Source organism: Adiantum capillus-veneris, chromosome 5, assembly GCF_014529385.1.
Source record: "Adiantum capillus-veneris isolate H3 chromosome 5, ASM1452938v2, whole genome shotgun sequence".
Taxonomy (NCBI): Eukaryota; Viridiplantae; Streptophyta; class Polypodiopsida; order Polypodiales; family Pteridaceae; genus Adiantum; species Adiantum capillus-veneris.
The window spans coordinates 156,629,653-156,701,741 of NC_140935.1; the positions used below are offsets into that span (position 1 = coordinate 156,629,653).

General features: G+C 40.5%; 2 protein-coding genes and 1 pseudogene across 2 annotated transcripts; 2 read left to right on the forward strand and 1 right to left on the reverse strand.

Moving 5' to 3' along the window:
- Nucleotides 1–5,137: 5,137 nt before the first annotated feature.
- On the forward strand, nt 5,138–7,698 carry LOC147458366 (uncharacterized). The gene is made up of 2 exons (XM_086513021.1): nt 5,138–6,948; nt 7,258–7,698. The coding sequence occupies exons 1-2, from the start codon at nt 5,272–5,274 to the stop codon at nt 7,537–7,539; spliced, it is 1,959 nt and encodes a 652-aa protein (XP_086369147.1). The 5' UTR covers nt 5,138–5,271; the 3' UTR covers nt 7,540–7,698.
- A 28,257-nt stretch (nt 7,699–35,955) lies between these two features.
- Nucleotides 35,956–36,571, reverse strand: LOC147458367 (uncharacterized; annotated as a pseudogene).
- A 5,247-nt stretch (nt 36,572–41,818) lies between these two features.
- On the forward strand, nt 41,819–44,774 carry LOC147458368 (uncharacterized). Its single transcript, XM_086513022.1, has 2 exons — nt 41,819–43,746; nt 44,056–44,774. The coding sequence occupies exons 1-2, from the start codon at nt 42,070–42,072 to the stop codon at nt 44,335–44,337; spliced, it is 1,959 nt and encodes a 652-aa protein (XP_086369148.1). The 5' UTR covers nt 41,819–42,069; the 3' UTR covers nt 44,338–44,774.
- The last annotated feature ends 27,315 nt before the right edge of the window (nt 44,775–72,089 follow it).

Here is a 72,089-nt window from a genome sequence, read left to right on the forward strand (position 1 = left end):
GAGAGAGAGAGATGAGCGCGAGCTCAAACACAAGAGGAGCCATGCTTAGAGAGAGAAAGAGAGAGAGAGAGAGAGAGAGAGAGAGAGAGAGAGGGGGGGGGGGGGGGGGGGGGGGGGGGGGGGGTTGAGCGATACACAAAGCTCAGCAAGAGCTCTTTGAGAGAGAGACAGAGAGGAGCTAGATAGAGCTCCAAGAGAGATCTCAGAGACAAAGAAAGCTCAGACAGGTTGAAGCGGGAAAGAAGCAGCCCAGCGTTCAGCAATAAATTACATTTACTCTCATTAATTGTGGTACGTTATGTTAGGAGACTTAATTGACGTACCTTAGGAGAGTGATATTCTTTTTGAGATTTGAAGCACTTTTAAAACACCCACTTTTAAGCGCAAAAAAGCAATGTCCTTGACATTACTTTCCAGGCCACCTATACATGCTTTCACCCGAATAAGGTGAGACTGCAGCAGGTGAAATAGTTTATTGAGAGGATATTTTTGTTGGTCAAGTCAGAGTATATAAGCAGGGAAAATTATGGTATATTGTTAGTAGCTTAGACTGGCAGGCAGATTGGATGGGCAAATATCCTATTTGATAGGATTGAGTTTGAAATCTATACCAAGCAAAAAAGAAAGGATAAAACAACAAAAGTGGGACCATATTTGGTAGTAGTTTTTCAGTATGTGAACAACAAGAGTATCTTGCAGAGAAAGAGTTTTCTAGTGCCATGATAGTTAATTGAAGATTTAGGACCTTCACCAAGGAAATAAAAAAAACAAAAACTACATCAAGAACAGAAGACCCTGTAGATGACAAGGGATATGGAAAATCTAGTGTCGTAAGATAAATTTGGACAAGGAATTTGGGGACTTGTTTCCTGAATATGGAGTGGAGCCAAGTGAAAGACTTGCAGTACACGTGTCAGTCAAAACATGTTTTAAAATAAGAAAGCTAAAAGGAAAACTTGCAGGGGAGGTACATGTCATCACAATTGGGGAATCTGCAGTTGAAAAGCCTAGCATAACTAAGGCTAGCTTTCCAAATGTATCTTTCAATGAGGTGCAAAATGCAATTGTAGTCAAAGAATATGTGGAGCAGTAGACAATGGATTTTACTTTATTGAAGAGGGAGAATAAGAGACTACACAGTGAATTGGAGCAGATTAAGGAGGAAGTTGAAGGAAAAGAAAGTTCAGATTGAAGAGAAAGTTTTATAGAGGAAAGTTAAAGAGTTGACTAAAAGCCAAGAACTAATGCAATAAGAGTTAGCCTGCTATAAGCAATTGGTAGTATACATAGAGAAAAGTTCAGCTAGAATTTCTCAGTGAAGAGATGAGTGGCTCAATGTCTTGCAGAGTCAGTTGGCTAAAATTGACTACTTTGAATGCTACTTTGGAAAGCACTAATAGGGTTTTGTTGAGCAGAGTTACAACATGTAGAAAGGTGGAAGAGAAGATTAGACAAACGTCAAAGGAAGGTCTAGATGTGGAGGGAAGGTATCTGGCTTCAGGTGATGTGGATAAGATGAAGACTGAAATGAGGGACTATATGAAAGGTGTTTGGGGGCAAATTAAAACCAGAATGTATGATGTGGTCAGTAGCCATATCAAATCTTTGCAGGAGAAGAAGCAAAGGAGGAGAACTTGTTAGTGAGAAGTCAGTATGGTGAACTGAAGTAGTAGTAGGAGCAACTGCGAAAGTAGTTGGACCAGCAAAAACATCATCAATCTGAATAACTGCATACTCAAAGTGATACTACAATGTTGGAAAAAATTGAAACTGAAGTTTCGGTACAGTCAACTGAAGATGCAATTACATTTAAAGTTGCAAATGAAGAGTCAAATGATGCAGTGGACAATGCCAACTTAAAGATCCGGTACTAATTATTTTTAGGATATACTCAATAAGGAGAATACCGACGTTACAAAGGAAGAAACTGAAGCTGAAATGGATGCAAGACTTGGTGGAGATGGAAATGCAACTTTACGTGAAGGAGAAAGTACAAAGCGCAGTAGATTGAAGTTAAAGATCAGGTTGATGTTGATATTTATGATCAAGGGATGGGTTCTCACAATGTTTGATAAACATTACCCATCATGTGTCCCAAGTGTTAGTCCCTGATCTGTCAAGGTAGTTATCTTTTTGGACTATAACTAAGGTCTTAGTTTTAAACCTTAGGGGCACGTTTACACAAGTGCCTAATGCTTAGGTAGTTTGAAATACCCGAATTGTCTTATGGCTCACTATGTCTGGGAGAGAATCTCAAATGGAGAGATGAACTTGGCTTATGTGCTAACACATGACAACCTTGTGAATTTTTCCAAGGCATTGCCCCGTGAGAAGTTCGAATCTTTTTGCAAAGCTTTGGGCTTGCTTCCCTTTGTAGGATGATCATGTCCATAGGCATGGCACTTCCCTGTACTCTATGTTCTGCTAGCTCTCATTTGTTGCATCACTCAGAAAGGGGATTTGTTTCTGTGTATAACGGTAGTGATGTGTGCTTGATGTGTGTGAACACACTAAGGAGGTCTTTTTCCCACGTGCTTTGTATGTATGTCCATCACTCTAGGGCTATTTTATCTTGTATTAAGACACTTAGTAAGACACTAAGTTGTGTGCCTTAAGCTTCTCCACCTCCAAGTTGTACGTGCATTCTTGCAACCCTAACTCCAGTTATCTTGTACTAGCACACTTAGTAAGACACTCTAAATTGTGTGCTTTGATCTTCTTCTCCATCTCCGAGCTGTGTGTGCATTCTTGCAACCCTAACTCCAACAACAATGGATATGTTGACAATGACGACGATGATGAAGGTAAAGACCGGAGTAGGAGAATGATAGAAAGCCTAGCTCTTAAAAGGGGCATCAACAACATGAACTTGGGTAGTTCAATGCTTATCAAAGTAGGGTTGCACATGTCATGCATCATGTCTACTTTGTGCAACTTGTGGGATTTGTGACCGAAAGGAAAGGTTTGTGTGCATGTGTTGCAAATTGTCATATGATTGATAATGCAAAAGATATTTCGACAAGAGATCATGGGGTATGGACTAAGGTTGTTTCCATGACAATTGAAGAAGTATGAGAGTGCATGAAGACATATGCTCTCTCTTTGGATGGGAACAAAGGCTGCTCCTACTTTTTTTACGGTATAATTTTGACGTGGGGCTTTTGCATATGATTGTTTGAAGCCTTTCCCCTAAGCTTTGGAATTTTAGAGTGACTACTTCTCAAGCCCAAGATTTACACCTAGTAGAGAAATGGGTAAGAAGTTTTTGTATCTCGAGGAAATCATGCATGTGTTAGGCATGATCCAACTAATTACTTATTGAAGGATACCAATCCCTCCCTTGGACACATTCATGGTTAGAAATTATGCACCAAATGGTGGAAAGAATTTAGTAGTGTGCAAGGGTGGTGGAGGCAACATGACTAGTAGTGAAGGATGTGACATGAAGCTCTCATCCTTATCCCAAGCTCGTCATTGGAAGCAAAAGAATTTAATCACCCACTGTATTGGGTATTAACCTAGAATAGTGAAGACAAGGGCACTAGCAGTGATGTGAAAGGAAGCTTTCATCTTCATGCAAAGCTCATAGTTGGAAGCAAACGCATTTAAATACCCATTGTTCCAAAGAGTTTCAAGACAACAACACAATTGTCGAGATATTCTGAAATGAAGAAGAGAGGATGCACCCCTAACACCTTCAATTATAGCATCCTAGTGTATGCCTTGCTAAATGTGAAGAAAGTTAATGAGGCTCTTATCATACATCACTTACAACATCCTAATAGTTGCCTTGTTGAAGGCAAAGAAAGTCAATGATGCCATTGTCATATTCACTCGTTTAGAGATGAGGGGACGCATCTCAAATGTGATTACATACAACTTGGTAGATAGCCTATCCAAGGCCAATGAAGTTAGCAAGGCTCTTGAGATATACTTACAAATGGAGAAAAGGGGATGCATCCCCAATGTGGCTGCATACATCAACATGATAGATGGCCAATCAAAGGCCGATGAAGCGAGCAAGGCTTTTGAGATATACTCCCAAATGAGAAGAGGGGATGAGTGCCAAATGTAGTGGCATACAATGCCTAATACATGGCCCATCAAAGGCAAATGAGTTTAGTAAGGCTGTTGAAATATATCTCGCATGGAGAATGGGATGCATCACAAACATGGTCACATATAAAAACTTGATTGCAACACCAATAGGGTTGTGGTATACTTTGACTGGGAATGTTGAATCCTTTAGAGAAGTGGATGATGTACTAATTATTGAGTAATTATTGCAAGGTGAGGGTTGGGCTAGGGAACATTTATGTTGACTAACGTATGCATGTAAAAAGGGCATCTTCTAAAGTTGTTCAATAACATGGAATCAAGTGTGTGGGTTGTGAGCATACAAGTAACATTTCCTAAGGATTCAATGTGGCGTTGGTGCATGTAATAGTGCGGAGTGATGTAAGCAGTACAATGATATGAGTGTGGGTTGAAAGCATGTTGTATGCAAATGGTTGAGACATTTTGTTTGGGGCCATGAAAACTTGGTATGGGGGCATCAAATGTCAAATGAGCAGGCGGTTGTTCAAAACGAGAAATGGTCTGTACAATAAAGGAAAGGAAGCAATTGGGACATGGCATCCATAACAACAAGAAGATCATCTGACAGCACAAGTTTAGATGTAATGACTTACTCTACAAGTACTTGTAGTATTTATTAAGAACAAATTCCTCGGAAGCAAACTAGTTGAAGAGCAGAGGTTTTGTGTTCAAAACTAAGACAATACAATTCATAAGGTGCGAAACACGACGATGATGATGGGGGGCAGACATGATGAATACGACGACAATGACCGTGTGCCTCGTGGGAACCGTACCAAATGTACAGTATTAATTTTGGAGACAGGTTTATGGTTTTGACTGTACGGCGTTTGAGCTTGTGGTTGAGGCTTTTCGCTCTTAGCTGCTTTCGCGCCATCTGCGCGTGGGCAGCTTATCTCTCTCTCTCTCTCTAACTATAAATCTCTCTGTCTTTCTCGCTCCGCAGAGTTATGGGAGGATCCCGTGTCGTTCATGCGATCCCAAGCCCCACATGATTCCCTCTCTGTTTTGCGAGCTTCTTCCTCACTCAAGCTCGCCATTGCCTTCTTCTCACACATTCCACCTCTATGGATTCGTTCTCTGCTTCGCCGCACCGCAACCCATTTCGACGTCAGCTCGCCCATTAATTCAGATCGCTCGCTTTGATCCGGCGGCCCTCATCACATCAGGAACATGCAAAGCCAGACTCGACTCCATAGCCGAGGAGCTTCAAACCCTGCGTCCATTGACCCAGGTACATACTTTCATAGCCCTGCCCACTATGCTGTTGCCCGCAAGGATCATGCAGGTCTTCGCAAAATCATACTTGGATTGCCCAAGCTCGCGCCAGTAGCAAGCGTGAATACAGAAAACGATTCCATTATGGAGGAGGCAAAGGCTGAGGCCTTGTCTGCAGTCATCGACAACAGAGATGTACCTGGCAGTGAAACTCCGCTGCATTTAGCGGTGAGACTTGGGGACGCTACGGCAACGGAGATTTTGATGTCTGCAGGGGCTGATTGCAGCTTGCAAAATGAAAATGGATGGAGTTCTCTTCAAGAAGCCATTGGCACCCGCCAAGACGCCATAGCTAGGATCATTGTAAAGCACTACCAGCCATTGGGGTGGGCAAAATGGTGTCGAAGACTACCCCGCATTGTTGCTACCATGAATCGAATGCGGGATTTTTACATGGAGGTGTCCTTCAACTTTGAGAGTTCTGTGATTCCTCTCATTGCAAGGGCAGCACCCTCCGACACCTATCGCATATGGAAGCGCGGTCCCAATTTCAGGACAGACATGACGCTTTCAGGATTCGATGGTTTCAAAATACAGCGGTCTGGGCAGTCCTTTCTCTTCTTGGGGGAAGGAAGCCAAGACGAGAGGCTACCTGCAGGGTCTCTGTGTGTATTTGATCATAAAACCAAAGAGATTTCCAATGCGTTAGATGGGGCTGACAGGGAACTTACGGACAGGGAGGTAGCGCAAGAGGTGTCTCTCATGGCTCAAACTAACTTGTACAGGCCAGGTATAGATGTTACGCAGGCGATCCTTGTTCCGCAGTTGTCATGGATATGGCAAGAAAAGGTAGAGATTGTTAATGGATGGAAAGCAAAAGTATATGAGATGCAGAATGTGATGCTTAGTGTGAAATCGAGACAAGTACCGGGGGCAATGTCCGATGAGGAGTTTTTTCAATCTCTGCCGAATTTGGACGGAGGTGAGGATGGCACAGGAGAGGACCTTGTGGATCTGATTTCCGGGAAAGAGAAGAAGCAACATGCAGACAAAGCTTCAACGTCGAAAATCAGGCATCAAGATGCAGGCAAGCAAAAAGCAAAGATGCAGGACACGAAAGCAGGAGAAGTTGTTGTTTCACCTAGTGCGCCTGCTTCGGTTACTGTCGATGATAGAAAAGGGTGGTTTGGGCGAAATCGGCGGTCTGTTCACCAGGAGCCTACTACAAAGCCTGCTCCTCCGAGAAAGTCATTTTCCGGTGAGATGAAAAGAAGCGATTATCTGGACGATGAAGAGGAAGAGCAAGCACAAAACAAGCAGTCAAGGTTTCAGAGGGGAAGACGATCCATTGATACTCAACGACCCACTGAGCGGGAACTGGAAGAGGCTTCCATGCATGTGAATGAAAAGAAGAACCGAATTAAAAGTCGGGCCCGGCCCACCAGTGATGGCAGCAAGGAAACCGAGTTCAAGAAAGGCTTAAGGCCTGTTCTTTGGCTTACTCCCGACTTTCCTCTCAAGATCGAAGAGTTACTACCTCTGCTAGACATCCTTGCAAACAAGGTCAAGGCCATTCGTCGACTCCGGGAGCTACTAACAACCAAGCTGCCACAAGGCACATTCCCTGTTAAGGTAGTCTTCATGATTAACTTGTCTCTCTCGTTTTTACATATTATCTCATTAACTTTTCTCTCTGTGTTTTTTTTGGGGGCATGTTAACTCTTAGTTTTAGTTTGTCTGGCTAAAGGCTGCTATTTTTCTCCTTGGTTCTCATCTGTGTATAGATTATTGGTTTTGAGAAGGGTACTCTTCATTCAGTGCCCTTCATTCAAAAGATATACACATATATACAAATTTACCTACATACATATACGCATACATACATACATACACACACACATATGCCAAATTACAAAAACTAATGGAGTTTCTCTGAACCAGATTGCCTTCCCTGTGATTCCGACCATTCGCGTTGTCATAACTTTCTCCAAATTTGAAGAAGTGCAATCCAACGAGGACTTTCGGACCCTGTCAAGTGGTCCTCGAACCCCCAACCCTGATGATCTCTTTGGGAGCGCATGGCTCTCATGGATCAAAGGGCCTGTGGCAAAGCCTACAGAACCACATCCAGAAGACGAGGGCGATCCCTTTGTCATTCCAAGGGATTACAAGTGGAAGAAGCCGGCTGCCCAAAAGGGGAAAAAGGTGGCTGCCAAGAAATGAAGATACAGGCATTGTCATCCAAATGCAAGCCTTTTGTACATATACATTAGTTCTTCCAGATCAAATTGGGCCCTTAACATTTTTATGGGGCATGTCAGAATATTGAAAAAGGTACATGTTTGTGAGGAGCATTCAGAAAAAGTTCTGGTTCTTTTCAAACATGTGTTGTCATGTAGGGTAGTCATTTTCATGTGGATGCAATCAGTAGTAAGGGCTGATGCAAAAGTGGTTGGTAATGACTTCCCCTTGAAGGAAATTGGGTGCTCAGATTTGCATTGATGTAGTCTCATTAGGGCTTGCCGGCGGCTGGAGGCTCGTTTCCCCCTTGTCCGCTTGCCGGCTCTAGCCCAAAAAATTAAAAAAAGTAAATGTAGTCTCCTCAACAAGTAGGAAAACTCTCTTGTTCAGCAGTTAATTAGCAAAGATATTTTTATACATACTCAGCACCAATGCACTAGTTTTTTTTTTTTTGCAAGTTCATACTTTGCACTTCTATGTGAGTGCTCAAGGACAAAAATACACCACATACATCTATCCACGAGCACCCGCGCCAATTTGATGCGCCTCTCCTTGAGTATGGTTATTTTGCCTTTGAAGTAATCAAGTCAACTATAACGTTGGATAATTAAAACCCAAATGGTAAATCAACTTGAACAAGTGAAGTAATCAAGTCAACTATAATGTTGGATAATTAAAACCCAAATGGTAAATCGACTTGAACAAGTGAAGTTGTTAACCATGGTGAATAAAACCCTTCTGGGCTTTATGCTTTTTGCCTTGGCAAATCATGTCCCTAGTGGATATGTTTAAACAAAAGACCCCTGCATTAGTCTAAGCCATTCACGACTCATTCAATCACATGCAATACTCTTAGGTGCAAGCATCCTCCATCGAGAGCTCCTACTATCCTAGTGGTCATCCAACTCGAGGGGTGCACTTCAAAAAATCCTATGTATCACATGCAACCGAAGGTTAATAAAAAACCCTTCTAAACATTTTATAGATTTGAATAAAATAACCCCTCTTCCTTCATAAACTTGTTCTTTTAAAGATTGAATTAATAATCCCTCTTGTTGATGTAATTCTATAATTGCTATGATCTAAAATATAACCTCTTATAGAGCGCACAGGATACACCAACTCAAGAAGGTGCACCTGCTGAGCAATTTGAACACATATGGGTCGATGTAAATGGCTAGTGAGCGTCCATTGACCTCAAATGATCTTTAAAGGGGCTACGGTTTTGGGCAAGCATTTCTTGGCAAGTGTTTTTTTATGTGGGACATCATGATATATTTTCCCCTAACAATATTATCCATCACACTTTTAGAGCATTGTTTCTTCCCCACTTCTCTGGACTAATTTTTTTTCCTTGCACCCTAATTTCGTTTTATATGTTCACCCTCATCGTTTCTTCAACCATGGATTTATTCTCACAATCTCTATCTTCGAGCAATGCCTAATTTCTCCACTCGTCTTATTGTCACTATCCTCTCTTCACAACCATCACTCTCGTCCCTTCTCTTTTCTATTTTTCTATTGCACACCCTCTCCTCTCTTCTCAACCACATGTTTCACCTCACACATCTGCTCTCTTCAAAACTTCACACACTTGGCCCGTTTCTTTTTTCCCCTCTCCATATCGGATGCCACATGCTCTCTCTCCCATTATTGTCCTATTTTTCTATGTACATTCCTCTTTGCTTTTTGTAAAAAGTGGAAGCATACAAGATATACATAGATTAAAGAGAGAACATACTTACCAATTATTTTAGTTCAAAATATATACAAAACTCTTCTTATTGAGATAAATAAAATCCTCTACTTCAAGAAGGGTAGCTTCAATATTGTCTTAAGGCGCTTTGAAGTTCCTCTAACTTGAGTAGAAGGTAGTGACTGAAGATATGCTTGCTTTTACTCAGTCCGAGACCACGGAAAAAAACTAAATACAAATGTTTCCATGTGAGATAAAGCTTTACTTCGTTTCATCACTCTACAAAGTATGGACAAGTAGATGATTGCTCCTTCTTGATCTCCACATCATACATATGACTTCTTTCCTAAGGGGTTGGAAATATTTAAAAAATATCATGAACTTTCTCTATTTAAATAGCATTCTGTGTGATCTCTTATTTCAAGTCAAGTGCCTTTTTAATGCTCTTGGTTACCTTCTTATAAATAAAAGAGCAATATTTGAAAGAAAACACATAACCTATACATGTCTCTGCCTCCTTATAGATAGAAGAGTGATAACTGAAAAAATCACATAGCCAATACATGGCCATTCATCCACTCTAAAGGGTTCCATAAGTGTCAAGAGATGTGCTTGGTTTACTTCTCATCTCCTCGACTCATAAACACATTACTCCATCTTTTGTTAATTTAGTCCTTTTTTGTTGGCCATATGCTTGGTGGAAGCTGGGGTTCTGGATCTATGGTGTGATCCACCATAGATCCTTTGTTAGATTAGTCCTTTGTTGTTGGCCATATGCTTGGTGGAAGCTGGGGTTCTGGATCTATGGTGCGATCCACCATAAAACAATGGATACATGATCTTGACAACATCACATCACATACATGGTCATTCATCCACTCTAAAGGGTTTTGTAAGTGTCAAGAGATGTGCTTGGTGTACTTCTCATCTCCCCGACTCATGAACACATTACTCCATCTTTTGTTAAATTAGTCCTTTGTTGTTGGCAATATGCTTGGTGGAAGCTAAGGTTCTGGATCTATGGTGTGATCCACCATTAACAATGGATAAATGATCTTGACAACATCACATCATTTGCCATAGAGAACCATTGTGATGCCTACAGTACCTTCGAAATATGGTACAGGAATGATCTTAGTACTACACACCAAGACCTTGTTGCCTCTTCTCCTTCCATTTTCTATCTCAATAGACATTAATTTGCTGCCAATTGGGGTGTATTGTATGGCTTAAAATATTGAGTCACATTTTGTTTATATCCCTTATGTTTGACTTTGTCCTCCTAATTCATGTCCTTTGTGGAAAACTGTCTTCTTGGATTAACCTTTTGTTTTTGTTCTTGTGCACGTTGTACTCATGTGAATGATTGGCATCATTGTCATTGATGTCTTTTGTCAAGCTGATTTTGAATCATTTATTAAATAGACTAGACCCTAGGTCGTGGATGTTCTCTTTATAAATGTAATACTATTCTAAGCACTTTTGCTCGAGTATTTTTTTATCGAGTATTTTAACTTGGACCCAGGCCAACATGTTTACCTATAAGAAATACAAAACAATTTTTGTGCTTTGCAGAATTCCCTTTGTCATATATGTAGTTCATTCATCATTCAAGAAGATTTTTTTTCAAAACCTTCACCTGCCAATGAGTTGCCATCCTTGTTGTCGAACAAATTGGTCCACATGTTCTTGCCCCATCTATGCCTTCCTCTACCCTTGTCATTGCATTTCTCCCAAAAGTAAGGATACCCACCATCTGGTCATCAAATCTCTAGGAAAGGGATGTCTTGAACTTATATATGTCCATTGTGCCAACATTGTCATTTTTATTAGCCTCTACCCTTGTCATCCCCACCAATGTTAGATATGTTATTGTTGCTTTAGTGTGCATCGTTCTCTACTTCTTACATATTTTTTATGCTCTTGTTTAGCCAATGGGTGACATACTTTCAGCGGAGCTGGAGACATTTCTTGCATATGAATAACTCCAAGATAGTGTGTGAACAACTTTTAGATGAGATCTAGGAAAGCTTGCATTTCATGAACGGGTTGATTATGCCAATCAGGTTGGAATGTTTCAAGATGCTTGGCACATCAACACAATCAAGAAGATAAGTGCCCTGGTGCGGTGGAAGCAGTATGGTAGAGAAAAGTGCTCCGAGGGTGCACCTTTAAGAAACTATTCATATCACGTGCGCTCAAAGGGTATTGAAAAAACCCCTTTCAAAGGGACTTATATGCTCTAGGTAATAAAATGTCTCCTTTTTTGTCAAAGCTTACGGGCTTTTCTCTAAAATAAATTAAAAAACCCCTTTCATTAATATAATTTTGTTAAAATGTTAAAATTTTGGCAAATTAAAAAACCCATTCATTTGAACTCACGTGGTAACTTACATATCTAAGAGGTGAACCTGAGGAAAAGTGGAATTGCAACATATAGCAGTTCGAGTGTTGCAAGCAATGGAAGTTGTGAAAAATTGGTATGCCTTTGAATTCATGTGCCATGTGTAAAATGCGATCGATCATCCATCTACAAATATGGCCACAAGAGCACTAGAGCAATGCTTTAAAAATTACAAATACATAAGACTAGTAGAAAAAGCTAGAATTATGATTAGCCAAAGTGGGAGGTGGCATCTCAATGTTTGGATATAGAGGATGTTGATGATATGGTGCCAATATTTGACAATGGTGATCAATAATGACATCATGTAATACTCCATTTATGTAATGCAAGCCATCAGTATTGACATACACTATTGTAATTTATAGGCAATTCTTTAAAGTTTTACAAATCAAATCTTCTTACTCCTCCCTCTCTCTCTCTCTCTCTCTCTCTCTCTCTCTCTCTCTCTCTCTCTCTCTCTCTCTCTCTCTCTCTCTCTCTCTCTCTCTCTCTCTCTCAAATTTCTTTAAAGGAGCAAGAGACAAATTTGTATTAAAATAGCTGTGAGGTTTCAAAATTATATACAGCTCTAATAAAAATGACAAACCAATCAGGTTACGAAATGATATATACATTGTGGTCTACAATAGGATATACAATTTTTTGCTCTAAATTGTTGGAATCAGGGTTGCAGGAAAACACACTGCTTGGAAAAGGCGAAGGAAGCTCAAGGCACACAACACAGAGTGTTTTACTTAGTGTGCAATGAAAGATAGATAGCCCTAGAATGATGGGCATATATACAATGCACGGGGGGAAAAACCTCCTAGTGAGGGAAAAAACGCCTCAACGGTCCTAAGTGTGTCACACACATCACTAGCACATGTATATGGTAACAAATCCCCCCTAGAGTGATGCGGTGAACGAGAGCTGTCACATAGAGAAAAGGGAAGTGCCATGCCCTGAGTACATGAGCGAAAAGCTTCGAACTTCTCGCGAGACAATGCCTTTGTGAAAAAATCTACAAGGTTGTCCTGGTTGGCACATAAGCGAAGCTGATCTCTCTTGTTGAGAGCCTCTTCCTGACATAGTAGTAATGCACCTCAATGTGCTTTGTGCAAGCATGAAAAATTGGGTTCCTCGCAACTGCCAATGCGCTATGACTGCCAGTGTAGATAGTGTTGCAGTGTCCTATCCAACACACAAATTAGCCATAAGGTGTCTGAGCCATACGCACTCAACCGTACTTGTGAATATTGCCATGTACTCAGCCTCACAATAGAAGTGGCCACATTAGGTTTCTTCTTGCTCAACCATGATATACATGAACTGCCAAGCATGAAACAAAACCCACTAGTGGACACTTGCTGTCAAAAAAACCAGCCCAATCTGAGTCTGAAAAAGCATGTAAGTTTGGCGGCAATGATCCCCCCTTGGGATAAAAAAAGCCAAGATGTAAAGTGCCACTCAAGTAGTGAAACATCCTCTTGACATCCTGCCAATGCTTAGACCCTGGGCTGTGCATGAATTTGCCAACCTGTGAGACTCCAAATTGAATATACCTCGTGTTGCATACATAAATCAGGCAGCCAACAGCAGTTTGGTAAAGAGTGACATAATCAGCAGGATCACCAGCATCATGAAGACTCAACTTCAAACATGTTTCCATGGGAGTGGCAATAGGTTTGCAATCCTCAAGTCCAAACTTACATAATGTCTCTATGTAATTTTTCTGACACAAGGCAATACCACCATTACACTGCTTAAATTGTATACCCAAGTAATGATGCAACAATCCCAAATCTTTCATCTTGAAAGTAGCATTCAAATCAGCCTTAAATCAGCAATATGCTCTCATTTGGTCCAGTGATCACTCAACAAATCATTTACATAGAGAACCACAATGAGAAGTGCATCAACATCATGCTTTACATACAATGTGCTTCCTGTTGAACTCTTACAAAATCCTCGTTTGACCAAATGAGTATCAGCTTTCTCATATCAAGCACGAGGAGATTGCTTCAACCCATACAAAGCTTTCTTACATCTACACACTTTATCCTCTTTTTCTTTCTTGACAAAATCATGAGGCTGCATTACGTAAACTTCCTTAAATATGTCACCAGTCAAGAGAAAAGTAACAATGTCTGACTGATGTACATCCCAACCAAAATGAGCTGCCAATGCACATAGAAAACACACACTAGTCATACAACAAGTGAGAGAAAAAGTCTCTTCATAATCTATGTCTTTTTGCTGTACATAACCCTTTGCAACAAGTTGAGCCTTATAGCGATCAATCTCGCCATCCAGCTTGTGTTTTAACTTGTAAAACCAATTTGTACCAATGGCCTTTTTGCTAGGAGGCAAATCCCATAAAGTCCATGTGTCATTTTCTATAAGTGCATCATATTCAGATTGCATGGTAGCCATCCAATTTTTTGATATGTGTGCTTCATCAAAAGACAGAGGTTCCTCAACATCATGTAAGCTAGACACAACCAAAGCATAACAATCTGATGCATAAGATGCATGGCAAGAACCTGAATGGGTACGACTAGACAAAGGTGCATCCAATTTATTGTCACACAAAGTATGCACCAGCCATTTAGGCATACCTCTAGCATGCTCATTCTCAACCCTTTCCTCATCAAATACATCATGTAAATCTGCATCAATAATAGGCTGATCTGTAACATTTTCAAAAATCCCCATAGGCTGTACATTTGCCTCATTTGATTTACATTTGAACTCCCTGAAAAGAGGCAACAAAGTGTCATAAATGTCCTGTGAGCTGACATTAGTGTCTCTAGTACATGCCCATGAGACCAAGATACACTTTGTTTGCGAATGATACAGCATGTAATCTTTGCTTTCAGCACTGTAACCAGCAAAAATACATTTTACAACCTTATCATCCAATTTTTTGTGTTGTGTTTGTGGCACCAAAGCATATGCCAAACAGCCAAAAACACGCATGTGCTCAATAGAAGGCTTTCTATCATGCCATGTTTTTATGGAGCAATAGACTGCAAAGATTTTGTAGGACACCTATTAAGTACATAAGTGGCACACATAATGGAATCAAGCCAAAACAAATGTGGCTATATCCTAACTATATTAAGCACATATCTATATCCTAACTATTGTTTCCCTTTTATCTTCCCATATTAAATTTAATACAAGAAAATCATTTGGTAAAGTTAGATATTATATTTTATGACATTACCTCTCTCTTGAAATCATAGTCGTCCTCCACTATGAGGTAGAGAAGATGAAGCCTAGTCATTAGTACACGTTTCTTAGCGGGTAGAGGATCCCTTTTTACCCTACGACATCATTCTAGAATGGATGACTAATCCATTTGGTGCTTGGGAGACTTAGCTGCCGCAAACATGTCTCCTCTTTAATCCATATCATACTTCCAAAGTAGAGTGACAAGTTCTACTTGGTGTTTGGGAAACTTCTTCACCACAAACATGATCATAAACATGCATACTTCTTAAATTTTGTGCACAATAAAAGAAAGAGAATGAGTCTTATAAGACAAAAACATTGTTCATTTAAAATGCATTTTCATTTTCTTACTCTAGTGTAGCATTGTAAGCATTGACAAGGTTCATATTATCCTTAAGCTAGGTTCCTTGCATCCATCTAGCATCTTTAAAAGGATAATTATCAAAATTAACAAGATATCATTGGATAATGTTATCGTTTCTTAGTACCTTTTCTTCATGCCGAAGAACTGATTAGGGCTGCAACACCTCTTCTTGATCTTCGACCTCTGGTGGGTCCTCCATTATTGGTTCTTTTGGTGGCTCTCCTTTGTAAGGCTTGAGTAGGCTCACATGGTTAGCATTGTGAATGAGCCAATGGTTGGGAAACTTCAACTAATAAGCCATCTCATTGATTGGCTTAAGAATTTTAAAAGAAAGAACCATAGTATCTTTTTGCTAGTTTAGCATAATACTCCTGGTGGCTCGTAGGATTCTTGACCGTAGTATGCTTTAGATGACCCTTGAGAAACTTTAGCAAGACCCAATCATTTTTCTTAAAGGCTAAGGCTCTTCTGTGCTTATTAGTAGCAACCCTTTTTGCCTTTTCTATGAGATGGATATAACATTTTTAATCTTTGGAAAAGATTCTTGTAAGTCTCGGCTATATTCATCAACAACGAAGATCTTCCCATATACCTTAAGTCATAAGGGACTTTTGGATCTTCCCTCTTTAACCTCGAAAGGTGCTTTCCCCATAGAAGTATATACAATGTCATTGTACACATACTCTATAAGAGTTAGATACTTCTCTCATTGAGAACGTTGATCTATTTCCATGACATAGGCTTTTAGTTTATTCAAGAATCTTTAAATTAGTTATTCCACTTTGGTCATCCGTTTGTGGATGATAAGCCGAAAGAGAAATTTAATCTACTTCCTAGATTCTCAAAGAGACCCTTCTATAAATTCTTGGTCATTCTAGGATCTTTGTGGATGTTGGCAAGCCATGATACTTGAAAATTTGAGATCTAAAGAGGGTTGTCATTTGATGTGCCTTAATAGTATTTTTGACAAGCATAGAGTGTGTTTTCTTGCTAAGCTTGTCGATTGAAAAAATTCAAGTTGCTCCCTCGATCAAATTTCAATTTTTGGTATACCACGCATTTTGAAACATACTCTTGTATGTAATTTCATGGTAGACCAACATAAATATATTTCTACTCCTCAAAGAGTAGATTATGGAATCCCTCTTTGCCCCGCATAAGAGAAGCATAGGATTCATACATGAATTTCTTATTGTACGGGTGAGTAACACATAGCCTATTGCCGTTTGGAAGGTAACTATCCTTCAAGGTGAATGGTTCTTTATTTTCTTCCCTAATGCAAAGGTTGTAATTACCTACTTAAAATCTTGGTCAGTAGCATACTCATCTATCATAAAAGATAGATCATTGTGAGTTGCTACAGACACTACATTTACCCTTGGCCGTTAAGAAAGTGCATCAACCACTTGATTGTGCTTGCCAGCAACGTGAGCAATATGAAATTTAAATTGCAAAAACAAAAAATCCCACCTCATTTGTTTTTCGGAGAGCTTGGTTTGCATCATGAAGTTCTTGAGGCTTTGTGATCCATTCGTAGGATGAATGAAGCCCCAAGAGATAGTGCTTCCATGTGCCTAGGGCATGTAGAATAGCTAAAAGCTCTTTTTCGTATATGCCCAAGACCCGTTCATCAGCATTGAGCATTCGGCTCTCATATGCTATGGCAACCCTTCTTGAAGCAAAACTGCTCCAAGGAAATCACCACAAGCATCACATCGGACCTCAAATGGCTTTGAGATATTTGAAAGCATAAGGATTGGTTGGGAGGTAAGCTTGTCAAAAACATTTTGTTCTTTAGTAGTCCATGAGTACTTAACGTTCTTCCTTGTTAAGTCATGCAATGGTCCTGCTATTTGAGAAAATTTAGCTATGAAGCATCTATAGTATGCACACATACCAATAAAGCTTCTTAGCTCATGTAGATTTCTTGGATTAGGTCATGATTTTATTACCTCCAACTTTGATGGATTCATACATATACCATCTTGAGAGATAGCGTGACCTAAATATTGAATCTCTTGTATGAAAAATTCACTTTGCTTTTGATTAATGAAAAGCTTATTCTCTCTCACAACTTGAGGGCGGCTGGAGCATTTGTCAAGCCAAAACCTGCAACTTATCAAATATATCTTCTACCCACGGCAGGGAAAATCTTTTTTTTAAAAAGTGATCATATTTAGTGCTCTATAGTCGACACACAAGTGATATGTGCCATTTTTCTTTTGCACTAAAAGTACTGGTGAATAGAATGGAGGTCTCACCATTCCTTTTTCCACCAATTCATGCACTTATCTCATGATCTCCTCTTGTTGAGCTTGTGAAACTCAATAAGGAGGTTTATTAGGCGGTGAGCTTCCTAGTAGAAGCTCTATTGCATGGTCATCATCCCCTTGTTTTGGAGGTAGCTCACTAGGGATGTCATCAATGAAAACATCTTGGAATCCATTTAGGAAATTAGAAAACTCTAATTCCTCTTGATTCCTTTATTGCTACTTGTGAAAACATTAGAATCATTTGCAGTTTCTCTAACAAAAATCATATACGCAAAAATAGAGCTTTTCATTGACTTATCAAAAGCAAGCTATTTACCAGGGATATGGTGTTCCTCGACTCATTAGCATCTATGTACATGTTATTTTTCGTGTAGGTGAAATAGATTCTCCCTTCAGGGAACTTCATGCTGGCAGCCATGCGATTGAACCATGGTGCCCCTAGGATAGCGTCCTCATGTTGGAGAGGAGAGATAAAAAAAATCTTCTTTGTCAATGTAGCTTTGGACATGAAGACTCAACTTCCCAATCAAGGGAGTAATGGAGGATTGCTATCCCTTGAAATCTTCATCGACAGTTACAATATCTCCCATCTCAAAATCTTGAATGCCCAACTTAGTGGCCAACTCTGTTGATATGAAGTTGTGAGTAGAGGGTCAAACAAGATGAAGGAATCATGCTCCCTTACTTTTCCCCAAGCATAGGAGAGGAATGAGCCTTTGCAATGAGTATCCTCTTTTGGAGCTTCAACCATGGAAGCTCTAAGAGTGTCATCGAGTACATTTTTTTTGGGGCAAGAATGATAACCATGTCCTTGCTCCCCACACTGAAAGCATTTATGGTCTTTATGAAAGGCCTCTAATTTTTACCTTTATAAGATCCTTTCTCCTTGGCCTTGTTGTTGTTGGTGTTGGTGTTGCCTTGGGAAGACTTTTGAGCATTGCTCTTCCCTTTAGCTTCATTCTGATCCTTGTTTTTCATGGGCTTTAAATTTCTTCTCACCCCTTGTTGGAAATTGATCCTTGAAGCAACCATAGTGTGGTGGATGGCTTCAGTGATAGGGCTAGGCCATTGTGAGTTGACATACTCGGCCATTTCTTCAGGTAATACCGCACAAAATTGTTTCTTTTGTTTGGAGAAGTCTATTCTTTGAAAGGCTGTAGCTTTGAGATGTAAATCTCAAAACCTGTCTACATATTTGTGGATAGACTCTTTGAAGAGTAGCTTCAAACTTCGCCATTTGATGAGCACTTTGTCCTTGGCATCACTTGCAAGGAATTGCTTCATCATGGAAACTCGTAAAGTTTTCCATGTCTTTGGGGCCTTTCCATTGCCACAAAGGCTAGCCCACCACAGATTCCTGGAAGTGCATATCTACATTGTGTGGCTTGGAGGACTCCGTGAAGCCCTCGTCTCGAAAGGCTGCAACAAATTGTTGGATGAAGGCCAATACATTTTTGGTGGCACCATTGCCATCATAGGTGAGAAAAGAGAGACTCTTTCCTCCCTCTTTGAATTTCTTGAGCTTTTGGGACCTTCGCCATATATGCATGGTAAGTTTTGCGATGTCCTCCCCTCTTGTATTCTCTAGGAGAATAACTATTGCTTTCGTCGGAAGAGGAGGAAGGTGCAGAAGAAGGAGAAGAAGGTGACCTTCTTCTTGCCTTTTTCTTCCTTTGTTTCCTCTCTTCCCTTTTGGAATGACAAGGAGAAGGACTATGGGTTAACCGTTTCCTCTTAGGAGGAGTTGGCGATCATCTAGACCGCCGTCTTCGTGGAGCCACATCTTCAGAGGAACTTAGGGATTCATTACTTTCTCGTTCTTTGGATTCCTCCTCTCGTATGGGAGAGAGTCTTCTTCTGGGGGTCTCATCAAGAGGCCTCCTAAGCTCTCTCTACTCTTGGCGAGGAAGGGAAATCCCATAAGCACGAAGTTGTTGAGTAATTTCAGCTTGCAAAGTAGGGTTGCCCATAGCTTGATACAACCTAGTAACAAGATAATTGATAAACATGCGGGCATCATCATTAGCACCTTCATGTGCAAAATCAAAGTTATCAATGTTCATTCTAATCTCTTGGTTATTGTCAGCCATGCTAATTATACTTATGTGTTTACTTAGTGTATTTGCTTTCAAAACCTTAGTTGCTACTCCTCTTAGCCTTTGGGAATAAGCACTTAAGTATCTACACCCACGCTCGAATTGGTTAATTATAGAGAGTAGTGGGTTGGGTCCAACATAGCAGAATTGCTGAGGGATAGCTCCTTTCGGACTTCTTATGGCTCAATAATGGTAAAGTCATAGGCAAGTCTAAAAAGACCCCATTATTAAAACCAAAGCTCCCACGGTGTGCTCTATATCCCACATACTAGGCTCAACAAAACCGATAATAGATCCAGTCCCACTTATCCTAATATAATTAAAAAAATCAACCATTGATATGCTACTTAAGGACCTCTCTTCTTAAGCAAGAAAATAGAAACCAAATGCTCTAATACCAACGTAATGGAAATGGTTTATGAACTTTGAGAATAGTGGAATTAAGAGAATTAGAGTGAGCATTTTTGTGAAATTACTTTTAGAACATAGAGGGTGAACTTAATTGATGGTAGCAACATAAACATAGTACTTAATTAACTTGGCATGAACAATAGTTTTGCAAGAGAGAGAGTATTCGAGAACATGACAATAGTTGTGGACCGGATTTACTTGGAACCGGTCCCCCCTCCAAAAGGCGTTTGTATTGTAGATTCTCCAATCAAGAGAGACTTGTTACAATAGAATCTTTGTGTTCCTTGTGACCTTGGTGATGCTATGAAGATGGAAAGCTTCACATATCACGAGCTTAACATAAACTTTGCAAAAAGCATTAACTATCCCAAGCCTCAGTCCCAAGGCTTCAAACACCTTCGAAGGTGGAGAGTTAGCGTGGAATGAGGGTAAGGAAGAGGAAGAATCATTCATAGGAAAAAGAAATAGTTCCTCACTTATAATCACTCTTCTTGATTAGCATAGCATAATAGCATAGTAATGAAGATGAAGCAGATGGCAAGCTTAAGCATTGAAGCATGGCTCTTGGTTGGATTTGCATTCCATAGCCAAGAGTGTTGGTGTAGGCTCTCCACTTCTCAACAAGCTTGGAGAAGGAGATGGAGCTCTTGCACTTTGCACTCCAGAGAATGAGAAAAATGTGTGTGTGTGTGTGTGTGTGTGTGTGTGTGTGTGTGGGAGAGTATACCCCCCTCTCATGCTTGGTCCACCTCTCTCTCTCTCTCTCTCTCTCTAGTAATATTTAATTATATCATTTGGAACATGTGTCCTCTTTTCCCTCTTTGAGAGAAAGAACTTAATTATTTATTTTGATGCATCTAAATTCTCATTGGACCCTTTAAAGCCTATCCAACAGGATTCAAGCACATCATGAGGGCCACATGTGGATAATTTTTTGAACACGTGTGTGTTTTATGCTTCTTAAGTCATTTGGTTTGATTTGAATACTTTAAGCACTTAGTCAATCAAGCATATGTCTTTTATGCTTCTTAAGTCATTTGGTTTCAATTGAATACTTCAAGCCTTAGTCAATCAAGCGTGGAAACATTTATGCCTCTTGAGAATATATCTTTGAATTTAACATTTCAAAAACCTTAATCATTTAACTATAAAAATAACCTCAAGCTTTGGGCAAGGTTCCCACAACCACTTTAATCATCTTAGCACCTCATACTTGGGTAGGATTTCCACCTTGAGGTTAGCCCTAGCTTGCGTAAGGTCAAATGACTTTTTAACACTAACTTTTCAACACGGAGGCCACTGGAGTGCATTATAGGTCTCATCTCTGTGACCCATGCTCATATTGGAGTCTTGCAATATGCTGGAAGAACTAGCAAAAGCCTGGCAAATGAGGGTATTTTCTTCTATGACCATTTCTACCAACTCAATCATAGGAATCTGAGAGAAGTGTTGGTGAAGATTCCACTACCAACCAACTGGAACTCCGTGGATTGGCCCATTCCCGACATAACAATGAGTGAGGCATTGAGGAGCAGGCTCATAGGGATGTTCAGAGGTCTCTTCGAAACACTATACCCACTAAATTTGTGAAACTTGTAAATTTTTGTCTTGTTGGTCTCTTTGTTGAGTTATTTCATATCTACAAAGTACATGTTGCTAAAACTATGCTGCTCGCAAATCATTTGATTCCCTCTTGTGTGATAAGCTTTTGATCGAGGGTGGTATGTGAAAGAAACAGATGGCATATGTTGCGAGATTTCTCTTGACACTTTCATTGTCAAGTATATGCTTGCGACACAGACATTAATAATCTCCTTTTGGTACAAGCATTCTCACATTGTTGAAGGTTGCTATGTGCCTATGGATCAAGAGGCAGCAAGTTTGGCAAACAATGTTGTCATAGACGTGGAAGTGGTGGACAAAGACCTAAATCTTATGACAGTAATCATAATAAGGCAGCAATGCAATCTTTTGCAACTTTGACATGACATAGTTGAGGAGACTGCCGACATTGACTCCGTAAACTTTTATTTCTTGATGGGCGGACGAAGAGTAATGCAACAAAGGGAGAAGCATTTTTGGCCGTATTCAAATTGTGGACATGTAATCAGGCCTGAATGGCTTCAACAAAATGTAACTTTTTTGACTAGTTTAATCTTAATATCAAGTGTTTGCCCAAGGGTCTCTCTCTCTCTCTCTCTCTCTCTCTCTCTCTCTCTCTCTCTCTCTCTCTCTCTCTCTCTCTCTCTCTGTGTGTGTGTGTGTGTGTGTGTGTGTGTGTGTGTATTAGAAACACATAGACAGGTAGATAATATCAATTTACGGTATAAACAATGAATTGCTAAGTACATTTGTAAGTACAAATTCTGATGTGCTCAATGGGCTTAAGTACATTGCTTGCAGGTATGGAACCCAAGTGTCCTCTAGGTAAAAATCGTGAAGATGTCCTTCAAATGAAGGTGGGGAAATAGTAGTGCCGGGTGGATTAAGTAAACCCTTATGTGGTGTGTCATCAATCGACAACATTGAGAACATCATAAGGCATATTGATATGTTCAAAGGGCTTGTATAAAAGTGGTACATTAGCTTTAGTTGGGTGAAAATGTCCCGCGATGGTATTAAAATTTCTTTGACTATACACAAAATAAAAATCCGATCTTTGAATTTCAGCCAAATTGCAACTATGGTAACAAGGGGATTCAGGTTTGGGGCCTCCATTGAAGACCAGATAGCAACCCTAAACCATGGAATCAAAAATTCAAAAATTCTTTTGTGCCTGGTCGAATCAAAATTCTGACATCTCCCAAGCAAAAACTACAAAAATCGGAGAACTCTGTATGTACACTGTACGGCTGTCGTAGCAGCAACAATCCATTGAAATCCAAGATAATCAATCTCTGCAATCATTGTGTGCATACATATAAGTAGTTATAAACAAAAAAGAGTATATTATTTAAGTACAATGGATATTACCGGAACAACCATATTTACCTGAAGCAAGAGTCCATACTGGTCATTTCTAATGTTGACATTCTGTTGTTGAGTGTCGATGTTCCCTTCTGTATTGCCAAGGGTATCCACCTCTTGTGGTTGTGCAGTACATGACTCATGTTTCCATGGCCGAATGGTTAACCTGTTCTGTTGTCTGTTCCTAACCTTGATTTGCAATGTTGGCCTCCTCCTCTACATGGTCAACACACTCTGTATCTTCTCTCAGCTCTGAAAAGCTCTTCAAATCAGCAATTACAGGAGATTTGACTCCCTGATTTTGATCATGTGCCACATCCTATGCCACAATAATAGGAACTCTCTTATCCTCCTCTGCTTGGCCTAGAACCTCTGTTGCATTCCTCGCCTCTGAGGAGCATAGGCTATCTCTACATTTTCAAGGGCTTGGTCTACTTCACATTGATCAACCCCAACTTTGGATTCAACCACTCCAACTGCAAAGCATACCAGTGTCTGTTCCTCTAATATGGGTCAGTTTTAGGGATTTGGTTTCCAGCGGTGTAAACTGGCATGACTTTCTCTTCACCGGTCATTGTTGAAGTTATTATATGGTCATAGAGAAAACTGTCTTATGCATCTAAAACTCTTGGGGTTGAAAGAGATAGTAGATGTTGAATCATTGAAGCACGGTACCTTTGTAAATATTTCAAGGTATAATTTTCCACAGCATTCTGCAAAATTAAGTTAACTTGTGGTCAGTACTTTAATTAAAAATAGCACGAAGTTGGTCCAAACCATAGCAAGGAAATACCTTTGACATAAAATGGATTTAAAGCAAAAAAAATATGTAGTATGTACTCTGCATGGAGAAGACATTTCCAACCACAAAATTTGGATCTGTCTGACTAGGCACTTTGACAGCTTTAAAGGTTGACTTGTAGAGTTCATGATTTCCACAAATCCTTCCATAGACATGAAGTAATCTTTTTACACATCTATGAACAGTGAAGGTTATTTGTTATTAACAATATTTAGGTCATCAACCATACCCTAAATAAACACTCAAGGTCTTATCAACACTCACACTCTTATCTCTGAATGTGTTCCTTTTATGAAGTTGATAGTCCATACCACTTGTTTGTCCAGTTCAATGCATACAAGGCTCCAATGATTATTTGATTCGTATGGCAACACCAATGTTGTGACCTGAAGCATTGGACAGTGGACAAACCATCTCTCCAATGTGCTATGAGGGGTGTTTTTATTCGGAGTGGCACAAACAACTGTGGATCTAAAACATATATTTCAGTATGGGTTTCTTGAGGGAGCTAGCTCTTTATTAAGCTACAAGAAAAAACAAGGATTTAATTAGAGACCACGTACAAAAGAAAAAGGATCTTACATGTAGAGAAGAGCACTTACTTTAGGCATAAATAAACAATAGAGTCTGTAATTTGTGCATTGGGATCTTTCAAAATCCCAATATCAACAGAATCCAGTGCTAATTGCCTAGCACCATCAGCAAGGGGAATGGTTTCTAACAGTCCTTCTTTCATGGAATGTAAAATATCATTGTTTCTTTCATTCAAGTCTGTGGTAACTTGCCCGTAATTTCTCCTCTGGGTCTCTTCATCAGCAGCAACAGACTGTATCCTCTTTAATTTCTCTGCTTCCAGGTGACATCTTTCTTCTTGCTCAGCTCTGGCTCTGGTGTTCACATCATGAGTAACCTCATGAATCTTAACCCATGATCCCGGCGCCTAGTGGTATTAGCAATATATCTTTCATTTTGGGGTCAATAAACTCATTAGGGATAAGGAGCTTATCGTATCTCCAACGTGCTCTCTTGAGAGTCTCACTGTTCTTGTCCATTATTGTCACCTGGTGAGCATGAGCAGCAACAATGGTGATGTCATTAAAATACTCCATTAAAAAATCTTATTCTACTTCTTGAAGACAAAGTAGGGCAACAACCTTCCATCTCATTGTACCAGCACATGCTTCCTCACAAATTTGCCTTACTGCTCTTTGGAAAGGAAGTTTAGGGACACAAAGCTCAATACATTTCTGAGCTTTTCTGATCTCCTTAAATAAACCCATGTTTCTTTGAATATTCTTCATTCTTGGTCCCTTCAATATCTTCATTGGTTTACCTGAAGTTTTCTTCTTACTAGCAGACCTTCCATACGCTTTGCAAGCCCTGGTCCTTTCCCTGCCTTCCTTGCTGTTGCCTTGGTTCTTGCCATTCCACTGGAAGAGAAAAATGCAAAGAATCTCTCTCTCTCTCTCTCTCTCTCTCTCTCTCTCTCTCTCTCTCTCTCTCTCTCTCTCTCTCTCTCTCTCTCTCTCTCTTTGTGGATCACGGTGCGCGGGCTCAGCTTTGAGATGGGATAATAGCCTATTGCACGTCGTGATCCACAAGTGGATGGAGAAAGATTTGAAATCTAGTTCATGCCTTTTAGGCAACAAGCCTCAATTTTATTGATGATGAAATAGTGTGTAAAATAGTAATCTTGAGATGTAGTACTCTCTCTCTCTCTCTCTCTCTCTCTCTCTCTCTCTCTCTCTCTCTCTCTCTCTCTCTCTCTCTCTCTCTCTCTCTCTCTCTCTCTTTTTTCTGTGGATCACGATGCGCGGGCTCAGCTTTAAGCCGGGCTAAAAGCCTATTGCACGTCTTATAAGAATGCATCATGCAGCTTGAAGCATGAATGCAGATTTTATCAACTGTGTGTGCATGCTTATACGAATGCATCATGCAGGTTCAAGCATAAATGCATTTAACTATTGATCTTGTATCTATGTGGCATTTGTGATTTTTTCAGGATGAAGAACCAGGCTACAAAAGGACCTTCAGGCTCTGACAAGGGTACACCTAGGAAGGGAAAGAGCTCTACGCAGGAGTCGCCTATCAAAACAGGTTAGATGCATCATGCATGCATTTCTAAAATTGGTTTTATGTCTTGTAAAATTTCTGAATTTTTTGCACATGCATGCTACAAAAAGAACTTCTAAGTCCCCCAAGGGTACACCCAAGAAGCAAAATGTTCAGCAGGTTAGATGCAGGTATTTACCCCATGGATTCAATTAAAGTGTTGCTTTATTAGGAAAAAGTAGTGTGCACACCACTAGTAAATATCAAGTGGGTGAACCCCACATTTTATGGGTACAACACCACTGATAGGCTGTGTTGAAGTGGTGCACCTGCAACACCCTTTAAAGTTGGGCAGAAACCATGGTTGCATCACTACATAGTTATGCTGATATGGTGCACCATCTCTTAAAAGTGATACTGGACCACTTTAAAGTGCTGGGCAGCACTAAAAAGAGGTAAGGTTCTAGTAAAAACGGGCGATACAATGGGTGCATCACTTTCCAATGGAAAACCCTAACTATTTTGTGGTGAAGCATCACTTTTAAGCGAAGCATCACAATGGTGCACCACTTTTCAGTGGTTTTACACACTTTTAAGGTACCGAATAACGTTCTAGTTAAGAAGCACCACTGTTCTACAGCACTGAAAGTGGTTGACCATCACGCACCACCACTTAAATGTGATTTGAACACAAAAAGTGGTGACCACCACTTTATTGGTGTTTACCACTTTATACCAAATCAAGTTTAGGTTAAGAAGCACCACTTTTCAATGGTCCTACACACTTTTAAGGTACCGAATAACGTTCTAGTTAAGGAGTACCACTTTATAGTGATTTTCACCACTTTATAGTGGTCTTCACCACTATAAACACCACTTAAATGTGATTTGAACCACAAAAAGTGGTGAGCACCACTTTATTGGTGTTTACCACTTTATAACAAATAACGTTCAGGTTAAGAAGCACCACTTTTCAGTGGTCCTACACACTTTTAAGGTACCGAATAACGTTCTAGTTAAGGAGCACCACTTTATAGTGATGTTCACCACTTTATAGTGGTCTTCACCACTATAAACACCACTTAAATGTGATTTGAACCACAAAAAGTGGTGAGCACCACTTTATTGGTTTTTACCACTTTAAACCAAATAACGTTCAGGTTAAAAAGCACCACTTTTCAGTGGTTTTACACACTTTTAAGGTACCGAATAATGTTCTAGTTAAGAAGCACCACTTTCTAGTAATGCTTTACAAAAGTGCAATAATCGTTAGTTCTGCATCTTTGCTAAAAGTGGTGGTTAAGCGCTTTTAAGTGATGAATCTTTACAAGGAGATACCACATTCTATTGGTGTAGCACCAGTTTTAAGTTGTGTACAACAATTCACATCAGTGTAGCACAACTGAACAGTGGTTCAGCCCACTTTTATGTACTGGAGCACCACTTTAAAATGGTGAAGAAACTGGTGCAGAACTTTTTAGTGTTACCTAACCAGTTTTAAGTGGTTGAGAACCATTTAGTGGTACACCACCACTTAAAAATTTTGCAGTACCACTGAGAATGGTGCAGAAATCATTTCAACCACTTCTTATTGTTGATAAAAAAAGTTTAATTATGGCTCATTACATACTAACATGCATTCTTATATGTTTTTACAGGGAGGTGGATAGTACCACGAGTGGCCTTACCCACTCAAACAAAATTTTGCTTCACCAAGGAAGATTTTCATACCGAATATGGGCTATGCTTGGTTGGCCAGGATCCGAAGCTCCTATGTGATGATGATTTCTCAGATAAGGAGTTGCTTAGTGTATGGCTTTACAAGCGCCACCAAAAGGAGAAGATGCATTTAAAGGGGCTGAGGCCCGAAATGTATGAAGAATGTCTCCTGCTATACCACAAAGTATATCAGGGAGCTTCCCCAAACAACGAGGTAGGCGTGCATTTTGCACATGGATTTACTTGGCAGAAGTGCAAGGCCGCTGAAGATACTGAAGGTTTAGTTGCATGGGTTGTGTATGTTGAAGGTGTTATCAAAATGTTACGCCAACAAAAAACTTTAAATAGGAAATTGGAGAAATGGAGGTCCACAAACGGCCCATGTCTTGGAAGCGAGTGGAAATTTAAGGCAAAAAATATGCCTAATTACACTGACAATACTGGCACAGGCTTTGACTGGCAGACATACTCAGGTGGACATCAATTTTCAGGGCAGGCTAAGAAGGAATTTCTAAAGAAGCGGGCCTTTGGCTCGATGGGAACATTTGGAATGTCAAATGTTTCCTCGACTACATTTTCTGCGTCAACGGCTGATGTAGCAGCTATTTCTAACATGACGGCTAATGCTGCTGAAAAGTTAAAAGAGAAGCAGCAATGTCTCGAAGCAATAAAAATTGCTTTAGATCAATCAAAGACAAAGAGAGATGAGCAGGTTTCTTTGATGCGAGGCGCCGCCAAGATCGTAGAGAGAATGAACAAGGATATGGAGGAACTCAAGTTGCATAAGGCTGGGCTTGTACCAAACGAGGAAGCAATTGCAAAGCTTGAGACCTTGATTCAAATCAGAAAGGAGGCTCTCAAAGACATGGGACTTGATATTGAAGTGCACAACCTCGATAACCTAGGTGAAGAGGCAGCACAGTTACAAGTATGTAAGCTTGATTGATTCACCTAGTAGTAGTTGATATTACTTAAAAGTGGTTAAACTCTAATTAGGGAAAAATGGTTAGAGACCATTTTATATGGTAAAAGACCACTTAAATGTGTTTATATAACACTCTTAAGTGGTACCACATAAAGTGATGAAGACTCTTGAAAGTAATGCGCAAACACTTATACTGTTTTATAAAGTACGTAGTGTTATTTTTTTACAGGGTCAGCATGACACTTTGTTATGGGAAGTAGAAGTGGCGACAGGGTTTGTGGAAACAATTATTAATTTGTTCAAGTCAAGAATGCCTATCCTTCCTGTCAGGCCGCCTGTTCATTTGGGATCGAACAATAGCTGTGTGCAGTTAGGTGATTGTGTTGCTTGTGGGATGTCTATCATGCAGACTGTTGTTACCGGTGTCTACATGCTCCGGTGTCAACATCCGTATCACCCACTTTGTTTTGTAACTGTCTGTAAGTCTACCGGCCAGTGTCTATTTCATGGATGTGAGGAACCTTTAAAAGATGCTTTGAAGCTGCTGGCACCTGGAGAGGCAAACATGGATGAGCATGTTGGTACAGGTAATCGATGTTTTTATACCTTATGATATGAAGCTGATTGTAGATTCATTTCTTGACCATTTTGTTTCTTTTCTCCATGTAATTGCAGAGAAAGATCCAATGGAAGGAATCTTTGGATCTCCTGTTGATGGAATATTCTGTGGAACATTCTTCTCTTTGAATGTTCACATAACTTAATATTGAGTATTATTACATTGTCTTTTATGTAGCACACTCCCAAGCTGGGTCATCACGCAAGCCCAATATTGATAGCATGTGTGGTGGGTGCGGGGATAAGAATGCATCCCAGAAACAAGCAGGTGAAGACACTCCGTACCAACAAAAGGCTGAAAAAAGGGCTGAAAAAAGAGCAGATGTAGTGGGAGCTCAAGGTGACGCATCCAAGGAGTCAGCCGAGGTGCCTCTGAAGCCAGAACTTGCAATGAACAAGGACCTAGAGGACGCTGAAAAATCATATGAGAAGCCAATTGAAAAGGATACAACAGTGAACTTGTCTGATGAGGACTCAGAACTTCTTATTTCACAGGTTTGTGCAGAGATTTTGGGGCGTAGGAAAAAGAGGAGCAACACTGAAGAGCGCGCCACACCAAAGAAAAAAGCTAAGGTTGCATCCGAGCCTCCAGAGCCTACTCTAAGAGGTAAAAAATCCAAGGAGCCTTCATCTTCACGGAAAAAGACTATCCTCCAAGCACCCAACCTTAAACCTCCCAAACCAAAGTCCCGCAAGAAACTTTTGTAGCCCCTATTAACCTTTTGTGCTTTGTAGCCTCTTTGTAATTTTGTCTTTGTACCCTCATTTTGATGATAATTAAACGACGGCTTTATTTTTCGTTCACTAGTTGTTTATTGCTCATTGATTGTCTATTTATTGTACTCATATTGTTCATTGACTGTCTATTTATTGTACTCGTATTGTTCTTTCCGACATCATCATGAGCATCTTCAAGTAGAGCTTATTTTTTCTCTCCAGTATCTCCTGCCAAGTGGATTGTTTCCATAGAATTTCAGGAAATTAATGAAATGGAAATCAATAGCCTGGAAGGTATACTTTTCAAGTGTATTTTGGATAGGTTAATATGTCAGTCTGATTGAGGTTTTTAAGACATGCTACTTGTCTATGGTAGAACTTAGCTGGATTGTAGATGTTCAAGAACCAGATGAGAAGGCTGAAGACATAGCAGCTAAGCAGGATGCAGATGTAACACCAGATAAAGTAGAGGAAGACCACGAACCAGCAGTTTGCCCCGAAATTGAGGAGATTTCGCCAAACTGCCCTAGATGGGGATATCTTGTTTCGAATTTCTGCAAGATCAAAAAGCTCATCATCCTTGATCTCGATGGACTATTCGTGAAACGAGATGTAACCAAACGTGATCGAAAGACTGGACAACTTAAACACCCTCCACGTCCAGCTTCCGACAGAGTTAAACTAAAAAGAGTGGATGAGAAGTTGTGGATCTACTACCGTAGAGATGTTGAGCAATTTGTTTGGGATTTGAGGCAAATAGCAGATGCAATGATTTGGAGCACATGTAATGCTGCTAACATTCAGCATATCCTCAGTACATGTTGGCCAGACATATGGGAACATAGGACTTATTACTTTAGGGATCTCTTCTCAAACTGGCAATGTGAAAAGTGGTCGTATTTTGAAGAGATTTCTGGAGCTCCAAGAGACCTTGCAGGTGAACCTGTGTCTTTGAAGCCCCTTTACCATGTTTGGAACAAGTTTCCAGAATAAGACTCCTCTCGGACATTGCTGGTAGATGACTCCAGATATAAAAATCTGCGCAATGTCTGGGAAAACTGTATATGTCCACCCACCTTTGATCCTCTTGATGAAGAACAAGACCCTGATTACCTCATGCGCACACTGTTGCCATGGCTGTGCAGATGGGCACTAACCCCCAATACCCTGGAGTATGCAAAGGCAAACCCCATCAGCAATCCCAAAGATGAACTTTCGAGTCTAGTCTTTGAGCACTTTGTTATAAATGGAGATGAATGAGATTGTACATCCGGAAGTGCCAGAAACGTTATATATTGTACATTCTTGGTGGATATGTAGACGTTTCTGGATAATTGTTGTAATATACTTTTTGTAATATACAGAAGTTCTGGCACTTTACTGTCTCTGCACTATACATGTCTCTACACTTTTGAATGTCTCAGAACCACTTTTTAGTGGTGTTAAACCCCTAAAACGTGGTTAAATTTTTATTATGTTATTGCAACAGTTTTTGTGGAACTGCAACACCATTTAATGGTGATTTTTGGGGGGAGTGGTGAAGCATTATTAACCACTTTTTAGTGGGGCTAAACCACTTTTTAGTGGGGTCAAAACCAATTTTTAGTGGGGCTAAACCACTTTTTAGTGGTGCTAAACCACTTTAGTACCACTAAAAAGTGGTAAATTTTTATTGAGTTTTTCTGAAACTGCAACACTTTTTAGTGGTGATGTTTGGGGGGGGAGGGGGGAGTGGTGAAGCATTCTCAAAAACTAACATGTCAATTCCATCGTACGTTTACACCAATTCCATCTTGTTCAATCTTTCACTAGATTATATAAAATCAGATTTGATTTACAATTCAAAGGGCATGCTATTGTATATTGCCTCATGGTTTTCATTGGAAAGTTCGAACACTTCTCCTATGCCATCGAGAGCTACAGGCTCCATAGGGAACTTTATTGCCCTTATCAAGTGGGAATATATGAAAACTACTGGCTTGTTATCCCACAGCTCATACAAGTTTGCTTGTAGGGATTTATACCAATGGCCCGTGACCATCTAAGTATGCTTCTCTACCTTGTTGCCCCATGCATCAATTTGCTCGTTAGTTGTTAGGCCCTTAGCTACTACACACTTAAAAATGTAGAAGTCAACAGCCTCCTCATTATTCTCTTCAGAAGTGACAGCAAAATTGTCTCCAGGTGTGAGAACATCGCGTAAGGAGTCATAATGACCTGCATAAGTGGCACCATGGAACTCCTCATCGTCTGAGTCTCCGTATGACTGGGAATCATTAGCAAGTGGCTCCAAAGTGTGATATTGCCACGTCTCCACATGTGATCTGTTCATACAGTTTCTCCAATGGCCAAGCCTGCAAGGAAAACAAAAGCATGACAACCGTTTTGATCGCAATGCACAAGTGTTGTTCTCAGAATACCCATTCACACAGTGCATTGCTCTTGAGCCCTTCAATGGTTTGCAGTCCCATTGATGGGATCGCTGAACATCGCCTAGCTTGACCTCCCAGAGCACCCTACTGACCTCCCTCTTTTGCTTGTCATACATAGTAGTTGCTCTAGTACTGAGATGCATTCTCAAAAAAGAGACAACTTCAATTGCACAAGTCAACCGCACGCTATTTTGGTTCAATTTCTCATGAGTTAGAGCCCTTTTAATGACAGCCCCAACCCCATCATGTTCCCCCTTTCCATGTCCTGAGCAAAAAAAATTCCAATTCATTTCCATGCCAGTAAGGCTCCAATATCTAGCAACAAAGTAAAATGGTCGCTTTGCTTTAAATTGTGAAGCTGCGCCATCTGACCAAACCCAATGTTTTTTAAAGCTTAGCCCTTGATCTCTCAACCATTGAGCATGTAAGAGAAAAGCATGTTGCACAAATAAGGTGTCATGTTGTTTATCATCTGAGACAAAAAAGTGCATGGTCTTCTTTATTGCACCTGATGCGATGCAGAAATAAGTAATCAGGACAAAGATAGTGACCTGCTTAGTGTACCAATGCATTGACTGGGTCTCATTTTTCTCCTTGAAGGAGTAGTTCTCTGCAAAGTCAACGACGGAGACAACCACATCATCTGGAAACAAAGAAATGCAGTCCTTGAACTATTGTGCTTGCCACCTAAATATAAAATTGTGAGTGACATACTTCTTCAAGTGGTCTTGGTACACTCGCAAAAGTTCTCTAGGCAGCATTTTCTTGTGGACAATGTCTTTCACAGTGCTCTTTCTAGCTTCATTGTTTAATCCAATGGCACCCACTATATTTTCAAAAAATTTCACAAATACTTGCTTACTCTGCTCAGCTTCTTCTCTTGGACAGATCTGAATATTACCTACACCGCATGCATTGCATGTTCCGATTAAGCATTGGTAGCTATGGAAACTATGTTCTGCAAGTATAGGGCAGAGTATAGACTCCAACAGTGAAGTGGTGCTCATACTTGCATTTTTGTATGCAAGACATCCATGGTTGACAACTTCATCATGATGAAGGCATATAGGGCAGCTGCACATGCAGCAAGAACCATGAAGATCAAAACTTCGAGTCCGCATGTGATTTACTGCCTCTTTAAGGAAAATCATTTGTACATGCACAATACAACAGCAGGTGTAGCGATCCCTCAATTTTCGGACAAAGAACGGTTTCATAGACTCGAAGCAACGTTGCGAAATCTGAATATCTACATACTTTGTCTTGAATCTTAAATAAAGCTCCACCTGCAATATACATGTATACAAATGTTAAAAATAAACTTAGCATTCAAAACTGGTTAAATTGTTTCAAAACATTAAAAAGTGATTCTATATCACTAAAAACTGGTGTGCACCACTAAAAACTAGTAATGATACATTCAGTAGTATTGTTTTACCTGTGAAAATAATGCACCACAAATACAAATTAGTGTAGAAACTAGTAACCATACAAAAAGGTAGAATATTAAGAGGTTGTGTGAGGACAACTTAATAGTGGTGAGAAACCGCATTCAGCGTAACTAAAAAGTGGTTTGGCACGACTTAAAAGTGAATTCAAACCACATGACGGTGATGAACCGTCAATAAAAAATGGTGTGCATTGCTTGAATATGGTGGGCAACGATTAAAAAGTGGTGAGTAAGGACATGAAAGTTCTGGGGAAGTTCAGAACTAGCACTTAAAAAGTAGCTGGGAGGGACAAAATACTAGGCGACAGACCAACATTAGCACTAGATAGTAGTCCAACACAACTTGAAAGTGGAGGAGCTCTTGTGAAAAGTGTTTGGTGACCACTTTAGAATGGTGAGCGACTAGTTCAAAGTGGCCAGTCACCAATTAAAATCTAGCACTTAAAAAGTAGTTGGGAGGGACAAAATACTAGGCGACATACCAGCATCAAAACTAGATAGTGGTCCAACACAACTTGGAACTGGAGGAGCTCTTGTGAAAAGTGCTTCATGACCACTTGAGAGTGGTGAGCAACTACTTCAAAGTGGGCAGTCACCACTTGAACGCGGATTCTGGTCACTTGAATGCGGTTTCTGGCCACCTGAAAGCGGGAACTTGCCGCTTGATTGCAGTGACAAGGTTTTAGATACCACTTGAAAGTGGTGTCTTGCCACTTGGGAGTGGTGCCTCATCACTTGCATGGAGTGATGACTGACGTAGTGACTTAGCACATGAAAGTGGTGTCTCACCACTTGATGACCACTTGAAATTAGTGAGCAACTACTTCAAAGTGGGCAGTCACCACTTGAACGATGATTCTAGTCACTTGAATGCTGTGTCTGGCCACTTGAAAGCGGGAGCTTGCCGCTTGATTGCAGTGACCAGGTTTAAGCTATCACTTGAAAGTGGTATCTCACCACTTGACGACCACTTGAGAATGGTGAGAAACTAGTTCAAAGTGGGCAGTCACCACTTGAACGCGGATTCAAGTCATTGGAATGCAGTGTTCGGTCACTTGAAAGCGGTGTCTCACCACTTGCATGGAGTGATGACTAACGTAGTACTCTGCACATGAAAGTGGTGTCTCACCACTTTATGACCACTCGAGAGTGGTGAGAAACTAGTTCAAAGTGGGCAGTCACCACTTTAACACGTTTTCTTGTCACTTGAATGCGGTGTCTAACCACTTTAAAGTGGGAACTTTCCGCTTGATTGCAGTGATAAGGTTTTAGTTACTACTTGAAAGTGGTGTCAGACCACTTGGGAGACCACTTGCATGGAGTGATGGACTGACGTAGTGACTTAGCACATGAAAGTGGCTTCGCACCACTTGAATGCGGTCAAACACCACGTAAAAGTGGTTTTTATACGTGTAAGTGTTGTGTCCACCGCTTCATTGTGGTGTGACAGCACTTGTAAGTGTTTACTAACAAAATGTGTTCAAACTCCACTAATATGGTTTTGGTTACCATCATAAGGTGGTGGGCACCATTCGTGCAGCAGCAGTAAAAAGTCCATGGCATTACTATAACTGTTGCACCATGACTAAAAGCTGCTACATCACTTGGAAAAAGTGAGTTGCACCACCAAAAACGTTTGCACTTGTAACACCCCTACGAGTTTGTAAAACACGTCTATTAGCATTGGGTAAACAAGACTTTTTAGTGGGTGAACACCACTTTGTAGGGTTTACGGTGAAGCGTTGGTGCATTTCTAGTAAAAACTGTTTCTTGAACATTCAAACCTGCTGCAAAACATTAAAAAGTGGTTCAAAGACACAAAAAAGTGGTGTGGAAACACAAGTAAAAGTGCTTCAAAAACATTTAGAACTATTGATCAAATTTTAGAAGTGGTTCAGATACAATTAGAGACCAGTATAGTAATGTTTCACCACTTTTTAATGTTGCAGCACCACTAGAAAGTGGTGCAAAACACCAAAACAAGTTGTAGCACTAATAAAAAGAAGTATAGAAACATAATGTTATGGCAGTAATGAGTTGTAGCACCAATAAAAAGTGGTATAGAAACATAATGTTGTAGCAGGAATATGAGTTGTAGCACCAATAAAAAGTGCTAAAAAAATATATCAATTACCTGAGGCTCCTCAAGAAGGTGGATTGGATGCTTTACATATGAACATCTAGCTAGTCTCTTACTGCAAACATCTTTCTTGTTGGGAGACACCCTCGTCTCATCCGTCCAAAATTGAAAGACTATGTCTTTAACAGTTTGAGTGATGTGAGTTCTCCGTGCATCATCTCTATGACACGCAGATGCAGGGAACGAACCGTCGGATTCACTTGACACTATTAAGTGATGTTTGGTTGAATATAAGTTTCTTTTGTGGATCCCCATAAGCTTGGCAGCTTGCGGTATGCTCATGTCAGTGTTTTGCTCCTTGCTTCCACCATTCACCAACATCATCATTGCTGATTTCTTCACAAAAAACTCGTCTGAAGATCTTGGGACCTTCACATGATTCAAAGTGTTGCGGATGTTTCTCAGCATAATTGCTTCCAACTCTTTGGATTTACTCTGCATAGTAAGGAAGCAAGGATGTTGAAGAAGTTCATCAAACATTTCCTTCCTACCACTTGCATCCATTCCCACGGTTAATGTATCAAAGTGTTGTACCATAGATTGACATATCCTTCGTTTCTTTCTTTCATCCATCTCCCCTGTATTGCTTTCCGTCACAAAGTTGACCGTTGCCTGACGCTGCTTTCGTTTCTGAGCAGCCCAATATTCCCTCATTAATTTTCTACGCTGAAGTTGAGCTTCTCTACTCAATGACGATGAGCTGATAGACAGTTCTTCACTGTGCTCCATTGTTGTGGTACTTTCAAAGGATTGCTCTACAAGAAATACAATACAAATCATAACTACACTCTATACTTTTAATTAATACATGGCACTTCTTGCACTAATTAGCAAGATACTAACAAAGAATAATAAGTGTGTACATACCTCAAGAATCATCAAGTAGATGAGGAACCTATAGAGATAGAGTTCGTGAGAGAGAGAGAGAGAGAGAGAGAGAGAAAGAGTGCTAAGAGAGAGAGAGAGATGAGCGCGAGCTCAAACACAAGAGGAGCCATGCTTAGAGAGAGAAAGAGAGAGAGAGAGAGAGAGAGAGAGAGAGAGAGGGGGGGGGGGGGGGGGGGGGGGGGGGGGGGGGGGTTGAGCGATACACAAAGCTCAGCAAGAGCTCTTTGAGAGAGAGACAGAGAGGAGCTAGATAGAGCTCCAAGAGAGATCTCAGAGACAAAGAAAGCTCAGACAGGTTGAAGCGGGAAAGAAGCAGCCCAGCGTTCAGCAGTAAATTACATTTACTCTCATTAATTGTGGTACGTTATGTTAGGAGACTTAATTGACGTACCTTAGGAGAGTGATATTCTTTTTGAGATTTGAAGCACTTTTAAAACACCCACTTTTAAGCGCAAAAAAGCAATGTCCTTGACATTACTTTCCAGGCCACCTATACATGCTTTCACCCGAATAAGGTGAGACTGCAGCAGGTGAAATAGTTTATTGAGAGGATATTTTTGTTGGTCAAGTCAGAGTATATAAGCAGGGAAAATTATGGTATATTGTTAGTAGCTTAGACTGGCAGGCAGATTGGATGGGCAAATATCCTATTTGATAGGATTGAGTTTGAAATCTATACCAAGCAAAAAAGAAAGGATAAAACAACAAAAGTGGGACCATATTTGGTAGTAGTTTTTCAGTATGTGAACAACAAGAGTATCTTGCAGAGAAAGAGTTTTCTAGTGCCATGATAGTTAATTGAAGATTTAGGACCTTCACCAAGGAAATAAAAAAAACAAAAACTACATCAAGAACAGAAGACCCTGTAGATGACAAGGGATATGGAAAATCTAGTGTCGTAAGATAAATTTGGACAAGGAATTTGGGGACTTGTTTCCTGAATATGGAGTGGAGCCAAGTGAAAGACTTGCAGTACACGTGTCAGTCAAAACATGTTTTAAAATAAGAAAGCTAAAAGGAAAACTTGCAGGGGAGGTACATGTCATCACAATTGGGGAATCTGCAGTTGAAAAGCCTAGCATAACTAAGGCTAGCTTTCCAAATGTATCTTTCAATGAGGTGCAAAATGCAATTGTAGTCAAAGAATATGTGGAGCAGTAGACAATGGATTTTACTTTATTGAAGAGGGAGAATAAGAGACTACACAGTGAATTGGAGCAGATTAAGGAGGAAGTTGAAGGAAAAGAAAGTTCAGATTGAAGAGAAAGTTTTATAGAGGAAAGTTAAAGAGTTGACTAAAAGCCAAGAACTAATGCAATAAGAGTTAGCCTGCTATAAGCAATTGGTAGTATACATAGAGAAAAGTTCAGCTAGAATTTCTCAGTGAAGAGATGAGTGGCTCAATGTCTTGCAGAGTCAGTTGGCTAAAATTGACTACTTTGAATGCTACTTTGGAAAGCACTAATAGGGTTTTGTTGAGCAGAGTTACAACATGTAGAAAGGTGGAAGAGAAGATTAGACAAACGTCAAAGGAAGGTCTAGATGTGGAGGGAAGGTATCTGGCTTCAGGTGATGTGGATAAGATGAAGACTGAAATGAGGGACTATATGAAAGGTGTTTGGGGGCAAATTAAAACCAGAATGTATGATGTGGTCAGTAGCCATATCAAATCTTTGCAGGAGAAGAAGCAAAGGAGGAGAACTTGTTAGTGAGAAGTCAGTATGGTGAACTGAAGTAGTAGTAGGAGCAACTGCGAAAGTAGTTGGACCAGCAAAAACATCATCAATCTGAATAACTGCATACTCAAAGTGATACTACAATGTTGGAAAAAATTGAAACTGAAGTTTCGGTACAGTCAACTGAAGATGCAATTACATTTAAAGTTGCAAATGAAGAGTCAAATGATGCAGTGGACAATGCCAACTTAAAGATCCGGTACTAATTATTTTTAGGATATACTCAATAAGGAGAATACCGACGTTACAAAGGAAGAAACTGAAGCTGAAATGGATGCAAGACTTGGTGGAGATGGAAATGCAACTTTACGTGAAGGAGAAAGTACAAAGCGCAGTAGATTGAAGTTAAAGATCAGGTTGATGTTGATATTTATGATCAAGGGATGGGTTCTCACAATGTTTGATAAACATTACCCATCATGTGTCCCAAGTGTTAGTCCCTGATCTGTCAAGGTAGTTATCTTTTTGGACTATAACTAAGGTCTTAGTTTTAAACCTTAGGGGCACGTTTACACAAGTGCCTAATGCTTAGGTAGTTTGAAATACCCGAATTGTCTTATGGCTCACTATGTCTGGGAGAGAATCTCAAATGGAGAGATGAACTTGGCTTATGTGCTAACACATGACAACCTTGTGAATTTTTCCAAGGCATTGCCCCGTGAGAAGTTCGAATCTTTTTGCAAAGCTTTGGGCTTGCTTCCCTTTGTAGGATGATCATGTCCATAGGCATGGCACTTCCCTGTACTCTATGTTCTGCTAGCTCTCATTTGTTGCATCACTCAGAAAGGGGATTTGTTTCTGTGTATAACGGTAGTGATGTGTGCTTGATGTGTGTGAACACACTAAGGAGGTCTTTTTCCCACGTGCTTTGTATGTATGTCCATCACTCTAGGGCTATTTTATCTTGTATTAAGACACTTAGTAAGACACTAAGTTGTGTGCCTTAAGCTTCTCCACCTCCAAGTTGTACGTGCATTCTTGCAACCCTAACTCCAGTTATCTTGTACTAGCACACTTAGTAAGACACTCTAAATTGTGTGCTTTGATCTTCTTCTCCATCTCCGAGCTGTGTGTGCATTCTTGCAACCCTAACTCCAACAACAATGGATATGTTGACAATGACGACGATGATGAAGGTAAAGACCGGAGTAGGAGAATGATAGAAAGCCTAGCTCTTAAAAGGGGCATCAACAACATGAACTTGGGTAGTTCAATGCTTATCAAAGTAGGGTTGCACATGTCATGCATCATGTCTACTTTGTGCAACTTGTGGGATTTGTGACCGAAAGGAAAGGTTTGTGTGCATGTGTTGCAAATTGTCATATGATTGATAATGCAAAAGATATTTCGACAAGAGATCATGGGGTATGGACTAAGGTTGTTTCCATGACAATTGAAGAAGTATGAGAGTGCATGAAGACATATGCTCTCTCTTTGGATGGGAACAAAGGCTGCTCCTGCTTTTTTTACGGTATAATTTTGACGTGGGGCTTTTGCATATGATTGTTTGAAGCCTTTCCCCTAAGCTTTGGAATTTTAGAGTGACTACTTCTCAAGCCCAAGATTTACACCTAGTAGAGAAATGGGTAAGAAGTTTTTGTATCTCGAGGAAATCATGCATGTGTTAGGCATGATCCAACTAATTACTTATTGAAGGATACCAATCCCTCCCTTGGACACATTCATGGTTAGAAATTATGCACCAAATGGTGGAAAGAATTTAGTAGTGTGCAAGGGTGGTGGAGGCAACATGACTAGTAGTGAAGGATGTGACATGAAGCTCTCATCCTTATCCCAAGCTCGTCATTGGAAGCAAAAGAATTTAATCACCCACTGTATTGGGTATTAACCTAGAATAGTGAAGACAAGGGCACTAGCAGTGATGTGAAAGGAAGCTTTCATCTTCATGCAAAGCTCATAGTTGGAAGCAAACGCATTTAAATACCCATTGTTCCAAAGAGTTTCAAGACAACAACACAATTGTCGAGATATTCTGAAATGAAGAAGAGAGGATGCACCCCTAACACCTTCAATTATAGCATCCTAGTGTATGCCTTGCTAAATGTGAAGAAAGTTAATGAGGCTCTTATCATACATCACTTACAACATCCTAATAGTTGCCTTGTTGAAGGCAAAGAAAGTCAATGATGCCATTGTCATATTCACTCGTTTAGAGATGAGGGGACGCATCTCAAATGTGATTACATACAACTTGGTAGATAGCCTATCCAAGGCCAATGAAGTTAGCAAGGCTCTTGAGATATACTTACAAATGGAGAAAAGGGGATGCATCCCCAATGTGGCTGCATACATCAACATGATAGATGGCCAATCAAAGGCCGATGAAGCGAGCAAGGCTTTTGAGATATACTCCCAAATGAGAAGAGGGGATGAGTGCCAAATGTAGTGGCATACAATGCCTAATACATGGCCCATCAAAGGCAAATGAGTTTAGTAAGGCTGTTGAAATATATCTCGCATGGAGAATGGGATGCATCACAAACATGGTCACATATAAAAACTTGATTGCAACACCAATAGGGTTGTGGTATACTTTGACTGGGAATGTTGAATCCTTTAGAGAAGTGGATGATGTACTAATTATTGAGTAATTATTGCAAGGTGAGGGTTGGGCTAGGGAACATTTATGTTGACTAACGTATGCATGTAAAAAGGGCATCTTCTAAAGTTGTTCAATAACATGGAATCAAGTGTGTGGGTTGTGAGCATACAAGTAACATTTCCTAAGGATTCAATGTGGCGTTGGTGCATGTAATAGTGCGGAGTGATGTAAGCAGTACAATGATATGAGTGTGGGTTGAAAGCATGTTGTATGCAAATGGTTGAGACATTTTGTTTGGGGCCATGAAAACTTGGTATGGGGGCATCAAATGTCAAATGAGCAGGCGGTTGTTCAAAACGAGAAATGGTCTGTACAATAAAGGAAAGGAAGCAATTGGGACATGGCATCCATAACAACAAGAAGATCATCTGACAGCACAAGTTTAGATGTAATGACTTACTCTACAAGTACTTGTAGTATTTATTAAGAACAAATTCCTCGGAAGCAAACTAGTTGAAGAGCAGAGGTTTTGTGTTCAAAACTAAGACAATACAATTCATAAGGTGCGAAACACGACGATGATGATGGGGGGCAGACATGATGAATACGACGACAATGACCGTGTGCCTCGTGGGAACCGTACCAAATGTACAGTATTAATTTTGGAGACAGGTTTATGGTTTTGACTGTACGGCGTTTGAGCTTGTGGTTGAGGCTTTTCGCTCTTAGCTGCTTTCGCGCCATCTGCGCGTGGGCAGCTTATCTCTCTCTCTCTCTCTAACTATAAATCTCTCTGTCTTTCTCGCTCCGCAGAGTTATGGGAGGATCCCGTGTCGTTCATGCGATCCCAAGCCCCACATGATTCCCTCTCTGTTTTGCGAGCTTCTTCCTCACCCAAGCTCGCCATTGCCTTCTTCTCACACATTCCACCTCTATGGATTCGTTCTCTGCTTCGCCGCACCGCAACCCATTTCGACGTCAGCTCGCCCATTAATTCAGATCGCTCGCTTTGATCCGGCGGCCCTCATCACATCAGGAACATGCAAAGCCAGACTCGACTCCATAGCCGAGGAGCTTCAAACCCTGCGTCCATTGACCCAGGTACATACTTTCATAGCCCTGCCCACTATGCTGTTGCCCGCAAGGATCATGCAGGTCTTCGCAAAATCATACTTGGATTGCCCAAGCTCGCGCCAGTAGCAAGCGTGAATACAGAAAACGATTCCATTATGGAGAAGGCAAAGGCTGAGGCCTTGTCTGCAGTCATCGACAACAGAGATGTACCTGGCAGTGAAACTCCGCTGCATTTAGCGGTGAGACTTGGGGACGCTACGGCAACGGAGATTTTGATGTCTGCAGGGGCTGATTGCAGCTTGCAAAATGAAAATGGATGGAGTTCTCTTCAAGAAGCCATTGGCACCCGCCAAGACGCCATAGCTAGGATCATTGTAAAGCACTACCAGCCATTGGGGTGGGCAAAATGGTGTCGAAGACTACCCCGCATTGTTGCTACCATGAATCGAATGCGGGATTTTTACATGGAGGTGTCCTTCAACTTTGAGAGTTCTGTGATTCCTCTCATTGCAAGGGCAGCACCCTCCGACACCTATCGCATATGGAAGCGCGGTCCCAATTTTAGGACAGACATGACGCTTTCAGGATTCGATGGTTTCAAAATACAGCGGTCTGGGCAGTCCTTTCTCTTCTTGGGGGAAGGAAGCCAAGACGAGAGGCTACCTGCAGGGTCTCTGTGTGTATTTGATCATAAAACCAAAGAGATTTCCAATGCGTTAGATGGGGCTGACAGGGAACTTACGGACAGGGAGGTAGCGCAAGAGGTGTCTCTCATGGCTCAAACTAACTTGTTCAGGCCAGGTATAGATGTTACGCAGGCGATCCTTGTTCCGCAGTTGTCATGGATATGGCAAGAAAAGGTAGAGATTGTTAATGGATGGAAAGCAAAAGTATATGAGATGCAGAATGTGATGCTTAGTGTGAAATCGAGACAAGTACCGGGGGCAATGTCCGATGAGGAGTTTTTTCAATCTCTGCCGAATTTGGACGGAGGTGAGGATGGCACAGGAGAGGACCTTGTGGATCTGATTTCCGGGAAAGAGAAGAAGCAACATGCAGACAAAGCTTCAACGTCGAAAATCAGGCATCAAGATGCAGGCAAGCAAAAAGCAAAGATGCAGGACACGAAAGCAGGAGAAGTTGTTGTTTCACCTAGTGCGCCTGCTTCGGTTACTGTCGATGATAGAAAAGGGTGGTTTGGGCGAAATCGGCGGTCTGTTCACCAGGAGCCTACTACAAAGCCTGCTCCTCCGAGAAAGTCATTTTCCGGTGAGATGAAAAGAAGCGATTATCTGGACGATGAAGAGGAAGAGCAAGCACAAAACAAGCAGTCAAGGTTTCAGAGGGGAAGACGATCCATTGATACTCAACGACCCACTGAGCGGGAACTGGAAGAGGCTTCCATGCATGTGAATGAAAAGAAGAACCGAATTAAAAGTCGGGCCCGGCCCACCAGTGATGGCAGCAAGGAAACCGAGTTCAAGAAAGGCTTAAGGCCTGTTCTTTGGCTTACTCCCGACTTTCCTCTCAAGATCGAAGAGTTACTACCTCTGCTAGAAATCCTTGCAAACAAGGTCAAGGCCATTCGTCGACTCCGGGAGCTACTAACAACCAAGCTGCCACAAGGCACATTCCCTGTTAAGGTAGTCTTCATGATTAACTTTTCTCTCTCGTTTTTACATATTATCTCATTAACTTTTCTCTCTGTGTTTTTTTTGGGGGCATGTTAACTCTTAGTTTTAGTTTGTCTGGCTAAAGGCTGCTATTTTTCTCCTTGGTTCTCATCTGTGTATAGATTATTGGTTTTGAGAAGGGTACTCTTCATTCAGTGCCCTTCATTCAAAAGATATACACATATATACAAATTTACCTACATACATATACGCATACATACATACATACACACACACATATGCCAAATTACAAAAACTAATGGAGTTTCTCTGAACCAGATTGCCTTCCCTGTGATTCCGACCATTCGCGTTGTCATAACTTTCTCCAAATTTGAAGAAGTGCAATCCAACGAGGACTTTCGGACCCTGTCAAGTGGTCCTCGAAGCCCCAACCCTGATGATCTCTTTGGGAGCGCATGGCTCTCATGGATCAAAGGGCCTGTGGCAAAGCCTACAGAACCACATCCAGAAGACGAGGGCGATCCCTTTGTCATTCCAAGGGATTACAAGTGGAAGAAGCCGGCTGCCCAAAAGGGGAAAAAGGTGGCTGCCAAGAAATGAAGATACAGGCATTGTCATCCAAATGCAAGCCTTTTGTACATATACATTAGTTCTTCCAGATCAAATTGGGCCCTTAACATTTTTATGGGGCATGTCAGAATATTGAAAAAGGTACATGTTTGTGAGGAGCATTCAGAAAAAGTTCTGGTTCTTTTCAAACATGTGTTGTCATGTAGGGTAGTCATTTTCATGTGGATGCAATCAGTAGTAAGGGCTGATGCAAAAGTGGTTGGTAATGACTTCCCCTTGAAGGAAATTGGGTGCTCAGATTTGCATTGATGTAGTCTCATTAGGGCTTGCCGGCGGCTGGAGGCTCGTTTCCCCCTTGTCCGCTTGCCGGCTCTAGCCCAAAAAATTAAAAAAAGTAAATGTAGTCTCCTCAACAAGTAGGAAAACTCTCTTGTTCAGCAGTTAATTAGCAAAGATATTTTTATACATACTCAGCACCAATGCACTAGTTTTTTTTTTTTTGCAAGTTCATACTTTGCACTTCTATGTGAGTGCTCAAGGACAAAAATACACCACATACATCTATCCACGAGCACCCGCGTGTTTATTGTGATGGTATGGGCCTGAGATTACTCTTTTACCAAATGTGACCAAAAGTAATCTCGGGTATGCCGACAAGATCTACGGCGCTCGATGCTCTCACCATAGATCCCATGCCTCCATGACTCCTGAGGTAGAGTCAGTGAAGGAAGCTTGCAAGTTATTGCGGAGTGACCTTCATCTAATTGAGCTATAATTAATTTAATTTATGTAATTGAATTGAACATAATCACCTCTATTGTTTGCAGTTGCATGCCAATTTGATGCGCCTCTCCTTGAGTATGGTTATTTTGCCTTTGAAGTAATCAAGTCAACTATAACGTTGGATAATTAAAACCCAAATGGTAAATCAACTTGAACAAGTGAAGTAATCAAGTCAACTATAATGTTGGATAATTAAAACCCAAATGGTAAATCGACTTGAACAAGTGAAGTTGTTAACCATGGTGAATAAAACCCTTCTGGGCTTTATGCTTTTTGCCTTGGCAAATCATGTCCCTAGTGGATATGTTTAAACAAAAGACCCCTGCATTAGTCTAAGCCATTCACGACTCATTCAATCACATGCAATACTCTTAGGTGCAAGCATCCTCCATCGAGAGCTCCTACTATCCTAGTGGTCATCCAACTCGAGGGGTGCACTTCAAAAAATCCTATGTATCACATGCAACCGAAGGTTAATAAAAAACCCTTCTAAACATTTTATAGATTTGAATAAAATAACCCCTCTTCCTTCATAAACTTGTTCTTTTAAAGATTGAATTAATAATCCCTCTTGTTGATGTAATTCTATAATTGCTATGATCTAAAATATAACCTCTTATAGAGCGCACAGGATACACCAACTCAAGAAGGTGCACCTGCTGAGCAATTTGAACACATATGGGTCGATGTAAATGGCTAGTGAGCGTCCATTGACCTCAAATGATCTTTAAAGGGGCTACGGTTTTGGGCAAGCATTTCTTGGCAAGTGTTTTTTTATGTGGGACATCATGATATATTTTCCCCTAACAATATTATCCATCACACTTTTAGAGCATTGTTTCTTCCCCACTTCTCTGGACTAATTTTTTTTCCTTGCACCCTAATTTCGTTTTATATGTTCACCCTCATCGTTTCTTCAACCATGGATTTATTCTCACAATCTCTATCTTCGAGCAATGCCTAATTTCTCCACTCGTCTTATTGTCACTATCCTCTCTTCACAACCATCACTCTCGTCCCTTCTCTTTTCTATTTTTCTATTGCACACCCTCTCCTCTCTTCTCAACCACATGTTTCACCTCACACATCTGCTCTCTTCAAAACTTCACACACTTGGCCCGTTTCTTTTTTCCCCTCTCCATATCGGATGCCACATGCTCTCTCTCCCATTATTGTCCTATTTTTCTATGTACATTCCTCTTTGCTTTTTGTAAAAAGTGGAAGCATACAAGATATACATAGATTAAAGAGAGAACATACTTACCAATTATTTTAGTTCAAAATATATACAAAACTCTTCTTATTGAGATAAATAAAATCCTCTACTTCAAGAAGGGTAGCTTCAATATTGTCTTAAGGCGCTTTGAAGTTCCTCTAACTTGAGTAGAAGGTAGTGACTGAAGATATGCTTGCTTTTACTCAGTCCGAGACCACGGAAAAAAACTAAATACAAATGTTTCCATGTGAGATAAAGCTTTACTTCGTTTCATCACTCTACAAAGTATGGACAAGTAGATGATTGCTCCTTCTTGATCTCCACATCATACATATGACTTCTTTCCTAAGGGGTTGGAAATATTTAAAAAATATCATGAACTTTCTCTATTTAAATAGCATTCTGTGTGATCTCTTATTTCAAGTCAAGTGCCTTTTTAATGCTCTTGGTTACCTTCTTATAAATAAAAGAGCAATATTTGAAAGAAAACACATAACCTATACATGTCTCTGCCTCCTTATAGATAGAAGAGTGATAACTGAAAAAATCACATAGCCAATACATGGCCATTCATCCACTCTAAAGGGTTCCATAAGTGTCAAGAGATGTGCTTGGTTTACTTCTCATCTCCTCGACTCATAAACACATTACTCCATCTTTTGTTAATTTAGTCCTTTTTTGTTGGCCATATGCTTGGTGGAAGCTGGGGTTCTGGATCTATGGTGTGATCCACCATAGATCCTTTGTTAGATTAGTCCTTTGTTGTTGGCCATATGCTTGGTGGAAGCTGGGGTTCTGGATCTATGGTGCGATCCACCATAAAACAATGGATACATGATCTTGACAACATCACATCACATACATGGTCATTCATCCACTCTAAAGGGTTTTGTAAGTGTCAAGAGATGTGCTTGGTGTACTTCTCATCTCCCCGACTCATGAACACATTACTCCATCTTTTGTTAAATTAGTCCTTTGTTGTTGGCAATATGCTTGGTGGAAGCTAAGGTTCTGGATCTATGGTGTGATCCACCATTAACAATGGATAAATGATCTTGACAACATCACATCATTTGCCATAGAGAACCATTGTGATGCCTACAGTACCTTCGAAATATGGTACAGGAATGATCTTAGTACTACACACCAAGACCTTGTTGCCTCTTCTCCTTCCATTTTCTATCTCAATAGACATTAATTTGCTGCCAATTGGGGTGTATTGTATGGCTTAAAATATTGAGTCACATTTTGTTTATATCCCTTATGTTTGACTTTGTCCTCCTAATTCATGTCCTTTGTGGAAAACTGTCTTCTTGGATTAACCTTTTGTTTTTGTTCTTGTGCACGTTGTACTCATGTGAATGATTGGCATCATTGTCATTGATGTCTTTTGTCAAGCTGATTTTGAATCATTTATTAAATAGACTAGACCCTAGGTCGTGGATGTTCTCTTTATAAATGTAATACTATTCTAAGCACTTTTGCTCGAGTATTTTTTTATCGAGTATTTTAACTTGGACCCAAGCCAACATGTTTACCTATAAGAAATACAAAACAATTTTTGTGCTTTGCAGAATTCCCTTTGTCATATATGTAGTTCATTCATCATTCAAGAAGATTTTTTTTCAAAACCTTCACCTGCCAATGAGTTGCCATCCTTGTTGTCGAACAAATTGGTCCACATGTTCTTGCCCCATCTATGCCTTCCTCTACCCTTGTCATTGCATTTCTCCCAAAAGTAAGGATACCCACCATCTGGTCATCAAATCTCTAGGAAAGGGATGTCTTGAACTTATATATGTCCATTGTGCCAACATTGTCATTTTTATTAGCCTCTACCCTTGTCATCCCCACCAATGTTAGATATGTTATTGTTGCTTTAGTGTGCATCGTTCTCTACTTCTTACATATTTTTTATGCTCTTGTTTAGCCAATGGGTGACATACTTTCAGCGGAGCTGGAGACATTTCTTGCATATGAATAACTCCAAGATAGTGTGTGAACAACTTTTAGATGAGATCTAGGAAAGCTTGCATTTCATGAACGGGTTGATTATGCCAATCAGGTTGGAATGTTTCAAGATGCTTGGCACATCAACACAATCAAGAAGATAAGTGCCCTGGTGCGGTGGAAGCAGTATGGTAGAGAAAAGTGCTCCGAGGGTGCACCTTTAAGAAACTATTCATATCACGTGCGCTCAAAGGGTATTGAAAAAACCCCTTTCAAAGGGACTTATATGCTCTAGGTAATAAAATGTCTCCTTTTTTGTCAAAGCTTACGGGCTTTTCTCTAAAATAAATTAAAAAACCCCTTTCATTAATATAATTTTGTTAAAATGTTAAAATTTTGGCAAATTAAAAAACCCATTCATTTGAACTCACGTGGTAACTTACATATCTAAGAGGTGAACCTGAGGAAAAGTGGAATTGCAACATATAGCAGTTCGAGTGTTGCAAGCAATGGAAGTTGTGAAAAATTGGTATGCCTTTGAATTCATGTGCCATGTGTAAAATGTGATCGATCATCCATCTACAAATATGGCCACAAGAGCACTAGAGCAATGCTTTAAAAATTACAAATACATAAGACTAGTAGAAAAAGCTAGAATTATGATTAGCCAAAGTGGGAGGTGGCATCTCAATGTTTGGATATAGAGGATGTTGATGATATGGTGCCAATATTTGACAATGGTGATCAATAATGACATCATGTAATACTCCATTTATGTAATGCAAGCCATCAGTATTGACATACACTATTGTAATTTATAGGCAATTCTTTAAAGTTTTACAAATCAAATCTTCTTACTCCTCCCTCTCTCTCTCTCTCTCTCTCTCTCTCTCTCTCAAATTTCTTTAAAGGAGCAAGAGACAAATTTGTATTAAAATAGCTGTGAGGTTTCAAAATTATATACAGCTCTAATAAAAATGACAAACCAATCAGGTTACGAAATGATATATACATTGTGGTCTACAATAGGATATACAATTTTTTGCTCTAAATTGTTGGAATCAGGGTTGCAGGAAAACACACTGCTTGGAAAAGGCGAAGGAAGCTCAAGGCACACAACACAGAGTGTTTTACTTAGTGTGCAATGAAAGATAGATAGCCCTAGAATGATGGGCATATATACAATGCACGGGGGGAAAAACCTCCTAGTGAGGGAAAAAACGCCTCAACGGTCCTAAGTGTGTCACACACATCACTAGCACATGTATATGGTAACAAATCCCCCCTAGAGTGATGCGGTGAACGAGAGCTGTCACATAGAGAAAAGGGAAGTGCCATGCCCTGAGTACATGAGCGAAAAGCTTCGAACTTCTCGCGAGACAATGCCTTTGTGAAAAAATCTACAAGGTTGTCCTGGTTGGCACATAAGCGAAGCTGATCTCTCTTGTTGAGAGCCTCTTCCTGACATAGTAGTAATGCACCTCAATGTGCTTTGTGCAAGCATGAAAAATTGGGTTCCTCGCAACTGCCAATGCGCTATGACTGCCAGTGTAGATAGTGTTGCAGTGTCCTATCCAACACACAAATTAGCCATAAGGTGTCTGAGCCATACGCACTCAACCGTACTTGTGAATATTGCCATGTACTCAGCCTCACAATAGAAGTGGCCACATTAGGTTTCTTCTTGCTCAACCATGATATACATGAACTGCCAAGCATGAAACAAAACCCACTAGTGGACACTTGCTGTCAAAAAAACCAGCCCAATCTGAGTCTGAAAAAGCATGTAAGTTTGGCGGCAATGATCCCCCCTTGGGATAAAAAAAGCCAAGATGTAAAGTGCCACTCAAGTAGTGAAACATCCTCTTGACATCCTGCCAATGCTTAGACCCTGGGCTGTGCATGAATTTGCCAACCTGTGAGACTCCAAATTGAATATCTAACCTCGTGTTGCATACATAAATCAGGCAGCCAACAGCAGTTTGGTAAAGAGTGACATAATCAGCAGGATCACCAGCATCATGAAGACTCAACTTCAAACATGTTTCCATGGGAGTGGCAATAGGTTTGCAATCCTCAAGTCCAAACTTACATAATGTCTCTATGTAATTTTTCTGACACAAGGCAATACCACCATTACACTGCTTAAATTGTATACCCAAGTAATGATGCAACAATCCCAAATCTTTCATCTTGAAAGTAGCATTCAAATCAGCCTTAAATCAGCAATATGCTCTCATTTGGTCCAGTGATCACTCAACAAATCATTTACATAGAGAACCACAATGAGAAGTGCATCAACATCATGCTTTACATACAATGTGCTTCCTGTTGAACTCTTACAAAATCCTCGTTTGACCAAATGAGTATCAGCTTTCTCATATCAAGCACGAGGAGATTGCTTCAACCCATACAAAGCTTTCTTACATCTACACACTTTATCCTCTTTTTCTTTCTTGACAAAATCATGAGGCTGCATTACGTAAACTTCCTTAAATATGTCACCATTCAAGAGAAAAGTAACAATGTCTGACTGATGTACATCCCAACCAAAATGAGCTGCCAATGCACATAGAAAACACACACTAGTCATACAACAAGTGAGAGAAAAAGTCTCTTCATAATCTATGTCTTTTTGCTGTGCATAACCCTTTGCAACAAGTTGAGCCTTATAGCGATCAATCTCGCCATCCAGCTTGTGTTTTAACTTGTAAAACCAATTTGTACCAATGGCCTTTTTGCTAGGAGGCAAATCCCATAAAGTCCATGTGTCATTTTCTATAAGTGCATCATATTCAGATTGCATGGTAGCCATCCAATTTTTTGATATGTGTGCTTCATCAAAAGACAGAGGTTCCTCAACATCATGTAAGCTAGACACAACCAAAGCATAACAATCTGATGCATAAGATGCATGGCAAGAACCTGAATGGGTACGACTAGACAAAGGTGCATCCAATTTATTGTCACACAAAGTATGCACCAGCCATTTAGGCATACCTCTAGCATGCTCATTCTCAACCCTTTCCTCATCAAATACATCATGTAAATCTGCATCAATAATAGGCTGATCTGTAACATTTTCAAAAATCCCCATAGGCTGTACATTTGCCTCATTTGATTTACATTTGAACTCCCTGAAAAGAGGCAACAAAGTGTCATAAATGTCCTGTGAGCTGACATTAGTGTCTCTAGTACATGCCCATGAGACCAAGATACACTTTGTTTGCGAATGATACAGCATGTAATCTTTGCTTTCAGCACTGTAACCAGCAAAAATACATTTTACAACCTTATCATCCAATTTTTTGTGTTGTGTTTGTGGCACCAAAGCATATGCCAAACAGCCAAAAACACGCATGTGCTCAATAGAAGGCTTTCTATCATGCCATGTTTTTATGGAGCAATAGACTGCAAAGATTTTGTAGGACACCTATTAAGTACATAAGTGGCACACATAATGGAATCAAGCCAAAACAAATGTGGCAAAGCTTGACTTTTGACTATACATCGTGCCATTTTCATAAGTGACATGTTTTTCCTCTCACCAACACCATTTTGATCAGGCATATAAGGCACTGTATATGTGCTCAATAGAAGGATTTCTATCATGCCATGCTTCATATTGAGTAATACGTGCATGCCAAAGTTTTGCATCTGAAATGGCCTTAGAATCCACAACGCATTTGCAAAATTCTACCCACACTTGTCGTACAAAGTGAGCTTATACATCCCACGGCATAATATGCCATATGCAACAATTGCATCACCAAAATTGAGATAATGTACTGTACATCTGTCATCCACAAATTTGACTACAAGTCCAAGTCTGGCAAGTGTAGAAACAGAAAAAAGATTCTACTTGATCCCAGGTACATAAAGTGCATCAACACCTGAACTACCATTTGCAGCAGTAAGCACAATCTTTCCAACTCCCTAAACTAGATAAGAGGCATTGTTGGCACAAGTGATTGAATTCCCATGAGGGACTGACTCAAGAGAGGTAAAAAAATCACAATGTGAGGTAATGTGCTTTGTAGCACCACTGTCAAAATACCACACATGTGAATCTGCAGCAAACTGACATGCATGCAATCATGGACAACAGGATTATAGGTACACTCTGCACTAAAATCCCATTTGCATCAACATCAGAATCACAGTCTCTTTTCACAGAAGACTCAACAATAGTTGCATTTAAAGTGGAACTAACATTAGTAGTGGAACCACCTCTTTCTTCTTAGCCTCTTTGGCCTTCAACTTAGGATAGTGCTTGATTAAGTGATCATTAGCTTTACAATAATGGCAATGCATCTTATTTTTGCCCTTTTCACCAGAATTTCGAGACAAATTGCTACCAATAGAAGCATTAGGAACAGGTGATTTTCCACTCACAGAAGAACCATAAGAAGTGGTTACATTGTTGTTACCACCTTTGAGCAACAATAAAGGCCTATTCAATTGCACGCTATCTAGTCTTGTTTTTTTTGGAAAGTGACTCTTGCAATAGCAATGTGCATAATGCATCAAACTTGACAACTTCAGGATTTGCTTGGGTCATAAGTCTCCAAGTACTAGCAAAAGTCTAGTGGGAATCTAGCAAGGAATCAAGAGCAGTCTGCACAAGGGAACTGTCTGAAATGACTTCACCTACAGAAATAAGTTGCTGATTGATATCCTTGACACCATTAAGGAAAGTGTCAATGTCATCTTACTCATACATAATCTTCGACTCTAGCTCTTTACGCAACAATGCAATTTTTGCCTCATTGCGACTTGCATAAAAACCAGCTAGAATATCCCAAGCTTGTTTTGCACGAATGTGAGGAGTAATAGTGCGCTTCACAGACAACACAAACAATGCATGAGCATGTGCATCTTTTACATACCAACGAGCTTGCTCAGTCGTAGGCAAAACATCTCTAACAACAGCAATCCTTGCAGCAAGACCTGCAACATCCTCAACGTCGCCTGTATCCTCAGAACTAGGACATACATCAATGCCTTGTACAATGTTCCAAACTTCCCTTGACACAATAACTTGTTGCATCATATAATTCCACATAGGGTAATTGGCCCCATCCAATCTGTCCTCAGCAGCAAACATCGTGAACACATTTGTGTTGTTGTCAGCCATGGTAAATGTTGCGAAAACTGCCCAAAAAGAGGAGAAGGAAAGCGGGAACAACACGTGCTATATAGCACAAATTGGAGAAGACTGTAAGAGACCTGTTTTGCACAAAAAAAAAAAGCACTAACAGAATTTTTGCACAAAATGATTAAATAGCCTGCGTAGTACTTCCTATAGTGGAAACGAAGGCCGAAATGAGCCCGAATTAAAAATCTGAACAGATTGCGCTCTATGAGCTTGCCCAAAATGTTACTCGACCTGCGAATGCTCACCAAAGCTCACCAAAATTGGAGAAAGTGAGTAGGCGTGTGTTGGAGCCGCTGACAGCTAAGTCCGAGAGGACACAACCTGCTCTGATACCAATTGTTGGAATTAGGGTTGCAGGAAAACACACGCAACTTGGAGAAGATGAAGGAAGCTCAGGCACACAACAGAGAGTGTTTTACTTAGTGTGCAATGGAAAGATAGATATCCCTAGAATGATGGGCGCATATACAATGCACGGGGAAAAAACCTCCTAGGTAGGGAAAAAATGCCCTGACGATCCTAAGTGTGTTCACACACATCACTACCACATGTATATGGTAGCATAAATCACGTACAGATTTCAACTACAAATCAATTACTGTAGGCCTTGGACGTAGTCTCCCATGATCTCCGATAGTCTAAAATCATTTATGTTGAAGAAGGTGTGTTGGGCATGCATCAAAAAATGCAATTGGATTAACTCCCTCTCAACACTGCCCTCTTTGCTTGGGATGACTCTGTCTTCCAAAAAGTCCCTATATGTGATGATGAGTCGTGCAACATTACTCTTTGAAATGGCTAGTCTTTGTTCAAGAGTTGACACATTGGCATGAAGGCTAGCTACAATCTCACCTTGGATTGCAAGCTCAATCCCTTGGGTTGCCATAATCTTGATTACTTCGTGACCTTCAGGAAGGAGCACATGTGAGTGCTTTTGAGGGGGATGGGAGTGTTCTCCACGACCCTTTGCACCTTGTTCACAATACATCCTCATCCACAACGATAGTGCCTAGGCGATCATCCCAATTCACTCACTTCTCAAGATGTATTGGACATAACACTCTTGGGTGAAATACATGGCGACTTGATTGTTGTTTGGGAGACATATGTCGTAACATCTAGTATCTAACTTTAGCCAAATAATTTTTTCATATTAAACTGGTCATTTAATATGGGAAGGCAAAAGGGAAAACAAGAGCTAGAACATGGATATGTGTTGTTAGGCCCAACTCAGCACGGGGCCAAAAAGAAGATGTTTACATCTCGATAGAGGCTCAAAAGGAGATGGTATGCTGAAGAACAATGTACAAATAATGGAGCTTAAATGACCTTAGGGTTAGCTTCATTAAAGTCCTCCAAAGGTTAGTGTTAAAATTCCTTAGACCTTAAGGTAAGCTAGGCATGTGCTTGAGGTGCTTGTCTGCATGAGTTGACTACGGTGCTAGTCATGATCGATGACTAAGGTGCTTGAGGTGCAATGTCATGCTTGATGACCAAGGTGCTTGAGGTGATTGTCATGCTTAATGACTAAGGTGCTTGAGGTGCTTTTCATGCCTGAAGGCCAAGGTGCTTGTGGTGTGCAAGTCAACCATGATCCCTACAAAGGAGGGGGCAAGCCTTAAAGGTAGGGGCATGAGAGAGAACACCCACACACACACACACACACACACTCTCGGCAAGCCCATTCCACAAGAGGCATATAGGACATGTGTCAAGTCTTTAGCACCCAAGTATGTGGAAATGTTTTGGGATTTACTTCTCAAAGCTACAGTCTTCCAAAAGATAGACTTCACCGAGCAAAAGAAACAATTTTGTGCAGGACTATATGAAGAAATGGCCGAGTATGTCAACTCTCAAAGGCCTAGGACCATCATCGAAGTCATCCACAACACTATGATTGCTTCGCGCATCAATTTCTAGCAAGGGGCTAAAAGGAATGCTAAGCCCATGAAAAACAAAGAACAAAATGAATCAAGAGGGAATAAAAATGCTCGAAACTCTTCCCAAGGTAACTTCAATGACAACAACAACAAAAATACCTGGAGAAAGGAGTTTACAAAGGTAAAAATAAACTCTCTCCTGAAGAGCTAGAGGCTTTTTGTAAGGATCATAAATGTCTCAAGTGTGGGGAGCAAGGACAGGCTATTGTTATTGCCCCAAAAGAAATGCACGCAATGAGACTCATAGAGCTTCCATGGTCGAAGCTCCGAAAGAGGATACTCATTCCCTCTCCTATGCTTGGGGAAAGGTAAAGGAGCATGATGCCTTTATCCTTTTTGACCGTGGCTCTACTCACAACTTCATATCAAAGGAGTTGGCCACTAAGTTGGGAATACAAGCTTTTGATATGGGAGAGACGGTGACTGCTGATGGAGCTTTCAAGGGACAACAAGACTTTGTTACTCCCTTGATTTTGAAATTGAGGCTTCATGTCCAAAGCTATATCAACAAGGAGTAATTTTTCATCTCCACTCTCCAACATGAGGATGTTATCTTAGGGGCACCATGGTTCAACCGCATGGCTGCCAATATGAAGTTCCTTGAAAGGAGAATTTATTTCACCTACAGGGAAAAGAACATGTATATAGATGCTAATGAGTCGGGTCGTACTATGCCTCTTGTAAATTCATCTGCTTTTGAGAAGTCAATGAAAATTTTAGTTTTGCCGTACATGATTTTTGTCAAAGAGTCCTTAAATGATTCTAATGTTTTACCAAATCAAAGTGGTAGGAAGCAAGAAGAATTAGAGTTGTCTAGTTTTCTAAATAGATTTGAATATGTTTTTATCGATGACATCCCTATGGGGTTACCTCCAAAATGAGGGGATGATGATTATACAATAGAGCGTCTACCTAGGAGCTCACCGCCTAATAAGCCTCCTTATAGAGTTTCTCAAGCTCAGCAAGAGGAGATTATGAGGCAAGTACATGAATTTGTAGACAAAGGGATGGTGGGGCCTAGTTCCTCTCCCTTTTGTTCACCCATCCTATTAGTGCAAAAGAAAGACGGCACATACCGTATGTGTGTTGACTATAGAGCACTAAATCGGATTACTATCAAGAACAAATTTCCCGTACCATGGGTAGAAGATCTATTGATAAGGTACAAGGATCTACCTACTTCAGTAGGATTGACCTTAAAAGTGGCTATCATCAAATAAGGATAGTCAATGAAGATATAGTAAAGACCATATTTTGAACAACATTTGGTCTTTATTATGAATATCTTGTCATATCTTTTGGGTTGACAAATGCTCCGGTCACATTCAACCACTTAATGTTGGAGACAATTCTTAGGCCCTACCACAAGTTCACTGGCGTATTCTTTGATGATATCATCATCTACAATTATCTCGAGGAGCATAAGCAACATCTCCAGGTAACCTTTCAAGCTTTGAGGGAGAATAAACTTTTCATTAATCAAACAAAGAGTGCTTTTTTCCTTCAAGAGTTTCAATACTTAAGTCACATTATCTCTCAAGATGGTATCCATATGGATCCATCAAAGTTAGAGGTACCCAAGGAATCTACATAAGTTACAAATCTTTGTGCATACTATAGACCCTTCATAGAAAATTCTCACAAATAGCAGGGCCATTACATGACTTAACAAAGAAGAACGTTAAGTATTCATGGACTACAAAAGAGCAAAATTCTTTTGAGAAGCTCAAAGAGAAGCTTACCTCTCAACCTGTACTTACGCTACCGGATCTCTCAAATCGTTTTGGCTACTTATCTGTCTTGTCTTATGTTGATTTTCCTATTTGTGAGCACTGTATCTATGGCAAACACACTAGGTCCGTGCACTTACCATTGGGTCAAAAGCAAGCTGAACCTCTAGATTTAGTGCATAGTGATGTTTGTGGTCCTATGTCAACCAAACCTCTAGGGGGGGCAGCTATTTTGTGACATTCACAAATGACTCTACTCGAAAGGTGTACCTTTGAAACATAAGGATCGAGTTCTTCCTGTGTTCCAGAAATTTTTAGCACTCATTGAGAATCAGTCTGGCAAGAAACTCAAGAGGTTGCGGATTGACAACAGTGGAGAGTATGTCTCCAAGGAGTTTGGAAATTTCTATGCTAAAAGGGGGATTAAAAGGTAGTTTACTACACCATAGACACCCGCTCAGAATGGAGTTTTTGAGCGCATGAATCGTACGATTCAGGAAAGAGTCACAGCCATGCTTTCTAGGGCAAATCTCACACAAGGATTTTGGGCAGAAGCCGTCTTGACCGCAGTGCACATTATAAATCGTTTGCCTAGTACGCCATTGAATTATGAGATTCCAGAAGAGTTATGGTCTAAACATAAGCCCCACTATGATTATCTACGTGTTTTTGGTTGTGAAGCTTGTGCTCACGTGCCTAAACAACTTCGACAGAAGTTAGAGCCAAAGTCACAAAAATGTATTTTCATTGGTAAGGTGCAGATGGAGAGATGGGATATCGTCTCTGGCACCTAGAATCTTTTCGAGTCATCCATAGTTCATATGTGATCTTCAATGAGTCGAAGATGCATAAACAACCTATCAAGGAAATAGAGATTCGGAGAGTCACTTTTGAGGATCTTGCCTCAAAGACAATGAAATCAACTCAGCGGGCTAGTGATGTACCTTCCACTAGCAATACTCCAAAGGGAGCGGATAGCAATGGTCAAGGAGTGAGATGGTCGAGTCTCTCGTCCACCTGCGCGTTTCGAGCCAGGTCTTGATTACATCATGTTGACCGATTGCGGTGAGCCAAGCTGCTACCAAGAAGCCATGATGGCGGATGATGTGGTGAAGTGGGAGCAGGCTATGCAATCTCAGTATAACTCGATTCTCACTAATGACACTTGGGACTTGGTAGAACTGCCCAATGGTGCAATAGCTTTACCTTGCAAATGGGTTTACAAGAAGAAATTTACCTCAGGTGATCCAAATCCAAAGTACAAGGCTAGACTTGTAGCCAAAGGGTTCAAACAGCCAAAAGGGAGTCAATTTTTGATGAAATCTTCTCGCCTGTGGTCAAGATGACAACGCTTAGAACCGTACTTGGTATTGTAGCGATTGAGGACATGGAACTTGTCCAAATGGATGTGAACACATCATTTCTTCACGGGGATCTCGATGAGGATGTTTACATGCAGCATCCTGAAGGGTTTGTTCAGGAGAATGCATCTCGTGAGGAGCTAGTATGTAAGCTCAAAAAGTCACTTTATGGCTTAAAGCAGGGTTCAAGGCAGTGGTATCATAAATTCGATGGATGTATGAGGTCTCAAGGATATAAAAGGAGCGAAGAGGATCACTGCTTGTACACAAGAAATCTAGATGATGGCTCGATGATCATTCTAGTTTTGTATGTTGATGACATGCTTATAGCTCGGAAATACATTGCGGAAATTGCCAACTTGAAGAAAACACTTAGCAATAATTTTGCAATGAAAGATTTGGGGGATGCTACACACTTTCTTGGCATGCGAATTAGAAGAGATCGCAAACGTCGTATTCTTGAGTTATCTCAGGAAACATACATTGAGAAAGTTTGCAACGTTTCAATATGCAGGGGGGGAAAGCATTGAGTACCCCAATGCAGGCATTCTTGAAACTCGGCAAGGAAGATGCACCCAAATCTGATGCTGAGCGAGCTAAAATGGCTAATTTACCATATTCTTCGGTAGTGGGTAGTCTCATGTATGCTATGGTGTCCACAAGACCATACATTGCTTTTGCATGTGCGAGTGGTGAGCCGATATATGGAAAATCCTGGCAGCAAGCATTGGGAAGCAATGAAGCACATTCTTAGGTACCTCAAAAGTACGGTTGGCAGGTGTTTACGCTTCACGAACAGTGATGCATCCGTCGTGGGTTATGCGGATGCACACTATGCGGGTTGTGTCGACAATAGAAGATCAACATCTGGCTATGTCTTCATATTTGCTGGAGCAGCAGTATCTTGGAGATAATGTCTTCAAGATTGTACGTCGTCTTCCACTACGGAAGCAGAGTACGTTGCATTGTCGGATGCAACTAAAGAGGCTGTATGGTTATCTTGCTTGGTCAAAAACCTTGGCATTGATGAGACTCCAGTGATATATTGTGATAGTCAGAGTGCTCTTGCATTGGCAAGGAATCGTGTGTTTCACTCCAAATCAAAACACATTGAAGTCAGGTATCATCTCGTGAGAGATTTCTTGGCCAAAAGCTCATTGATTTGGTCAAGGTACACACTAACGACAACCCACCAGATGCTTTGACAAAAGGCTTAGCTTTGGAGCGGTTTACACATTGTAGTGAGTTGATGGGTATAGGTTGAAGCCACTAGATTGCTTCACGGTTCTACATACCAGGTCACTTGGGTTGCGTTGGCCTTCAAGTGGGAGTTTGTTGGGATTCAGGCCAACTGGCCGGACATCCCACTTACTACTAACCCATCTACTAACTTAACCATGTATACACTTATTCTTTAATACAACAGAATAAGGAGCTGTAAACAGAATAACGTTACTGTGCGCTCCACCCAAAGCAGGTCTCTCTCTCTCTCTCTCTCTGCTCTCGCACTTGCACTCGCACACGCTTCTCATGGCACCTTCAAATATTTAGGCCCTACTGCAAGTTCACTGGAGTGTTCTTTGGTGATATCATCATCTACTCCAAGTCTTTGGAGGAGCACAAGCAACATCTCCATGTAATTTTTCAAGATTTGAGGGAGAACAAGCTTTTTATCAATCAAAAGAAGAGCAAATTTTTCATTCAAGATATTCAACATATTATCTCTCAAGATGGTATCCGTATGGATCCATCAAAGTTGTAGGTAATAAAAGCATGGACTAATCCAAGGAATCTACATGAGCTAAGAAGCTTTATTAGTATGTGTGCATACTATAGACGCTTCATAGCAAAATTCTCTCAAATAGTAGGACCATTACATGACTTAACAAAGAAGAAAGTTAAGTACTCATGGACTGCTAAGGAGAAAAATGCTTTTGAGACAAGAGCAAGGATAAGCTTACCTCCCAACTACCTCCCAACCCGTCTTGACTCCTTATGCTTCCCAATCTCTCAAAGCCATTTGAGGTCCAATGTGATGCTTGTGGTGATTTCCTTGGAGAAGTCTTGCTTCAAGAAGGGCATGTCATAGCAATGTCAATGAACGGATCTTGGGCATATATGAAAAAGAGCTTTTAGCTATTCTACATGCTCTAAACACATGGAAGCACTATCTATTGGGGAGTCCATTTATTTTGCAAACAGACCACCACAGTCTCAAGTACTTCATGACGCAAACCAAGCTTTCCGACAAACAAATGAGTTAGGCAAAAAAAAATTGCAACTTTATTTTCATATTCCTTACATTGCTTGTAAGGATAATCAAGTGGCCGATGCACTTTCACGATGACCAAGAGTTAATGCAATGTCTATACAGCTCACAATGATCTATCTTCTACGATAGATGAGTATGCTATTGACCCCAACTTTAGAGACATAATGACCCCAGCTTTAGAGACATAATGTCAGCCCTTGCATTGGAGAAGAAAGAAGAACCATTAACCTTGCAGGATGGTTATCTTCTCCATGGAATAGGCTATGTGTTACCCACTCCCTTCGTGAGAAAGTCACGTATGAATCCCATGCTCCTCCCTATGCGGGGCATAGAGGCATTCAACCTACTCTTTGAGGAGTGAAGATGTACTTCTATTGGCCTACCATGAAAGTAAACATACAAGAGTATGTTTCAAAATGTGTGGTATGCCAAAAGACCAAGTATAATAGAGGGAAGCGACCTGGATTACTCCAGGCATTGACAATCCCTAATTCACCATGGGAGAGTATATCCATGGATTATCCAAGTCTATCCATGGGAATACGGGAATATGCACAATAGTCAACAAGTTTAGCAAGAAAGCACACTTTATTCTTGTCAAAAAGATTGTTAAGGCACACCAAATGGCAACCCTCTTCATATCTCAGATTTTCAAACACCATGGATTTCCAACATCCATTGTGTCAAATAAAGATCCTAGAATGACCAGTAATGTTTGGATAGGTCACTTTGAAAATCTAGGTACAAGATTGAATTTCTCTTCGGCCTATCACCCACCAATGGATGGCCAAAGTGAGATAGCCAATCTTACGATACTTGATCTACTAAAGACTTATGTTGCAAAAGTAGATCAACGCTCACAATGGGAAAAGTACTTACCCCTTGTAGAGTATTCGTACAATAATAATGTCCATACTACTACGGGAAAGGCACCTTTTGAGATCATAAAGGGAAGACCTAAAAGTTCCTTGCTACTTAAAGTACATGTAAAGATCTTTGTTGCCGATGAGTATAGCCATGACCTACTAGAATCTTTCCAAAAGATTAAAGAGGCTATATCCATTTCTCAACAAAGGCAAAAAGCTGCTACTGACAAGCACAGAAGGGCCTTAATGTTCAAAGAAAATGATTGGGTCTTACTTAAGTTTCCCAAGACTCGATTGAGGCAAACGGGCAAAAATCCTACGGGCTATCAAAATTATAATGCTAAACTAGCAAAAAGATACTATGGTCCTTCAATCAATGACATGGCTTATCAACTCAAGTTGCCCAACCATTGGCTCATACACAATTATTTTCATGTGATCCTACTTAAGCCCTACAAAGGAGAGCCACCAAGAGAACCAATTATTGAAGACCCTCCAGAAATCGAAGACCAAGAAGAGTTGCTACAACCCGAAGCTATCCTTCGGCATGAGGACAAGGTACTATGACATGGTAAGATTATCCGACGGTATCTTATTAAGTTCAAAATTCCTTTTGAAGATGCTAGATTGATGCAAGGAATACAACTTAAGGATAGTATGAACCTTGTCATTGCTTACAATGCTACATTAGAGTAAGCAAATGTACATGTTTCTTTCAAAAGATCAATGTTTTTGTCTTACAAGACTGATTCTCTTTTTACTGTGCACAAATTTAAGTAGTATACATGCTTAGAATCATGTTTGTGTTGACGGTGTCTCTCAAACGCCAACTAGAAATTTTCACTCTACTTTGGAACTATGATATGGACTAAAGAGCTGACATGCTTGCGGCAGCTAAGTCTCCCAAGCCCCAAATGGATTAGTCATTCATCTTTGACGATTATGGTTTCAAGAGAGAGGTAATGTCATAAAATCTAATATCTAACCCACTCAAATGATTTTCCAATATTAAACTGATCATTTAATGTGGGAGAATAGATGGGAGCAAGGGCTAGAATATAGACATGTACTTATGGGTCTATCTCAACACGGGGCCAAAGTCAAAGGGTCCAAAAGAGAGATAGTCTTTCAAAGAGCAATGCTAGAATGGAGCTTAAAGACCTTAGGGTTAGCTTCATTAAAGACCTCTAAAGGGTGTAAAAGTCCTTAGACCTTAGGTTAAAGATAGACCTTTGCTTGAGGTGCTTGATAGTTAAAAGTGCATGAGAAGCTTGATAACTAAGGTGCAACTTAAGCTAGGCATGTGCTTGAAGGTCCAAGTCAATCCCTACAAGGAGGGGGCGAGCCCTTGAGGCTAGGGGGATGGTAGAGAGAGAGGCCATACTCTTACTAACCCTATGCTTGATGACTAGGTGCTTAAGCAAGTAGGGGGCCAAGTTGCTTGGGCTTGAAAGTCAACATGCAAGAGGGGGCGAGTCATGCAAGTAGGGGAGCTGGTTGAATGACTTCTCTCTCTCCCAAAGAGTACCCCTTGCTCAAGAGGCAAAAGGGACACATGTCAAGACCCTAGCTAGGTTGCCCTCAAGGAGTGTCCAAAGCCTATTGGTTGATCCTTAGAGAGATCCAATGAGAATTTAGATAATTAATATATGGTTATGTTGCTACCGCTAATTAAGTTCACCCTCTATGTTCTCAAAGTAGTCTCATAAAAATTCTCACTCTAATTATCTTAATTCCACTATCCTCAAAGTTCTTAGGCCATTTACATTTCAGTGGATCCCAATCTGTCCACTTTTTCTCACAAGTCACCCTAGTCTTCTCTTACCTCCCTTCACACTTCTACACACACACACACATTCATTCCTCTCCATCTCTCATTCAAACATACAACTTCCATGGTTTCTTTCACCCTCTTCACCACTAACCTCCCCTCTCACACCCATTAGCTCTCATCTGAACTCTACATGTATATACACCATATCTATGTCTCTCTCTATTATCTCTAAATCATAATTTTATCTTACCACTGCTCTATGTACATAAAATTCAGCATGTAGTCCATGCCTAACCTCTACAAAATTGGAAAATCTTGTCACCAAATTTTCATTTTCATAATTGGTGATCGACATCGGCAACGAAGACATAAAGAAGAGAAGAAGAAGACGAAGAAGAGGATTGGCAGTCATTCTTGATAATCTACACAAGGTAAGACCAAGCTTCTTCAAGGCTTCGCCATCTCAAGGATTCCCAAATTTTCATTTTCATAATTGGTGATCGACATCGGCAACGAAGACATAAAGAAGAGAAGAAGAAGATGAAGAAGAGGATTGGCAGTCATTCTTGATAATCTACACAAGGTAAGACCAAGCTTCTTCAAGGCTTCGCCATCTCAAGGATTCCCACTTCATTCACTATCTCCTTTTACCATCAAACTCATTCTACCAATTGTAAATTGTACCACTAACTTTTTAGTGATTACCAACACTAACCACTAGCCTTGTTGTTGTAAAAAAATGCACCCTTTAATATCCACTAAAGTAGGCACTCCCAAGTTATTCACTCAAACCTCTGTTCTTTCAACCTCAATAATTCTCTCTCCTTGAGCCCACATTCATGTGACTCAAAGGATAAGAGAGACCCACTCTCATTTGAAATTTTTAAAAAAATCATAGTCCGTGTTTCTCTTAATAAAATTGATTATACTTAATCCTAATCGAAGCTTCCAAAAACCTATAAATAGAACCCTTCTCTTCTTTGTAAAATGGATCCATTGCACACATAACATAACACTCTCCAACCTTAGTTGTGTGAGGAGATTGTAAGCTTTGAGAGCTCTCTATCACATTATACTCATAGAGATGCTTTGAGGCTACTGAGAGGAATTGAGTGATGCCCTACTCTCCATCACATTTGTAGTTTCCACTTGCTCATAAATAAGATTGATAGTTTGGGGTGCAATTGTGTACAATGGCTACACCTCTTCTCTCCAAAATCAACCCGGCAAGTTGGCTCAATGGTTTGTATAAGGTGAACCTGTCCTCAAGATTATTTGTGTCATTTCATGCTTTGTGGTTTTAAGGGGCTTGTTGAATTGTTTGTTTAGGAATAATTGTAAAAGGGTGATATGGTGAGAGGGCTCACGTAACCCTAAGACAATGGTATAATGGCAATAAGATCAATCCTTGTGTTGTCTCTCTAATTTTTCTAGGCTTGGAAGCATCTAATCGTTTATGCCATGATCTAGTTGTTCAAGTTGATTTGTACTCTCTACCTCACTCTCTTCTAAATCCCTACAATTGTGAAGGACTATGTTTGGTGTGTGTTTGTTTGGCAGTTTTGCATTCCTCTCTTTGCATGTTTGGATACATACTATTTGCGTCCTAGCTCGCATCCATAACTAGGTGATATCCTTTTTTGTTGGGTTTAGCTGTGGGTTTGTTGTTGTCTTTTGTGCTTGTAGTCGCCCCATCCCCAATTGAGTAGCACGGAAGCCTTGAGGAGTGTTTAGAGGTTGCATCTCTTGTTGCCCATCCCAGACCGCCTCAGCAACAATGCAATTTTAGCCTCATTGCGACTTGCATAAAGACCAGTCAGAATATCCAAAGCCTATTTTGCAGATTTAGTGAACGAATGTGAGGAGCCTTAGTTCGCTTCACACAAATGCAATCAATGCATGAGCCTGCGCATCTCTTATATCCCAATGAGCCTGCTCAGCCGTAGGAAAAACACCTCTAGCAGCAGCATTTCTACCACCAAATCCTACAATATCCTTTGTATCCACAGTATCAGAACATACACCAATGCCATGCACAAGATTCCAAACACCCTTTGACACCAGAACATGTTGTATCATGTAAGCCCACATTGGGTAATTGTCCCCATTCAATCTATCATCAGCAGTAAACGTCTTGAACACATCTGTGTTGTTGTCAACCATAGCAAATGTTTGCACCTGATGTGAAAACTGTCTGAAAAGAGGAGAAACGAAGCGGGACTAATGCTTGCTATATAGCACAACCCGCAAAAGACTGTAAGGGACTTGTTACGCAGAAGATTGCACTGATAAAAATTCTACACAAAATGACAAATTGCCTGTGCAATACTACTTGTAGTGAAAATGGAGGCCGAAATGAGCCTGAATGAAAAATCTGAGCAAGCTAGGCTTTATGAGCTTGCCCAAAGTATTTTTTGACATGTTGACACTCACCAAAGCGAAAGTGAGCACGCGTGTGCTGGCAATGTTGGCCACTATGCATGGGAATACGCAACCTGCTCTGATACCAATTTTTGGAATAGGGTTGCAAAAAAACACACACACATCATGGAGAAGACAAAGAAAGCTTAAGGCACACAACAAAGAGTAGTATTACTTAAGGTGCAATGGAGAAATAAGCTAGCCCTCGAGTGATGGACATATATACAATGCACGAAGAAAAAACCTACTAGTAAAAAAAATGCCCCGACAGTACTAAGTGTGTTCACACACATCACTACCACATGTATATGGTAACAACATGGCTATCCACTAAAGGCTACTTTGGAGGCAAGAAGTTCAAGGCTACATAGTTGCATATTTTTAGAAAGGGTTGTCAACACCTATTGCCACCCAATTCATCATTCAGTTCACATTTTCCATGCCCAATTTACATGATATCAAAGCTACAATGGGTCAAGAGACAAATTTACTAGGGAGTCAAGCAAGCACCAATCAAGCATAGAACTTAGTATGAAACAATATAAACACATGCAACTCCGTGTACACCAACCTCAAACCAAAAACTACATGAAAACGATAGGGACAAGAGGTAAGTTAGATGATATTAGGAAGTAATTAGGTCACTAAATAGTGAAAGCTTAAAGCTTAAACCTTGTATGTGCACACCTAAACAACATGAAAAGTAGAAGAGACAATAGCAAGAACAATAGTGCTTTTGTCTTAGACGCATATTTACAAGATCCTTTGTGTTTAATCTTGTATCCCTACGGCACTAATGTTATCCTTCTTGTCTTGTTGTGATAGTTGTCGAGTATCTTTTAACGTTGTAGGTATTAGAGCTCTCTTCTTCTTAAGTGGTTCTCAACGTAAAACACAATTTGAGTTCCCTTTTGTGCTTTCTCTAGGCTTGCTTCATTGTAAGTATATGTAGATGGGGTTTTGTCAAGTGTGCTCAAACTTTTTTCGGTTTCATACTAAAAACTTGATTTCCAAACTCACAAATCATGAGTGATAAGTGTATTAGAAAATCAAAAAAAGCTACATAGGAAGAGTCATGCTCCACCCGAGCCATGGCATCTGATAGCATCAATACCCCATACCACAAATACATCGGTTGATAAAGGGAGCCACCCTAAAAACATCGACAACAGATGGGAACAAAGGCTGACTTGGGGTTGCCACCAAGGAGTTAGCCCTACGACATCACTCCCGTTGATCACCAAGCCAGTGCACAAGGGACATAACACCGAGAGGAAAGCTTGTAGAATCAAAACTTTATTTTTTCTTTTTCTTTCGTTTAAGTAAACGAGCCGTATTTGTCATGGTGCATGTGACACAAACAACGTGGCTAATGAGATCAAGCTTTAGGTTCTAATGATCACCTGTGTTTGAGTCAATATGGCTAGAATCGACCATTGTCCCTTCAATGGGGATGACGAGTGATTCTAGTTTGTCTCTCACTTTGGCTGACAAGCTTCTTGATTCTTTGTTTAACTCTCCATCAACCGGATCGACAAGCGCGCTTGGTTACTCTTGCATCTCATCCAATGGACAACCCTTCTCTTCAGACACCTCTACAAGACACCGGTCTTGTTCACTAGCCTTGTCTTTTGACCTTGTGCCATCTACGGAGGGCTTGACCTCCCTGGTAATGCATCTCCAAGTTGTCATGGCCATCTAGTTGCGGGCAACTTTCACCTCGTGGCAACCCTTAGCAAAATGACCAATTCTCTGGCACTTGTAGCAAGCATTTAGAAACAATGAGAATGCTCATTCTTAAATCCAAATACTTGGGGATCGGCTTACCTGTGTTCCATAAAATGCATACCTTTATGTCCAAGCCCAATCTAGCCCGCTGCAGTTTCCAAATGAAGAGCACCTTGCCCAACATAGCAGCAACAAAGTCCCCATAGTCGTTCAACAGTCAGAGGGAGAAACCATTGATAATTACCTACACTGGGTAGAATTCCATGAAATCTTCATTTGGATAGAACACTGACAACCAAGGTATCACATAGGCAAAGTGGAGGCCTCCAAATGCCCCCTTTCAAACTAGCTCTTGTACAGTTTGTTTTGAGCCACACCTAGCCACATAGAAGCCTTTCCCACCATCGTAAATTGGCAGATCTCATTTCTATTCTTAGTCACCGCTACAACCAACTCCCACAGGTATGAGATGCCATTTGGTGGCCCATAAAATAGAGCACCATAAAGTGAGAGTAGCATGTTTGCAGGCTTTGTAACATTGCCTTTGTTCTAAACTCAGCATGCATAGTGTACATGTCTTCAACTTTGTTCTAACTAAGTCTAATAGCCTCGTGTAATATTTCCTCTACCAAAGAATGAGCACCAAAATGAGAAGGCTTCATAATATTTTTAGGATTGGCAATGCTTACATACGACTCACAGGCCCCCTTCCTCCCTTCCGCATTGAAAACAAAACCTTGTCATAAAATATATATCTAACTTTACCAAATGAATTTCTCATATTAAATTGATCATTTAATATGGAAGATAAAAGGGGAACAAGAGTTAGGATATAGATATGTGCTTCTAGGCCTATCTCAACAGGGGACCAAAAGGAGAAATGATTGCATCTCAATAGGGGTCCAAAAGGCAGTCTACCAGAGAGCAATGTGCAATAAATGCTTCTAGATTACCTCAGCAAGGGACCAAGAGGAGAGACGATTACATCTCAATAGGGGTCCAAAAGGAGGTAGTCTATCAAAGAGAAACATGCATCTAATGGAGCTTAAAAGACCTTAGGGTTTATCTTCATTAAAGACCTCCAAAAGTTAGTGTTAAAAAGTCCTTTGACCTTAGGAAAGCTAGGTCTGACCTTGAGGTGGGAATCCTACCCAAGCATGAGGTGCTCGTCGGCTCGCTAACTAAAGTACTTAAAGTGTTTGTGGGAACCTTGCCCAAAGCTTGAGGTGATTTCTATGCTTAAATGACTAAGTTTCTTGAAGTGTTCGACTCAAAGATAGACTCTCAAGAGACATAAACAATTTCCATGCTTGATTGACTAAGTGCTTGAAGTGTTCAATTCAAACCAAATGACTTAAGAAGCATAAAAGACACATGTCAAAATCCTCCATATGTGACCCTCATGATGTGCTTGAATCCTATTGGATAGGCTTTAAAAGCGTCCAATGAGAATTTAGATGCATAAAAATAAATAATTAAGTTCTTTCTCTCAAAGAGGAAAAAGAGGACACATGTCCAAATGATATAATTAAATAATACGAGAGAGAGAGAGAGAGAGAGAGAGAGAGAGAGAGAGGTGTGGAACAAGCATGAGAGAGGGTATAATTTCCCACACATACACTCTCTCTCTCATTGTGTGAAGTGCAAAGTGCAAGAGCTCCATCTTCTTCTCTAAGCTTGTTGAGAAGTTGAGAGCCTACACCAACAATCTTGGCTATGGAATGCAAATCCAACCAAGAGCCATGCTTCAATGCTTAAGCTTGTCATTTTATTCATCTTCATTACTATGCTATTATGCTATGCTAAGCAAGAAGAATGATGATAAGTGAGGAACTATTTCTTTCTACTACGCTGATTCTTCTTCCGCTTCCCTACCCTCACTCCACGTTAGCTCTCTCCACCTTCGAAGGTGTTTGAGGCCTTGGGACTAAGGCTTGGGATAGTTAATGCTTTTTACAAATTTTATGTTATGCTTGTGATATATGAAGCTTTCCATCTTCATAGCATCACCAAGGTCACAAGGAACACAAATATTCTATTGTACCAAGTTTGTCTTCATGGGAGAATCTATAATACAAACGCCTTTTGGAGGGGGGACCGGCTCCAAGTAAATCCGACCCTAAACTATTGTCATGTTCTTTAATACTCTCTCTCTTGCAAAAGTATTGTTCATGCCAAGTTAATTAAGTACTATGTTTATGTTGCTACCATCAATTAAGTTCACCCTTTATGTTCTCAAAGTGATCTCACAAAAATGCTCACTCTAATTTTCTTAATTCCACTATTCTTAAAGTTCATAGGCCATTTCCATTACCTTTGTATCAGAGCGTTTGGTTTCTCTTTTCTTGCTTAAGAAGAGAGGTCCTTAAGCCTATAAATGGATCATTTTGTTAATTATATTAAGGTAAGTGGGATTGGGATCTATGATTGGTTTTGTTGAGCCCACTATGTGGGATATGGTGCACACCTCGGGAGCGTTGGTTTTAATAATGAGATCTTTTTAGATTTGCCTACAGCTTTACCATTATTGAGCCATAAGAAGTCCAAAAGAAGCTATCCCTCGACAATTCTGCTATATTAGAACCACCCCACTACTATCTATAATTAACTAATTTGATCCGTGGGTGTAGATACTTAAGTGCTTATTTTCAAAGGCTAAGAGGAGTAGCAACTAAGATTTTGAATTGCCAAAGAATACACTAAGTAAACACATAAGTATAATTAGCATGGCTCCACGAAGATGGTGGTCTAGACGATTGCCAACTCCTCCCATGAGGAAACGGTCAACACACAATCCTTCTCCTCGTCACTCCGAAAGGGAAGAGAGGAAGAAAAGGTCAATAAAGAGGTCACCTTCTTCTCCTTCTTCTTCACCTTCCTCCTCTTCCGAAGAAAGCTATGGCTATTCTCCTATAGAATACAAGAGGGGAGGACATTGCAGATCATAGCCTGCATGGTGAAGATCACAAAAGCTCAAGAAGTTCAAAGAGGGAGGAAAGATTATCTCTTTTCTCACCTATGATGGCACCTTTGGTGTCACCGACAAAGTATGGGCCTTCATCTAGCAATTTGATGCGGCCTTTGGAGATGAGGGCTTCATGGAGTCCTCCAAGCTACACCATGTAGCTATGCACTTCCATAAAAATCTGCTTTTCAATGGTGGGCTAGCCTTTGTGGCAACGGCAAAGCAAGCCCCAAATACATGGAAAACTCTACGAGTTTCCATAATGAAGCAATTCCTTGCAAGCGATGCCAAGGAAAAAGTGCTCACAGAATGGCGAAGTTTGAAGCTACTCTTCAACGAGTCTATCCACAAATATGTAGACAAGTTTTGGGATTTACATCTCAAGGCTATTGTCTTCCAAAAGATAGACTTTGCCAAGCAAAAACAACAATTTTGTGCCGTATTACCTGAAGAAATGGCCGAGAATGTCAACTCTCCACGGCCTGGTTCTATCAGCAAAGTAATCCATTACACCATGGTTGCTTCTCGCATCAATTTCCAACAAGGGGCTAGACGGAATGTCAAGCCCATGGAAAACAAAGACAAAAGTGATGCAAAGGGGAAAACCAATGCCCAAAATTCTTCCCAAGGCAATTCTAATAACAACAACAACAATTGGTCCAAGGAGAAGGGAGTTTACAAAGGTAAAAAACAACTTTCTCCTGAAGAGCTTGAAGCTTTTCGCAAGGACCATAAGTGTTTTAAGTGTGGGGAGCAAGGACATGGCTATCCTTCTTGCCCCAAAATAAATATACACAATGACACTCCTAGAGCTTTCATGGTTGAAGCTCCAAACGAGGATACTCATTGCAAAGGCTCATACCTCTCCTATGCTTGGGGAAAATTAAGGGAGCATGATGCCCTTATTCTCTTTTTCACCTTCCTCCTCTTTCGACGAAAGCTATGGCTATTCTCCTAGAGAATACAAGAGGGGAGGACATCGCAAATCATACCCTGCATGGCGAAGATCACAAAAGCTCAAAAAGTTCAAAGAGGGAGGAAAGAGTATCTCTTTTCTCACCTATGATGGCACCTTTGGTGCCACCGACAAAGTATTAGCCTTCATCCAGCAATTTGATGCAGCCTTTGGAGACAAGGGCTTTACGGAGTCCTCTAAGCTACACCATGTAGCTATGCACTTCCATAAATATTCTCGTCAATGTTGGGCTAGCCTTCGTGGCAACGGCAAAGCCCCAAAGACATGAAAAACTCTACGAGTTTCCATAATGAAGCAATTCCTTGCAAGCGATGCCAAGGACAAAGTGCTCACCAAATGGCAAAGTTTGAAGCTACTCTATAACGGGTCTATCCACAAATATGTAGACAAGTTTTGGGATTTACATCTCAAGGCTATTGTCTTCCAAAAGATAGACTTTGTCGAGCAAAAGCAACAATTTTGTGCCGGATTACCTGAAGAAATGGCCGAGTATGTCAACTCTCCACGGCCTGGTTCTATCACCAAAGTAGTCCACCACACCATGGTTGCTTCCCGCATCAATTTCCAACAAGGGGCTAGACAGAATGTCAAGCCCATGGAAAACAAAGACAAAAGTGATGCAAAGGGGAAAACCATGCCCAA

What these genes read in the sequence shown, in the direction of transcription:
- LOC147458366 (XM_086513021.1), top strand. Translation starts at nt 5,272, where the DNA reads ATGCAAAGCCAGACTCGACTCCATAGCCGAGGAGCTTCAAACCCTGCG. An exon ending in AAGGCACATTCCCTGTTAAG is followed by an intron (nt 6,949 to 7,257) that starts GTAGTCTTCATG and finishes TCTCTGAACCAG; the next exon opens with ATTGCCTTCCCTGTGATTCC.
- LOC147458368 (XM_086513022.1), top strand. Translation starts at nt 42,070, where the DNA reads ATGCAAAGCCAGACTCGACTCCATAGCCGAGGAGCTTCAAACCCTGCG. An exon ending in AAGGCACATTCCCTGTTAAG is followed by an intron (nt 43,747 to 44,055) that starts GTAGTCTTCATG and finishes TCTCTGAACCAG; the next exon opens with ATTGCCTTCCCTGTGATTCC.